General features: G+C 44.9%; 2 protein-coding genes and 1 long non-coding RNA gene across 3 annotated transcripts; 2 read left to right on the top strand and 1 right to left on the bottom strand.

The window, feature by feature from the left end:
• The first annotated feature begins 12,305 nt into the window (after positions 1–12,305).
• LOC135915369 (uncharacterized) lies at positions 12,306–21,214 on the top strand. Its single transcript, XM_065448404.2, has 5 exons — positions 12,306–12,424; positions 14,148–14,204; positions 17,199–17,338; positions 19,457–19,619; positions 20,829–21,214. The coding sequence occupies exons 2-5, from the start codon at positions 14,153–14,155 to the stop codon at positions 21,068–21,070; spliced, it is 597 nt and encodes a 198-aa protein (XP_065304476.1). The 5' UTR covers positions 12,306–12,424; positions 14,148–14,152; the 3' UTR covers positions 21,071–21,214.
• Positions 21,215–33,349: 12,135 nt separating this feature from the next.
• LOC135915331 (uncharacterized) lies at positions 33,350–41,080 on the top strand. Its single transcript, XM_065448367.2, has 6 exons — positions 33,350–33,368; positions 33,952–34,032; positions 35,801–35,813; positions 36,637–36,659; positions 38,445–38,683; positions 40,684–41,080. Exons 1-6 carry the CDS (start codon positions 33,365–33,367, stop codon positions 41,032–41,034), a joined length of 711 nt encoding a protein of 236 aa, XP_065304439.2. The 5' UTR covers positions 33,350–33,364; the 3' UTR covers positions 41,035–41,080.
• Positions 41,081–47,176: 6,096 nt separating this feature from the next.
• Positions 47,177–64,012, bottom strand: LOC139059197 (uncharacterized). The gene is made up of 3 exons (XR_011514005.1): positions 63,909–64,012; positions 54,946–55,008; positions 47,177–47,261 (listed from the first exon to the last, which is right to left on the bottom strand). It is a non-coding gene; the product is annotated as an uncharacterized lncRNA (long non-coding RNA).
• Positions 64,013–72,089: the final 8,077 nt, after the last annotated feature.

The following is a 72,089-nucleotide window of genomic DNA, read 5'->3' as shown; positions in this document are numbered from 1 at the left end:
ATAACACCGCATCAATAGTAGCACACTGAGCACCAAATTAGGCTACTGCGCACTGGCCCAGGTATGTTGTTGAAAATTCCAGCAGTGCCTTCGTCGCTTTCACCAGCGATGGATTATGAGAGGTCGTTGCTCTAATAATTGTTGCTCATCAAAGCGAGCAAGCCAAATTACATGCGATCGTCTCTGTTCACTGTAGCGAGGACGGTTACAGAGAACGTGTGGACACTTCTCGCATCCACTGTCATCACACGGGCCGTGGTCGGCAAGTGTAAAAGTAATGCGCCAGGGAAGGTAAGGGCATAATCTTTTCTGCGTACTTACTCTACGTCATGAACAACATAGGCTCGAGTTCAGTTTCAACGCTTTCGCTACGACGAATAAATCATTCTTAAATGCTGACGAAAGTACATTTGCGCACCACTGCAAGAATTAAGATGCAGCAATTGTTCTGCAAACAGACAACTCATTTCTGCTTCAATTTCACGCTTCTGGTGGCCCTTACATTGGTGCTACCGAGATCGCTTTTATTCAAAGGAACGTTTGCGATTCCCTCCGCAATTTTCTTTGCGGGTCAAAAAGAATTCAGTGCTTAAAAGTTCCTTTTTCTTTCTATTGTAATTCACAAATTTATACACTCTAATCTATATTTACGATAAACATGATATTTACGTTAAATGCTAATTTCACAATTTCTAAGAAGAATATTTGTCTCAATTTATTTTATTAAAAGGTATTGTCCCTATTTTGAATGCATGCGCCGCCAGATTCAGGGCCGATGTCCCATAGTGGGTTGCACGGCGTCAGTTAATAGCAACCAACACCTGGAGGTAAAGAAAACTGAGAAAGTGCTATCGTTCTTTTCTTTAAAATATTCGGTGCCTAAGACCCTTTATTCAGCGTCGCATGAGGGGAGTCGATTGTAGCGAAAAAGACATATATTTGGCACCGTTTTCGGCCACCACTCGTACGAATTAAAAGTTTAACATAAAAGATTCATTAAGGTACGCAGGCTATCCTACTTAATTTTAGCCAAACTTTAAAAATCTGCAAATGCCACGTAAGTGGACAGAAGCAAGGCAACGTTGTATGCCATCGCTTGGACATATATATTTTTTTTTTCATTCCGCCTAATGAGATTATTAATCTTACTTGATAAATCAACTTGTCCAAAATTACTCTTCGATGAAAAGCGTCAATGAGAAAATTGTAGAGCAACACGAAAAACTCCCGATACAGCCTTTTTTTCCTCAATACGTGCTACATAAAAGTATTTTTCCGAGCGTGAAAGAAGCTCCCGAATACAGGAAAATTTACGCGCGACATACCACTCGAGGCGCCTTGCGTCTATTTGCGAGCTTCTTTCACTCTCGCAAAAACACTTTTGTGTAGCACGTATTGAGTAGCAGACCGCTGCTCCGACAGTTTTTCTTGTTCCTCTACAATTTTCTGATTGACCATTTTCATCTAGTTGTAATATCTGAGAAGTTCATCAATCAATGAGGACTAATTATGTATTTTGACGGAATGAACAAAAATATTCTGAGTATCGCCAAGCATGTTGGCAAACAACATCAGCTTGCTACATGGCATCTAAATTTTTTTAAGGTTTGGCTAAATGTGCGTGGGACAGCCTAGGCCTGTATATCTACGTGGTATAGCTACAGGGCAAAGTCGCGAATTCGCGTATGGAGCGGTGTCTGTGTTGCTATCAAAATTAAAGGCGGTCCCTGTGGCGTGGTCTCCATTTATCTGGCGAGCCGTGTCGAGAGACGCTTCGAAAATTGACTGCAGCTCCGTGCAGAAGTTAATCAATGTAAGGTTTCTCTCCCCGTTAGGACTGTCTTCATGAGAGAGTGCGTTGAGCATGCGTAACCGATCGCCCGACCTTTAACACGTCTATCTCCAGGGGCGGAAATGCGCGATTTAGCATTTTTTAAGGTTATCAGATTTGAAGCAACAGCTCAATTTGGGAGAGTTGGTTCGTGCTGAATGACGTAGGTACAGCCCAACAATTTTTGGGAACGAAAAACAAGGAGACCGCAAAGAACGCTGTTCTGTCTTGTCTCTATGTTCTTGCTTCCGTGAAAGTCTTTACGCGGTACTTACGTTATTCCGTTATCAGATAAGCCTGCCGCTTCTTGTCGCGCCGGAAGGACCCCATGATCGACAGATGGTGAACGAGTATTTGTCAGGAGTGGCGGCGGCGGCTCTTATCGGCAGTTATCACCGCACCTGCGCGGGCACTTCAGCCGAGACCGCGTGGGGAAAAAAAACTTGGTAGATCAATCAAGAGATTGGTATAGGCGGATTACAGTTGCCTCAGCTGGTGAAACCCACACAATCTCAAGCGGCGTGCGCATTGCATCCTGCCTGGGAAACGCCATTCTAACTGCCCTCTGGATGCGCTGTGCGTGCTGTATAGGTATCGGCGCAATGTCTAAGCCAGCGGCGAATAGTGCGTCAGGCGCACATGTGTCGGTTTTCTCACCGCAAAGTTTCCTAAGACGTACGTAACATCCGATAGCGAGGCGTCGCGCAAATACAGACACTACGTGGCCTGAATGAAGGTCGTTGAGGTGACATTTTGCGCAGTGAGCAAGACGAAAAAGAGCGACGTTGCCGATGTTTCCCAACAATTGCTGTCGCGCGATTATTAGCCGTACCTTACGTATTTTCTCTAACGTTCCTAATACTTCTTTTCCCCTTTATTAGTTACTTTCCTCCACCTTGCGGATTTCCGCAGAACTATTACGTCAAATTCTTGCCTTCGCTTCTGTGTTGTTGATAACTTCGACTTCGCCTCTCTTCTGCTAGCCGCCTGGTTAACTCGGATGGTAGAGCGGCTGCCCCGTATAGGCGGCGGTCCCGGGTTCGAGTCCCGCACCAGGACGTGTTTTTCTTAAACTGCGAAGCTTTTCATTCGAGGAACCCGTACGGGTTTCCTTTGTAGCACTTAGCTACGTTCGAATGGATCTCATTTTCTCTTTATTAATTACTTTCCTCAGTCTTGCGGGTTTCCGCAGAACTATTACGTCAAATTCCTAATACTTGAAGAAAAATTTTGAAAAGCTATTGTACTAAATCATTTTGTTTAGATACGCCGGCTACCACGCGGCTATAGGATGCGCACCACGCTAATACGCACAGTCGGACATAATTACCGTGACCACCATGCCTGCAGTTTTCTCTTATTATTTCGAGGCGGGCTGCCTTAAAGCATCGAAAAAAAAACATTACAAATACGAATGCTGGATTGTATTCTGTCGTGATTACCTCCATGGCCAGACGGAGACCCTTCATAGTAATATTCAATTGCTCATACGTCTAGCGTGAGCGAACTCGTACCTACGTCTGTCTAAAAATACCTAAAGTCTCGCAATCGAAACTAATTTTCTACCATTCTGGTGGGCGTCTCCTTTGTTTTGTCGCTGAATTTGTTGCTCCAGTAAACTATTGGTAAGGTGTTCTTCACGATACGTCATCTCCGCACCTCTTAACTTGTACTGGAATGTCAGTTATGGCGAAGTGCAATACTCTGATGCGACGGTGACAGGAAGGAATTTACATAACATATTTTCCTGCAGTTCTGCAGTGAGAAATAACTGTTACCAATAAAACAGAAATTACTTTTAATAGAAATGAAGGCTTTTGAGAGCGCATAAATTTTATGCAACCAAACGTTGCAACCAACTACTTGCAAGAGTCTCCAATTTGCGGCCTTATCCTTCTGCGGTACATTACTATTTCCCCTGAAATTGTACAAAGCTGACAGGTTTAGAACAAAACTACTGTTTTTGATTTTAGCAGCAACAACCTAAATTAAACGTTTATACCGTTGCGTTGCCCTTTTGTTGAGTCATGAACTCAAGTTGTTGAGCGTTTATTTCTTTTTCCTGTATTCTCGCTTTCAACGTTTTTGGGTTATTGAAGTGCACGCTTGAAGTTTTTCGTAGCTAGCAATTTATTCGTAGCGGTACGTTGTGCTATGGTCATCTGTTTATTGTCATATTCATATGATTCTAGAACTACAAATTTCGCACGTTTCCATTGCTGTTTCACTTAAACTATTCTTGTAAAGATGCACAGAATGCTTCAATTCACTTGTCGAGTATGAGAACTTTTTCTCTGTTAACATTTATTACAATTCTTTCGTTTTTTTCTCTACTGACATAAATGAACTGATTCTGATTCTGTGAAGTCAGATTGGGAAGCGCTGTTTTAGTTTATTTCTATAAACGTTATTACTCAATAACTTCATTTGGCGGCCAAACAAAGCACGCGCCTTTGAGTACGATCTGCGCAGGGTGCGAAGAGTACCGTTTGCGACAATCGTTCTAAGCCGCTGCGTGCAATATGGAAACAATGGGAACATACAGCGGGAAATTTTGCGAAACTGATAGAAAGGCTTGACTGATAAGAACGACTCCTATACAAAAACAACATCACGCCACTTAATTTTGCACCCGAACAATTTGCTTTCCCCTTCAAAGCGACGATGACCGCTTGAGTGGCGCACAACTGATTGCGCGCCGCCTATTCTCTAAGCTTCAAAATTAGCTTTATTTTCAAGGTAAACGAAGTCCGACAATGTTGAAAAACGATAACAGTAACTTGTTCTCGCATTGAATGAAATGTTTGTCGTGCTGTGTTCGGAGGAACATTTGTTGCCAAGAGGTCCATTTTCAAAGTGCAGTATAAGGCTCTTTAGCCATGACAGCGACAAATACGTTGGCCACGTACATGCAGCAGTTTCTCTCGCAAGGTCAAGGTAATGTTTCCCTAATGGTAGATCTGCCGTGCTCACAGACGTTTTATAGTTTTGTCATCGTTACAGGCCTGCGACAGAAATAATTTGGAGTGAAGCAGGTGTTGCGACATCTCAATCAACTCGAGAATGTGAAATGATAGGTTTTTCGGTGCCTCGAAACAACTACAAATGCTCACAAAGTGTGTATGTTGATGAAATAGGCGTGATATTACGCATAATATGACGCCAAATTTTGATCCGTTAGGGCAATTAGGCTTATATTAAACATGGCCAACATTTCTACGTTATTCGGTGAAGCCAGATTTACAAAAAATTTCAAGGTTTTGCGGATGCCCTGGAAAAACCAAAGGCGGTAACAATTTTAGAAATGCATAGAGAGGGCGCCTTGTTATGGGTGATACGTAACAAAAGCGTATAATGTGTAGGCCAGCTACACGTTCTTATAGGAGATAACTTGTACAAGCTTCCGACAATATTGTAAGCGAATGTTACGAATCACGCAGGAAGTTTGCCAAATGTCCTGAAAAAACTGAGCGAACCACAATATTGAACATTTGATTAGGACGGTGTCCATCTTATCGATGATGCATGGCAAAAAATGCAAAGAACGTGTGTTAACCAGTTACAACCATTACAAAAACGCAATATATAGACAGTGTTTGAAAGAGCCCTACGGCTCTTATGAGCTATGTTTCCTAATGTCCTCAGAGAACTCTGCGTCACGTTGAGTTTTCATTCAGTGAAATTTGGGCACATGCTAAGTTTATTGTGTAGCGAATTCTTAAAGTCATGAGCAACGAACATTGAATGTTTTGGACCCGATAAAAATTTAGGAAAATAATAAGCCATCCTTTGTTTTCAGCATATATTCAAAGCTTATACGAGGTTCATAGTTGGTTGCAGGGGCTTACTCAGTGAACTAAATGAGGCCCCTTTTTGTATCTGCTGAAAATAAGGGATACGCGTTGGGCATTACGTGAGCGAAGTGAAAATTGCGTTGGTTATTCCTGGTCATTGCAATAAGTCGTGTACGAAAAAGGCCGCGGAGCCTTTTCAGTGTGTTTACGAGCGGCGCAAGGTTTCGCCCACTCCCTTCGCATTACTGCATTAGCCACCGACACCAAACTTAGCAAAAAGTCTGCAATCCGTCTGCAATCTTATATGCGTAGTCTACATGCGGCTGTTTAAAACATCTTTAGCAATTACTCAAAAACGTCTAGAGCCATCTTTTTTCACTCTGTTTTCTATTGTACTAGAAAAGTTCTACCTTACACCGAGGTTACCTTTAGTAGAAACGGAGAGTATCTAATGTGTAATGTAGGACAGAGCTCACGTTTCTAGCTTCAATTAGAAGCGTCGCAAATAATTACCGATCGCGTGTTCTTTTTTTTACTTATTTTCATGCGTTATACAAGGTTTGCAGTAGGTTTCTTCGGTTGCCTTGGTGAACTAGACAAGACACCTTGCTCAAATTTGGTTTAAATGGAGGGTAGGGTATGGGTAAAATGTAATGGAGCTTGCACCCAATGCGCCGTACTTGAGCGTCTTTGCATTTTGCTGCCACTGGAATGAGGCCGCTGGCGCTGGTGACTAGAACCCGCCACCTCGTGCTTAGAGTTCTATCTATGCCTTGGCCGCTAAGCCACCACAGCGGGTGCAAACCGTCATTCTTCTGTATAGTTTCCTTTATATTTAATAAAAATAATAATAATAATAATAATAATAATATTTTATGTCCACTGCAGGACGAAATCCATTCCCAGCGATCTCAAACTACACCTGTCTTGCGCTAGCTGACAGGTGCAGGTGCAGGTGCGCCTGAAAATTTCCTAATTTGACCCCACCAAATAATTTTCTGCCGTCCTAGACTATGCCTCTTTTCCCTTAGCACCCCTTCTAACTATCACGGCACGCCCGTTCTCGGCCCTAAACACTACATCGTCTATCAAGCTCCGTTTTCTTCTCTTGATATTACCTAGAATATAGCCTATCCCCGTTTGGCCTCTGATCCACCACCTCTCTCTTACTATCTCTTAACGTTACGCCTAACATTCTTCGTTCTAGCGCTCTTTAGGAGGTCCTTAACTTGTTCTCTACCGTCTTTATAACATCTGAATTGTTGCCCTGTATGTTATAGCTCCTATGGAATGCAGTGATTGTAGACTTTTTGTTTAACTAGAGTGATAGGCACCCAGTTAGGAATCGGCAATGTCAGCTACATGCACTTTAACTAATAGTTATCCTTTTGTGAATTCCCATCTCATCATCGAGCTACCTTGTGAGTAATTGACTTATATAAATCCTGCACAGATTCTAGAGGCTGACGACCGATCATGAGGTTTTGCTCGCTTGACTGGCAATTGTACATCATCTTTGTCAACTGCGTAATAATCTTCAACAATATTCTTACAGTTTCTCGGTTAAGGTCCTCAAAAATGTCCTGAAATGGGCACCCCACTTTGCAGAAGAGGACAATGTCATCTGCAAGTCGAGGGCCGTTGAGATATTAGCCGTTTATCCTCAAGCCTAGTGCTTTCCAGCCTAGTAGCTGGAATACTAAGCACGTAGGGAATATTATTGGCGAGATTATGTCTTCTGACCCCTTTATCAATAGGTTATTTTAGACTATCCTATTACTATTTGAACTCTGGCGTCATCGACGCCAAAACATCAGCGCTCTCTGGAGCGCACTAAGAAAGACAAACTCACAATAACTACGCGAACAAAGGGACCGGTAACCTGAACGGTTACCGTTCTTCTAATCGTACATTCCCACTAACAAATGTCACCTACAGTTACTTAGCACATATATGTAAATTACCATTCTCAATTCTGCCACTATGGCTTTAATCGTGCATTGGAATTGTAGAGGACTCATTCGCAATTTAGGTGGCATAAAAGACATAACAAATAACTTTTCGCCAGTCGCATTTTGCCTACAGGAAACAAACTTAGGCTCTAAACACACTCAATTCCTTAAAGGCTTCACCGTTGTCCGAAAGGACCGCGAATGTTCCCACCGGTTGTCAGGTGGAGTGGCTATAGTCGTGCAGGGCGGCACTCCTACCCGAAATGTCCCATTAAATACGTCTTTAGAGGCCGTAGCTGTCACCATTCTATCCTACAAAACAATCACCATTTGCTGACTATATATTCCACCCCACACACATTTTACTATCAAAGACTTAGAAAAAATTACCGACGATTACGTTACTTCCTAATGCGAAATTTGAGCGCAGCAAATAAGCTGTTTCACCTTTTCGATAGATTGAGGCAAAGAAATCGAGCAACACATGTATGCGCTATCACAGAATTTTTTTTTATTTTTCACACGTATTCCTTTAACAAAGACTCCACTAACAGTTCTTGACAGTCATGAAGGAAGCTTTGTGGTCGGAGAAATAGACTGATATATGTTCGACTTGGTACACCAATGCTTGATTCTCAAAGACGAGATCTATACAAGTGCCTCGCGAGGTTGTCACAGCCGTGGGACGCGTTACGAGCGAGAGGAACGGGATGTTCTCCCGCATAAGTGTTAGGAAATTGCTGTTTGTCTTTATGTCAACATTAAAGTCCCCCACTACTAACATCGGTGTGGATCGATGGACGGTTAATGCGAGTTGCAGGAAGTGCACGACGTCTTTCGTGAGTGCGGTAGCGGACTCACGAAAGCGGTATCAGTGGGTCGCTGCTAGCGCTGGGGGGATGAAAGGGGGGCGGAGCTGGTTACGAGGCCGACGACAACGCCGACGCGAAACCCAGGAACGGACGCCAAAGAGCCATTTGTGTAGCCAGCCCTCCTCCACAGTCTCTCCTCCTCCCTTCCATCATCCTCCCTCGCCCGGAGAGCCGACAGCGCGCATGCGCGGCGGCGGAGCAGATTCGTCGGCGAGCTGGTTACGAGGCCGACGACAACGCCGACGACAACGCCGACGACGACGCGAAACCCAGGAACGGACGCCAAAGAGCTGCGCTCTAAATGTAACGAAGTTTATTAAGCTGAAAGAGGGAAATTCAGCTCGTAATTACTGAAAGCCAAAAGATCATATATAGCGATCACGGAAACTATGTTGGCTGGAATATTTTGCAAGCTGGGCTAATAACCGGAATGTACTACCAGCAGAAATTGAAATTGAATGAACTTTAAGTTGCCTGTAAAGTGACCGTACGATTCCATGTTTTACAGCATTTGTAAAGGTTACATAATTCGAGCTGAAAACGCACAATCGGGCTGACATTGCGGTGAGATTTGGTGACAGAGGTCTTGCACATGGCACATTATCATATCTACGTATAACAGATGTCGTTATCACTTTTTTTCTTGTTTGCATTTGAGTTTATGTCGATGTATATTATTCTTGTTTGATTGGTAATTCAGCAGTACCGAAGGAAAGTACACCGGATGCTTCCTACAGCGAAGGCACCGGCTGCAGTAAGTACACTAGCTATAGTCAATAAACTGCGACGTGTTCAATACAGCCGCTAATATAAACTTTTTACTTATGCATATACCGAGCATGACTGACAAGTATTTGATCGCAAGCAAGCTGCATGAATTCGCACAGCTGCTTGCAGATGGGAAATATCAATCGCCTCTTGATATTTGCAACTATGTTGCAATGAAACAGCAGGCGTACCTCGCTATACTAATGTCTAGGCAGCCTTGCTACCAAAAAAAGGGCACGTTCGGTGCGCTGAAGTGAAATAATTACATGTCGCGCTATGCAACCTCTACTGCGTTCGTGTACGCAGTGACCAGAATAGCGTGCTTCCTTTGGTGAATCCTGTGGTACCTCCTGTAAGCCGTCGTAGACAAAAATTATTTTCCTTGTCAGAGGTAAATGTACGAAATATAGAAGGCAGGCAGGAGTGTTTAGAAGGAATAAAATATGCAGTCTACTTTCTTACGCGAGGGACGGCGAAGAGGGAAGTAGAAGTATAAGAAGAAAATAGACAGCGGAAACAGAGCATGCGCACAGGATCACAGCCGTTCACAGTATTTAGAAGGAAGAATTTAGCAGGAAGCTTTAGCTGGGACCGAGCTCCAATTTCCATGTTCTTATTGATGTAAAACGTAGAAATTAAAAGACAGCATAAAACGTAAAACAACGCAAGCATAACTGAAATGAAAGAACAATTTTTCCGTTCCTTCTTTGAACACTTTTCGTGATGTTGCACTTTTATCGCTGTTTCACAAGTACGTTCACGAACCAACGCCATCACCAAAAACCTTGCACGTCGCTCAATTCATGCCACAAAGATTACACAATCACCTTTATTTCAAGCGCATCTATTGTAAAACAGATGCTTTTAACTCGTCTGCTCTTCCACGTGTCACTCGCTTGTGGAACGGCTTTGCCGATATCCTCGTAACTAAAGATAACGAAGAAGAATTTCGTCACGACATAAACACGCAGTTCTTACTTTAATTCATTTCCTGTTTGCTTTCCTTCTTGATTGATTCTTGAAACTTGATTCTTCATTGTATCATATTTACTAAGTGTTCCCACGATTTGTATAATTGTATGCGCCTTATACAATGGAACATTTTGAAACTCCCCTTACGAAATACTCATTCTTCAGTACTGTAAGATATGTTGAATAACAAAAAAAACGAATCAATAAATAAACTGCAAAGACATTTTATGAACAAGCGTTTAGTAGATTTGATTAAAATTCGTCACGCTTCAGACAGAAATTTAACATATAGCAATTCCTAGAAACAGAATTTTGAATGAATTCATGGAAGCATTGATCAAAATTGTCATAACTTATTAGGCTGGAAAAAAATCTACGAGGACGCAGTTTGCAAATCAATAGCTCTGCACTAAAAGAAGATAGTGCAATTCTGTAAACTGCATTTGTTATAACATTTCAAGCAGACAAATGGGATATATTAATTTGCCATTAACGTAAAATAGCTGCAATGTTAACGAGGTATTTGATAAGTCCCTGCTCAGGTAAAATTCGTATACTTCTGGCTGATGCATAACATATCAATTTTTACCGCTTTATACGTACCATTGGGTGAAATTCACACAGTTGTGATATGAGTTACACTGTAGTAAACATGTGACACGAATTTTAAATTCTTTTTTAGAAATGTTTTCTATAAATACATTACAGAAACTGAAACTCCCCTTGTTCAGGTTACTAGATTTAAGCGTATCTTTTTAAATGCAGCAATCGTCGTCAAGATCGGTGCACTGTGGCTCCCAAGATAAACGATTCCCTCATTCCCGTGTAATTAACTGGAATCTCCTCAGGGTAAGCTTGACCTTAACACTAATAAATGCTAAAGTCAATCTTTCAGGTTTGTTGTCTTAATGAACTGTAAAAACGCATCCACAGCCACATGCTGCAATGGAGTATGAGGAAGGCATTCCTAGCGGTTTCCTTCGTATTTGGTCTGTCATCAGCACCAGCTAGCGCAGTAATGACCGGGATCGTACCCTCGACCTCGCACTCATTCGATAAACTCGAAACGTGACTAATGTGTGCAAGAAATATTCGTTTGTGCGATGACGAACCTTCCTGCTAACCCCTAATAAATACTGACATGTGTTCACCTATCTAAGTATACCTTGAGTATCGCTTTCGTATGATCTTAGCTATCGGTGACAACAGATTTATGAACGCCTTATTCTTGTGAGTAGGCAATAGTTCGAAGTATGTACCTTGAATATCTAGCTCGATTTACTTACACTGCGCCGAATTTGGAGTTATGCGACGTTTGCTTCGATCCAATCGTGAGCGGTGCGCGTGAAGTAGGTGAGGGAAGGCGTGAAAATGCAAAATTTAAAAAAAATAATTTTGTCCAGCCGATCACATCGCCCAGAGTCTATACAGATGCCATGGCTGTATAGAAACATGAATTCAGACGCCACGCCATGCTTCTTTTGCAAGGTTGTTTTCATAAAAAAAAAGCTTAGCTTGCACTTTGTGTTGCACTTATGCGCATAAGCTGCAAGGAAGCGTGGCAGCTAAATAATTTTCAGTATACATGATAGGAATAAATATAACACTTAAAAACTTTACATGACTGAAACTAGTGCCGTAAAAGTGAAAGTTAGAAAGCATGGTTTCCTAGATTTGGGTATCCGTTTACGTTCTTCGTAGTTCCCGCCAAGTATGATATCACAACCACAAAGGCTTGAAGGCGGGGAGATTCCCTGATGTCACTCTTTCAAGTAAAATTGCTTCATGGTAAATATGTGTGCTTGTTGGGCTGCGCAGGTTAGCACGTTATCTGGAAGTGATAGAGTGTGTGATAAGGCAAAAACAAAACAACGGACAATTACATCCTGCGATGGAAACAATGGAGCGAAGCAACAACAGATAAAGGAGCACGGGTCTACCACCAAGCTGGAATTGACTGGAACCCTTTGCAGCGTAAGAAAAACGAGCATCTGATAAAATGTGATAGCATTTTCATACATGCAGGCAACAGTCGGGTCCAACATTTGCCAAGAGAAAGTAAACAGACTGCGTCCTATATTTTCATTTCAAAGCCTATCTTCAACGGGAAGCGTAACGGAAAACAATGGAAACTATGAGGTGTGTTTAGCCTTATAAATAGTCCTGCCAATGGGACGGAGCGTCAGTCGTACTTCTTTTCCAGCAGTGGTGCTAAGCAGCCGCGTCTCTTTGTCGGTAAGTCCTCAAGACTGTATATTAATGAAGCCGTTATTGGTCTCTAGGTAATGTTTAGATGCGTACCGTTTAAACATTGGATTCTAGATTAAGTGTTCCTAATACGGTGTCTTAGGAATCTTTATATTATCAGGAGCTGAAAGTTCTTTTTAACGGTGTTGTCTTGTAGACAGAACAAGTTAGACTCATTAGTGTGGATACGTCAAGCGTCGGATTTTCTGCCAAGAGACGTCGCTATACCACTGCTCTTTGAGTGACTTTCCTTTCTAGCGTTGTCTAACTAACGTAGGAAATCGCTAGGCCCCTCAATATTTTACTGACTCCTGAAACCTCAGAGTTCATAGTGCATGTCTGATTACGCCTTAATATTTTTATTTCTCTCCTTCCCGTTGTGGGAGTGGTTTGCATTTTGAGATATAATTACTAGCGCACTTTTGTTTTTCTTTGCAGTGCTTGCATATGTTTAGATGAGTAGCACCAATGATAATATTAAAATTTGGCGAATACTATGGCAAGCAAGGTCTGAAGACGGCAAGCCTGTGTATGTTTTATAGTTACAGGGCGGTAAGCTTTAGGTATTAAGGAATACTTAAAAATCGCCTGTTGTCGATAACACAATTATGGTCCATGAGCTGTGCTATTCAGAGTAGCGGACATTACTTGCTCGAGAAATCGAGAGAAATGCTCAAGTAATTAACAAAGTTCAGTAGTTGTATTTTGAATTAGTTCACACCACATATTGCAATTTACGGATTCCAGCTGGTGAGCTTCCAAGACGTATCCACTTGGAATGAATTTCCAGAATGACGACACTTTGGTGATATGTGCCAGGAAACTTGCCGTAAAACTGCACTGTTGAACAACATACTTTTTCTGAGAAAACGCTCTTTTATGCATTGGAACACAGAAGTAACTGGAACACTCATGTATTTCGTCCTATAAATTTGCAAATAATGTTTAGAAACTGGCGTCATCCTGGGAATTCATTTCAACTAGATACACCTTGCCAGTTCTCCGGCTACAATTCATAATTCGCAATATGTGCCGTAAAGTGATTATTTAAGACGTTATTAGTTCGCCTGTGTTTATTAGTTGAAGATGTGTTTACATTTCTTGTGGTGGTAATGACCACCTATTCGAGTAATACAGGCTACCTTTAAAAATTCCCTAAAGCTTAAAAATGATCATCTTTGAAGTTATTGACGTGAAACTGTAGAAGAAAGAAAAAGAAAGAAACAAAAGTTGACGACTTAAGAAAGCACAGATCTACAAGGCCAACTTTAAACTTGTACGGGGGCGATGATGAACGCTGAAAAATTGAGCCGCGAAAAGAAAATTGGCGCACTGGCGCAAATTAAACTTGCGGTAGTGGTTTGCTGCGAGTTTACTGAGACATTGTATTAGCATGCATTGCGAATAGCATGCATTGCATAGCACGATACGCACAGGGTAACGACACCGTGATAGTGGCGAGGAAATATGCATGGTTGTCGAACCGTGGCAGTGGCCTCCAACTCTATTGGGTTGGCATTGCTGCAGAAGCTAACTTCGCTGCATTTTAGCACATAAAACGTTGTGAGGTGGTGATACACCATTTCTCAGTCTCTAACAGTGTTCACAAATGCGAAATTATTTGAGGCATGGTTGCCGCACTTCTTGGAACGTGTAACGCCAAAATATAGCTAACATTTCTAACTTTGACTTCTTTCTTATTATTTTGCAGACACCATGAGAAGAACTGCTATCCTATTATTTATCGCGGGCTTCGTTGCCTTGTCAGGTGAGTGAGGTGTGACATAAAAAATATCAGCAGCTCTACGCTACAGATAGTACGTGTTATTTGACTAACCGCTTTAGGCAAAATATGCAACAAAATGCTGCCGTGAGCTAAGTAATCCAAATAATAAATGCAGTCTGAAATAACCGATATGCCAAACTACACCGTGATGCACTTTCACAAGGCCAGCTCAATTTCTCATACATGAGTGCGAACTATAGTGTTGGGAAATCCAATGTCTCAATGGCAACATGGTTCACTCCATGTTGGTAGGCATGGCGCATTTGTGAAGTTGCTATGGCACATGGAGTTCACGCATCGCGCAGCCGCGAATCTTTCGGTTGCACATTCAGTTTATTTGGTGATATTGAACGAAGTTGACGTCACCCTAACCACAGTACATTCTATGACGAACCATGTGAGAGGTAGCCCCATTGTAATGCTCCCTAAGTTTTAAGGGCAGTGGAAAAAAATTGGTCAATATGTAAGATGTTGTAGCTCATAATTGGAACCCATATATTTCAGAAATAGTGCAAGCTTATAAAAGTTCAGGCATATGATAGTGTCGGTTGGCGCATAACAAGAAAGAAACTTTGGTGCACGCTTAGGCGTCGCCTTTAAGAGTGGAACGCGGTAACATTCAAAGATCTCAGACTGCTTCTCACGCTTTCCGCCAACTGCAGCTTATGTAGCCGTAATGTTATGGCAGCTTTTAGTCCAGGATAACGCTTCTAGCGCATACTCGAAGAATTAATATAGTTGAAGTTGAGTTGAAGTTTACCCGGAAACGCTGGCGGCGAATGCGGTGCACGAAGGTGGCCTTTCTGGTAGAAACGAGGCCCCCTTGCGTGCGTCGATCTCCTGTTATTGTTTCGCACTTTTACTATTTTAGTCTGATAAGATTCAACATAAAAGACATGCGCTGTCGGTGCTCTTTTTTTTTTTTAGTGATATTTGCTTGTGGGCAGCCACTCTCCGATTTCCGAGGAATAAACATGTAAAGAATGTACGACAAGGTATGAGCAACTTGAGAAACTTTAGTGCTGCATTAAAAAAATATGCGGCAATTTTCGCTCACGTGGCTCCCGGCACCAACGCCCCACGTCGACACCAGATTTTCTTAAACGCGTTACCCTTAACGCTATCACGCTTAAATTCGACATAACTGTGAGAAGTCTTCGCTCCTCCATTGACACAAAATATGCTGCGAATCAGGAAGAGGATTGGCTTGCGAAAGGTTATTCAGGACCATAGGCGATCGCACATGCAGGCTGCAGCTATGTTTTGAAGGTGCTCGAGAAAGTAGAAGTACCATGTTATTATATAGAGTAGCAGGTTTCCTTTTCCGGCATGGAACCACACCTCTTAAAAAACCAGGGGAATTTTTCAGGCAACAAATAAATTTAACATGTCGCACCGAGTAGAGAGTCGGTTATTTTTTACTATTTACACGCTTCAGGATATTTAGGAAATGAAATTTTGACAAATTGTAGGTTATGTATTCGATACATAATGATAATAATAATGATAATGCAAAAAATTCAACATTTTTCATTTACTCACCTTTCTCTAGATTTTCCTAAAGGAGTTTATTCCAGTATTCTTGTTGAACATGACTTTTGTTGTCGACATCCTGACATTGCAGACCAACGCTACCACTGAAACATTTTTGTTGATTTTATCAATAATATACCGTAAATAAAGTGAATAAATAGGTTGTGTCGACAGTGCAAACCAGTACCAGTTTAAAGGGATAGCTTCAGCATGACATTTTAAACTCAACACCATCATTAAACTTGTGCGGTAGCACTCTGTATTCTCTGTATACCGTTCTCGTCCTGAAAATGGTGTGTTTTTTATTGGCTGCAGGGTTGCACCTCAAAAATTCTTGTTCAAGGCTTGCGCAACAGAAAAAAGGCAGTATTATTCCAAGCAATGACTAAGACCTATCAAGCAAATTTGAGAACACATTATGCTACACTGTTTATATCTTCCTCGGATGTTACATCAACAACAACTCTGGAAAGAAAAAATCCCAGCTCTATTTGAGGTGCACCCCCGATTCGAAATCTCATATGCCTAATGCGGGAACGTTTATGCCTGAAGTACCCTTGTCGTAGATTCTCTAGGTTGCCTTGACGATCGAGGGTTAACGATTTAGTCACACAGAATCTATAGCGCAGTAAAGTTTCGACTGTCACTCTATCAATGCTAAAAAAACACATTAAAAAAGAAGTAAACCAAATGAAAGTGCTTGTTCCAACATTTTTCTATATTGTTGCCTCACCGTACAGCTGCAGTGCGGCTGCAAGTCCAGGAGGCAAACAGCGAGTGCGAAACCTTGTTCAATAACTCTCAATTGATGCGCACCCCCCAAAAAATGGAATTATTGAGTTTCACGGGCCAAAACTAAGATATGATTATGAGGCCCGCTGTAGTGGGGGACTCCGCGAATTTGGACCACCGGCGGTTCTTTAACGTGCACTTCAATCTAAGTACAAGGGTATTTTCGCATTTCGCCCCCATCGAAATGCGCCCGCAGTCGCCGGGATTCGATCCCTCGATCTCGTGCTCAGCAGCCCAACACCATAGACACTAAGCACCTCAAATAGAAGTATGCAAATGCAGTTGGAGCTGACATTTCAAAACTACGTAATATTGCTTTTCATATAGAAAAGAGACACTTATTATATACACGGGTGTCACAGGGGAAGAAATGGTCCCACGTAAATAAAAGCAACTTTTAGTAGTAAAGTAAAACAAGTAAAAGTACTAGGCAAATCAAGTACAAGTAGCTTTTCTTACGTGTGGAACACTTCTTCCCATATATATATATATATATATATATATAATGGATGAGATGGCCACCTTTACTGTAAAAGCAAGCAAAACAATAATTTATTTCTTAATCGCTCGTGCTAAGGTTTTGGGTCCAAAGTAACAACCTAAACACTCCTAGTTACTAAAACTCTGTCTGCCTTTTGATCTCATCTGCAGCAACAAGCGAGGTCCTCACTGAAGAAAATTCTTCTGAGGAAGGAGAAGGCAAGAGCGACGTTGATTTGCTTCGAGATGAACTTGAAGTCCTCCGCAAAGATTTTGAGTCCACAGGCACAGCTACTGAGGAAAAAGAAGAGGTTAGTAGATATGGCATTACTTTCGTACCTTAAGCTACTCTGCTACAGTCTTCATACTGCCCGTTTTTATGAAAGAGTCAGGTGCAGGCTAGCAAAACCCCCAGATCTGCGTGCAACACTTTGTTGACGTGTGCCGTTAGCATTCGCGTCTGCGTACCGTTCTAAAGACAGTTACGGTATGACCGGCAGATCGGAATTTCAATAAGTTATCCTGCTCCTTACCTAGGACACTGCTATCGTACACATTTCTATCGCCACCTCATGTTCCTGTGAAGAGACGGTGCCTACCACTGCTTGCATTTGAAGACATTCAACCATAAAAAAAATGTACCCGTCTTCCAACCAACATTTCGTCGTGTTACACGTGAGCGACGCAATGGCAATACGACACCTATAGAGAGTCCAAGTATTCTCTGGATTTCAATGGACACGGCTTTATCAAAAACATCTCCAATCTGTCGTGTGGCGGAGCACATTAGGCAATCCTGCACGCTTGCTACTTATCCGCTGAGCCACTGGCACTCCTATTACGCGTCTATATACCTGTATGTATGTATGTCGCACCCATGCTACTTCTTCGTCACTCTTCGCTCTCATCCCAGCAATTGCTCCACCGTGGGCATAACTACCGACATCGCCGAAAGGCGTTTCGACCTACGAAACTCTGTCTCATTAAACTTCTACCAAGGCACTTGTCGTACGCAGCTGTAAGGAAAACGTACACTCGTCAATGACGAAAAAAATTGTAGTGACATTCAGGCACCGGCAGGGGTGCCTTTATCACAAAAATGAAATGCACAGCAATGGCGAATATACGTAGATGGCCGGATTGACGCAACGCGGGTGAATTTTTTATAGGAAAAGGGCTCCTCGTCAAATCACTTGAGTGTGCACCAGAATATGTGTATGACAATGCTTAGTAAGCAGGGAAGGCAACTTCTTCTTTAACAATGACACAGGCTGAATTGCAGTAAATAGTATCACTGGTCTTTTCGCAATTGTCGGCCAGGGCGATTGATGAGCACTTTTTTTTTGCAGCATATGTGTCATGAACTCTTTATGTTCTCTTGAGGTTGCTGAATTTTCCAATGGAGTATGCCTTGCAATTTTTACCAAGAATTCCGTCGACAACGCCAGGGAACATTTCTTTTGCATTGTTGCTTTTAAAACTGACAAATGGGTCCTGGAGTTTGCTTGCTGGTACATGACAGAGGCTATGATTTTTGAAAATTCTATATAGTTATCAGCTCACTTAAGCAACTTCACGAATTGAAGCCTACGTTTTCTAGCCGGGGCTTGATGCATTAGGACTTCGCTTTTCTTGAGACATGGTAAATTGATCAGGTGTCGGTTATCGATGATGTCGTAGTTGATTTTTCGGAGTTCAAGACTGCGCGCTTCCGTAGTGGAGCAGAAGCGGAATGCACAGGAAACTATGGGCTGTCACTAAAAAGATCGTTTTTGCCCCAGAGGAGTCATACGATTCAAAGTTGAGGTAATTGCATGGGATTTTCGATTGATGCTTGTTGCCAAGCCACTTATGTTACGTTTGAGGTCGGTGTATAGAAAATGGAGACGGTCGCATAGCATTCCTAGACGCCGACATTAAACACACCGCGGATAGCTTGGCAAGAAACGTTGGTGGACTGAATGCGACGAGACTAGTACGGCTGATCGACGTTGAAGTAAGGCAGTGCACTTAATAATTGATGTCAGAAACAAAAACATCCCATTTCATCGAATAAAGTTTATTTCATTGCAGTTTAATTGGCGACAAGCATAGCAAGCTGGCTCTAGTCAAAGATTTCCCAGCTCCCTCCCCATAGTCAGCCCCCCCCCAAAAAACAAACAAACAAAGGAAACGAAAAAAAGAAGACAGGCCACTAACCTTTGCACATTGTTTGGGCACTTCTAATTAACTTCTAAGACATATCACAACGCTTAACTACGCCCATTTCTTGTTGTGCTACAGCAACACACTTAAATATACTCCTATGAGGATAATTATCGTAAATAGCGAGAATTACAAAAATCAATGAGCGGGTTTGTGGCCGCTGGCCTTGTATAAGCTGCATGCTGTAATAATTTTAATGGTTTCCTTCGGTTTTGCGGTTGCAGTCAGACGAGTACTTTTTTGGTAAGCTGTTCAAGCGTGTCAAAGGCGCTGCTGACGGAGATGGAAACCGTACGGGCCGTGGGCGAGGGAGAGGTCGAGGGCGAGGCCGCGGACGTGGCTCTCGGGGTTCTGACGGTGAAGGCGAAGGACGCAACTCCTCAAAAGGTACCTACCATGTTGTGCCTTATTTGCTGCAGTGTACTCATGGCTTACAAGAAGAAAAAAGGAAATAACCGAGACAATATAGACTGATATTCTTTAGCAATTCGTCCTCCATAAACCGTAAGAAAGAGACTAGACAACAGGTACTACGGAATGTAATCTATTTTTGTTGTATTTTTTTATGTTTCTAGCTTCGCTATGCCTGGGGCAGTGTTTACATATACTACATCGGAATTCATATAATTATCCTTTATATAGTAGCGTAAAAGTGCTTTCGCTTTCTCTACGTATTCATGAGCAGAGAAAAATTCATCACAAGCGAGCCACTTATAGCAGCCTTAGGTCACGCACATGCGCACTTTTACCTGGTCAACGTATCATGACGAGGTTACGGTTATAATTAGGAGGCTATCGATTACAAGATATCGACGAAATATGAAATAAAATACATGAAATCAGCAACTCAGTGTAATAAATAAAAAATTACAACCTCAAGGAAGGTCTTTGGATGGTTACCATTAGATTTGGTGCGTCAAAACCACTCGGTTCGTCCAGATGATGAAACGTTTTGCAATTTTTGGCAAAATTTAAATCTGGTAAAGCTCATTCGGCCCGAGATGCAAGGGCACTGAGGAAAGGGTGGGATTTTTGGATTTTCGAAGCAGTAATATTTTCCCGAAAAATGGCGCACCAAGTAAGAACAAATTTCAGTAAATGCGGAAGCGTGCTTTATGATAAGCAAGTGGTTGTTGAAACCAAAACATCATTGATGTTTGTGTGCCATGAAGTCTCGTGAGTACGGTTGGTGTCGTGCTGAAAGAAATGAGTTGATGTATAGAGAAAATTTGATAAGCAAATGCACAACTGCATTTATAGCAGAAGCTTAGTAACTACAGATGATTTGTGGTTTCCGCATTTTGTTTGGTTAAAGTTTTATTATCACCTATCACAGATGCTTTGTATTCAGGATATTCGGAGGGATACTTCTGTAGGCTTAACCTAATCAACTACTGGAAGCATGTTTCTTTCAGCCTTACAGTTTGCTTATAAATGAAAATTAGGTGTTGAACTGTGTTCACTGTATTCGATGAATGAAATTGAGAAGTGACACAAAGCCAGCGAAATGCGTTTTTCCTCAGGAGCGACTCGACGAACGTAGACCAGTCTCGGCGAAAGAAACACTGATGTTCTCGCTATCTTCTCGCACTACAGGTCTCGACTTCTTTAGGAAGTTCCTTGGGAAAAGGAAGGCAGGCGGCAATTCCACATCGGACGTCGACGGAGCCTCAAAGAAGAAAGAACTGCTGAGAGAGTTAGTGGGGAAAAAGATGGGCTCCGGAAGTGGTGACGCGTCCAACGGTGGCGACTTCCTGATGAAGTACCTCGAGGGCAAAGCCACCTCCTACGCTGCCCATGAGGAAGAAGTCGACGATGACAAAGTTTCTCACCCGTAGCCACCCTCAGTGGTGCCCTGGAATAGGGGCGTCGACCCTGCGCAGATGGGGAATAAGACCGTGAAGACGTCCGACCGGATCTGCCACGGCTAATTTCTAACCAATTAGAGCAAATAAAGTTTTCCTCCTCCTCCTCTGGAAAAATTCTGTGCCACAGTTTTTGCGAAGGATGAAGAATGAGCGACGGCTGCTGAGGTTCTTACTACACGACAAATAAAACATTCCTCGTCTAGGAGTGCCAAATTACGCCCTAAGAAAACTAAAATATCGCAAAACACAACCACTTTAAACGTGTAGGTGTCTGCGCTGTGTGCCGGCCGTAGGAGGTGCGCGGTTTCCATGATAACGTCATACGTAAGCGTGGAACATCTGGATTTGTGGTCGTCACTCAGCGTTGTTTTCATCATCATCATCATGATCATCAGCCTGATTACGCCCACTGCAGGGCAAAGGCCTCTCCAATATTTCTCCAACAACCCCGGTCATGTATTAATTGTGGCCATGCCGTCAATGCAAACTTCTTAATCTCATCCGCCCACCTAACTTTCTGCCGTCCCTTGCTACGCTTCCCTTCCCTTGGAATCCAGTCCGTAACCCTTAATGACCATCGGTTATCTTCCCTCCTCATTACATGTCCTGCCCATGCCCATTTCTTTTTCTTGATTTCACCTAAGATGTCATTAACTCGCGTTTGTTCCCTCACCCAATCTGCTCTTTTCTTATCCCTTAACGTCACACCTATCATTCTTCTTTCCATAGCTCGTTGCGTCGTCCTCAATTTGAGTAGAACCCTTTTCGTAAGCCTCCAGGTTTCTGCCCCGTAGGTGAGTACTGGTAAGACACAGCTATTATACACTTTTCTCTTGAGGGATAATGGCAACCTGCTGTTCATGATCTGAGAATGCCTGCCAAACGCACCCCAGCCCATTCTTATTCTTCTGATTATTTCTGTCTCATGATCCGGATCCGCAGTCACTACCTGCCCTAAGTAGATGTATTCCCTTACGACTTCCAGCGCCTCGCTGCCTATTGTAAACAGCTGTTCTCTTCCAAGACTGTTAAACATTACTTTAGTTTTCTGCAGACTAATTTTTAGACCCACTCTTCTGCTTTGCCTCTCCAGGTCAGTGAGCATGCATTGCAATTGGTCCCCTGAGTTACTAAGCAAGGCAATATTGTCACGTGGTAGTGACGGTGAAGAAAGAAGCAATAACACAGTAGCAATACTGTGAACGAGAAAACTAACTTTTATTGGGCGAACCTGTGCCCACAAATACAGGCTACACTTATAGCACAACGATAGCGGCGAACACGGTCGGCGATCGTCGGAAAAAAACTGATCAGTGGGTCAAGCGCGTCGGCTTTTATAGATCAGTCGTCGAATGTTCCAGATTACCTGATGGGACCCGCGTGTCTTCCACAAAGTTCTACACCATTCGTGTCACGCGATGAAATCTGATAACACAAGGTTCGGCGACAACAGACACGCGGATAGAAGCGTCGATAACTTTCCAGAAACGTCGGATACATGCAAGCGCGTCCCGCGCTGTGCGATAAGATTTGTTAGGCGGCGAAACCTGGTCGCCCTATAAATATAAGTACACGTGTCAATACCCCCCTCTTAAAAAGCATCGTCCCGATGCTACAAAGAGAGCGAAACACAAAAGGACACTTATTAAACTTAAGTAACAAAACAACGGAAAGAAACAAAGTCCAAAGGTCAGTTACGCGAAATCCCAAAGTTCGTCAACGCTGGTGGTACGGCTTGAGCCGCACAACGTGGACAATTTCAGGTCGTGAGCGGCGCCGCTGTGACAGCGAAATGCCGTCTGGCACGACCTCGTAGTCCAGTGCACCAATACGTCGGATGATCTTGTACGGTCCGAAATAGCGACGCAAAAGCTTCTCGCTCAGTCCTCGTCGGCGTATAGGGGTCCAAACCCAAACACGGTCATCGGGCTGGTACTCGACAAAGCGTCGTCGGAGGTTGTAGTGTCGGCTGTCGGTCCTCTGCTGGTTCTTGATCCGCAGGCGGGCGAGCTGTCGGGCTTCTTCGGCGCGCTGGAGATAGCTAGCGACGTCAACATTTTCCTCGTCAGTGACGTGCGGCAGCATGGCGTCGAGCGTCGTCGTCAGATTCCTGCCGTAAACCAGCTTAAACGGCGTGATCTGTGTTGTTTCTTGCACCGCCGTGTTGTAAGCGAATGTTACGTACGGCAGGACGGCATCCCAGGTCTTGTGTTCGACGTCGACGTACATTGCTAGCATGTCGGCGAGGGTCTTGTTCAGGCGCTCCGTGAGACCATTCGTCTGCGGATGGTAGGCAGTTGTCCTCCTGTGACTTGTCTGGCTGTACTGCAGAATGGCTTGGGTGAGCTCTGCTGTAAAAGCCGTTCCTCTGTCGGTGATGAGGACTTCGGGGGCACCATGTCGCAGCAGGATGTGCTCGACGAAAAATTTCGCCACTTCGGCTGCGCTGCCTTTTGGTAGAGCTTTAGTTTCAGCGAAGCGGGTGAGGTAGTCCGTCGCCACGACGATCCACTTATTCCCGGATGTTGACGTCGGAAACGGCCCCAACAAATCCATCCCAATCTGCTGGAATGGTCGACGAGGAGGTTCGATCGGCTGTAGTAATCCTGCTGGCCTTGTCGGTGGTGTCTTGCGCCGCTGACAGTCTCGGCATGTCTTGACGTAATGGGCGACGTCGGCGGTGAGACGCGGCCAGTAATACCTTTCCTGTATCCTCGACAGCGTCCGGGAGAATCCGAGGTGCCCAGCGGTGGGGTCGTCGTGTAGGGCGTGCAGTACTTCTGGGCGCAGCGCTCACGGTACAACAAGAAGGTAGCTGGCGCGGACTGGTGAGAAGTTCTTCTTCACGAGCAGGTTGTTTTGTAGCGTGAACGAAGACAACCCGCGCTTAAATGCCCTAGGGACAACGTCGGTGTTCCCTTCCAAGTACTCGACGAGGCCTTTTAACTCCGGGTTGGCTCGCTGCTGTTTAGTGAAGTCTTCCGCGCTTATTATTCCAAGGAAGGCGTCGTCGTCCTCGTCGTCTTGCGGCGGGGGATCGATGGGGGCGCGTGATAGGCAGTCGGCGTCTGAGTGTTTTCGTCCGGACTTGTAGATCACCGCGACGTCATATTCTTGCAGTCTGAGGCTCCACCTCGCCAGCCATCCTGAAGGGTCCTTCAAGTTAGCTAGCCAACACAACGCGTGATGGTCGCTGACGACTTTGAATGGCCTGCCATATAGGTAAGGGCGGAATTTTGCTGTAGCCGAAATGATGGCGAGGCATTCCTTTTCAGTCGTAGAATAATTGCCTTCCGCTTTTGACAGCGACCGGCTAGCATAGGATATCACCCGTTCATGCCCGTCTTTCTTCTGGACTAGGACGGCACCGAGGCCTAGGCTACTGGCGTCAGTGTGGATTTCGGTATCGGCGTCTTCGTCGAAATGTGCGAGTACAGGCGGTGACTGCATGCGTCGTTTTAGTTCTTCAAATGCGTCGGCCTGCGGCGTTTGCCATTTGAACTCGACATCAGATTTGGTTAGATGCGTTAGCGGCTCAGCGATGCGTGAAAAGTCCTTGACAAAGCGCCTGTAATAGGCACACATGCCAAGGAATCTACGCACTGCCTTCTTGTCGGTGGGCTGCGGGAACTTTGCGATGGCAGCTGTTTTCTGCGGGTCGGGGCGTACTCCGGTTTTGCTGATGACGTGGCCTAGGAACAGAAGCTCGTCGTAAGCGAAGCGGCACTTTTCTGGCTTCAGAGTGAGCCCTGATGATTTGATGGCCTCTAGTACTGTTGCAAGCCGCCTAAGGTGATCGTCGAAATTTCCGGCGAAGACTACGACGTCATCCAAATAAACAAGGCAGGTATGCACTTCAATCCTGCTAAAACCGTGTCCATCACGCGCTGATACGTTGCAGGTGCCGAGCACAGTCCAAATGGCATAACCTTGAATTCATAGAGCCCGTCTGGCGTGATGAAAGCGGTCTTTTCGCGATCCCTTTCGTCTACTTCTATTTGCCAGTAGCCAGACTTGAGGTCCATCGTTGAGAAGTATTTAGCATTGCAGAGCCGATCCAATGCGTCGTCTATCCGTGGGAGGGGGTATACGTCTTTCTTCGTGATTTTGTTCAGTCGACGATAATCGACGCAGAAACGTAGGGTTCCGTCCTTTTTCTTCACTAAAACAACTGGAGACGCCCACGGGCTTTTCGACGGCTGGATGATGTCGTCGCGCAGCATTTCGTCGACTTGTTGTCTTATAGCTTCGCGTTCCCGCGTCGAAACTCGGTAAGGGCTCTGGCGTAGTGGTCGAGCGCACTCTTCGGTTATTATGCGATGCTTTGCGACTGGTGTTTGTCGAATCCTTGATGACGTCGAAAAGCAGTCTTTGTATCGTCGAAGCAGACTTCTGAGCTGTTGCTGCTTAATCACGGGGAGACTTGGATTTATGTTGAAGTCTAGCTCGGGAACTACGGTCGTCGGGGTAGATGCAACGGAATCCGAGAGGGCCAAGGCATCGCTGGTTTCCTGAATTTCCTCGATGTAAGCGATCGTCGTTCCCTTGTTGATGTGCTTGAACTCCTGGCTGAAGTTTGTCAGCAACACTTTCGTGTTTCCTCCGTGCAGTCGAGCGATCCCTCTTGCGACGCAAATTTCACGGTCGAGCAGTAAACGTTGGTCGCCTTCGATGACGCCTTCTACGTCAGTGGGTGTTTCGGTGCCGACCGAAATAGCAATGCCGGAGCGAGGCGGGATGCTCACCTTATCTTCGAGCACACTCAAGGCGTGGTGACTACGAGGGCTCTCCGGCGGTATCGCTTTATCTTCCGACAGCGTTATTGACTTCGATTTCAGGTCGATGACTGCGCCGTGTTGGTTCAGGAAGTCCATACCGAGAATGACGTCTCGAGAACACTGTTGGAGGATAACGAAGGTGGCAGGGTAAGTCCGATCATGAATGGTTATCCTCGCAGTGCAGATTCCAGTCGGCGTAATCAGGTGTCCTCCAGCGGTCCGAATTTGGGGGCCCTCCCATGCAGTCTTAACCTTCTTCAACTGGGCGGCGATGTGTCCACTCATTACGGAGTAATCGGCCCCTGTGTCGACTAAGGCAGTGACTGCGTGGCCATCGAGAAGTACGTCGAGGTCGGTGGTTCTTTGTCTGGCGTTGCAGTTGGGTCTTGGCGTCGGATCACGGCTGCGTCGTGTTGAACTGAAGTTGGAACGTCGCGTCGTCAAGTCGTCGTTCGTCGGTGTAGTCTTGCCTTCCTGACTTCGTCGGGACGGCGGCGTGTCGTTGTTATGTCGTCGAGATCGTTTCGTCGTCGTCTTCGTCGGCGGCGGAGGATCTTCGTCAGTTCGACGAACAGCAACCGCACCTCCATCGGTTGCTGCTTTTAGTTTTCCGGATATGGGCTCGCTGACCGGCCCCGGGCTGGGCCAGTGTATGGTCGGCGCTGCGGCGACAGGTAGCGGCCTGGTGATGGCGAACGGGACGGCCGTCGAGGGCTCCACTGAGTAGCGGCGAGGTAATCGGCGATGTCACGTGGGCGCTCGCCAAGCTGTGGACGCGGCGCGTTGACGGCGAACCCTCTCAGTCCCAAGTCGCGGTATGGGCATCGGCGGTACACATGGCCGGCTTCTCCGCAGTGATAGCAGAGCGGGCGGTGGTCGGGGGCTCGCCAAATGTCCGTCTTCCTCGCGTAGGTGCGCTGGGCGACGGGTTGGCGTGCTGGCGGCGGCGGCGGCGGACGACGAAACGGCGGCGTCACAGGGCCCTGGCGCGGTCGCGGAGGGGGGCCTTGACGGCGGGCGACGGCGGCGTAGGTCATCGCTTCTGGCTGGATCTGCGATGGTTGTGATTGTACCTCGGGAACTCCGAGCGATCGCTGGACTTCTTCTTTTACAACTTCGGCGATTGAGGCCACTTGAGGTTGCGATGAGGGGAAGATCTTCTGAAGCTCCTCTCGTACGATTGCCCGGATGGTCTCGCGCAGGTTGTCGGTGGCCACTGATTGAATGCCGGCGTAGCTTGTTGGCTTGGTGCGTCGGTCGAATTGCCGGTTCCGCAATTCCAGTGTCTTCTCAATGTTCGTCGCCTCAAGGAGGAACTCGTCGACGGTCTTCGGTGGACTTCTTACCATACCGGCGAAAAGTTCCTCCTTTACGCCACGCATCAGTAGACGTACTTTCTTCTCCTCGGACATTTCTGGGTCGGCGTGGCGAAACAGACGGCTCATTTCCTCAGTGAAAATCGCGATCGTCTCATTCGGCAGCTGCGCTCTTGTCTCCAGTAGAGCTTGGGCTCGCTCTTTTCGCACGACGCTTTGAAATGTTTTCAGGAAGCCGCTTCGGAAGAGGTCCCACGTCGTCAAGGTGGCTTCTCGATTCTCGAACCAGGTCTTGGCGGCGTCCTCCAATGCGAAATAGACATGTCGTAGCTTGTCGTCGCTTGCCCAGTTGTTAAACGTAGCGACCCTCTAATACGTTTCCAGCCAGGTTTCCGGGTCCTCAAATGTGGAACCGCGGAACGTCGGTGGTTCCCTGGGCTGCTGCAGGACGATGGGGGACGCAGGGGCTGCCATTGCGGTTGCCTTGGGCACAATCTTCTTGGTCTTCTCAGGTAGAAGTCCGTGCTCCGGGGGCAGCTGTTGAAGACGGCGGCTTGCTCGGTGGTCCGGGACTACGTTGGTGTTCTGTTTGCGGTCTGGGCTGGGATCACGGCTTGTCGGGGGCGTCCTGTACATGGACGAAAAGCACCTCCACCAGATGTCACGTGGTAGTGACGGTTAAGAAAGAAGCAATAACACAGTAGCAATACTGTGAACGAGAAAACTAACTTTTATTGGGCGAACCTGTGCCCACAAAAACAGGCTACACTTATAGCACAACGATAGGGGCGAACACGGTCGGCGATCGTCGGAAAAAAAACTGATCAGCGGGTCAAGCGCGTCGGCTTTTATAGATCAGTCGTCGAATGTTCCAGATTACCTGATGGGACCCGCGTGTCTTCCACAAAGTTCTACACCATTCGTGTCACGCGATGAAATCTGATAACACAAGGTTCGGCGACAACAGACACGCGGATAGAAGCGTCGATAACTTTCCAGAAACGTCGGATACATGCAAGCGCGTCCCGCGCTGTGCGATAAGATTTGTTAGGCGGCGAAACCTGGTCGCGCTATAAATATAAGTACACGTGTCAATATCATCGGCGAATCGCAAGTTACTAAGGTATTCTCCATTAACTTTTATACCCATTTCTTCCCAATCCAGGTCTCTGAATACCTCCTGTAAACACGCTGTGAATAGCATTGGAGAGATCGTATCTCCCTGCCTGACGCCTTTCTTTATTGGGATTTTGTTGCTTTCTTTATGGAGGACTATGGTGGCTGTGGAGCCGCTATAGATATTTTTCCGTATTTTTACATATGGCTCGTCTACACCCTGATTCCGTAATGCCTCCATGACTGCTGAGGTTTCGACAGAATCAAATGCTTTCTCGTAATCAATGAAAGCTATATATAAGGGTTGGTTATATTCCGCACATTTCTCTATCACCTGATTGATAGTGTGAATATGATCTATTGTTGAGTAGCCTTTACGGAATCCTGCCTGGTCCTTTGCTTGACAGAAGTCTAAGGTGTTCCTGATTCTATTTGCGATTACCTTAGTAAATAGTTTGTAGGCAACGGACAGTAAGCTGATTGGTCTATAGCTTTTCAAGTCTTTGGCGTCCCCTTTCTTATGGATTAGGATTATGTTAGCATTTTTCCAAGATTCCGGTACGCTCGACGTTATGAGGCATTGCGTATACAGGCTGGCCAGTTTCTCTAGAACAATCTGCCCACCATCCTTCAACAAATCTGCTGTTACCTGATCCTCCCCAGCTGCCTTCCCCCTTTGCATATCTCCCAAGGCTTTCTTTACTTCTTCCGGCGTTACCTGTGGGATTTCGAATTCCTCTAGACTATTTTCTCTTCTATTATGGTCGTGGGTGGCACTGGTACTGTACAAATCTCTATAGAACTCCTCAGCCACTTGTACTATCTCATCCATATTAGTAATGATATTGCCGGCTTTGTCTCTTAACGCATACATCTGATTCTTGCCAATCCCTAGTTTCTTCTTCACTGTTTTTAGGCTTCCTCCGTTCCTGAGAGCATGTTCAATTCTATCCATATTATACTTCCTTATGTCAGCTGTCTTACGCTTGTTGATTAACTTCGAGAGTTCTGCCAGTTCTATTCTAGCTGTAGGGTTAGAGGCTTTCATACATTGGCGTTTCTTGATCAGATCTTTCGTCTCCTGCGATAGTTTACTGGTATCCTGCCTAACGGAGTTACCACCGACTTCCATTGCACATTCCTTAATGATGTCCACAAGATTGTCGTTCATTTGTGTCATTGGCGTTGTTTTCAATGATGACAAATTAACTGGGCGAAAGGCCATTCCAGCGAATAACTTTTCTCGGTAAGGAAAAAAAGTTGTTTGCTACTTTTTGTGTATTTTCCGCCGCATCATATCAAAGCACCAGAGAAAAAGCTCGATCCTGAATTTTCCCGGGGAATAATTACGGCTAAAGATTGATCATTGTGGACAGTGCAAGGAGTGTCAAGCAAACATAAAATTTTTTTGTTTCTGGAAAGAGACCCACTGGACAACAGGCCGTTGACAATGCAGGCACAACTCCAGCACAATTTATATACTCGTCGGCCCGCCAAGAATCGAGGGCATCTTTGTGGGAGGTGCTTAGGGGAGACTGGCCTGAGCGAGAGCCTTTCAATGGGGGCGTGGCACCCGTCTTGCACGTGCACGCTTTTATAACGATGCAACCAGTATGCGATCCCATGTCCTGCTGACTTTGGTAGAAAGGCGTTTTTCAGCATCATCGTGGAGCAAAAACAATGGTGCCTGCTTGATTTGGTGAGCGCCATGTGGAATAATCACACTTTCCTTCTTTACGTTAGAAGCCCAAATCCAATAGGGATTCCTTAAGGTAGTTCGAAATTCAATTCAACACAAATCACAGATATTCAAGTATTACACATGTCCCTAATGTAGATTCGTGCATATATTTTGTTTCGATATGTGCAGCAATGCATTCTTAGTTAATTACTCTGCAAGGATTTCTTAATTATAATTAGCATTTGTAGCCTACAAGGCTCGCCTGCTGTGCGAGCACATGCGTCGTTACCACCGTGCGAATGAACCACAGATAAAGACTACCCGTGCTTATCATGCAGGGTACTATATATACGCACCTCGTCTTGTTCATAAAGGCTCTTGGTTGCCGACTTCCCATTCTGTAGCATCTCATACATGGGGACAGAAGTGGTCGCGTCGCTTCACCACGCACACATATGATCGACCCCGGACAGCAAGCAGCAACTGCTGAATACGACGCAATGTTCGGACAGGACGGATCAATAGCTCGCCAAGGATGGGACTACTTAAGGCACCTGACCACCTACTGCTATCGGGAAACATCGCAATAAATTGGGAGCGATTCAAACAGAAGTTTGAGCTGTTCTTCGAGGTAACAGCAGCAGCGAAGGAACCGAGGACTGCAGTGGTAAAGACCGCGTTTCTTCTGAGTTTTGCGGGAGACGACGTGCTCGAGGTATTCAATAGTTTTGCTTTTTCCGGGGATGAAAGCAAGCAAGATTATGAGACCATAGCAAAAAAGCTTGCTGAATGCTGCCAAGAACAGCAGTATGAAGTTTTTGAGAGGTACTTCTTCCGCTCGAGAACACAAGCAGAAGGCGAAGATTTCGAGAATTTCCGGCGTAACCTCAAAGGCTGGCACGCAGCTATAACTTCGAGCCTTTGACTGAATGCTGAATCCGCGATCAGATTGTCTTCGGTACAAACAATGCCAAGGTGCGCGAAAAGATGCTCAAGGAAAAGGACCTCACCCTCCTCAAAGCTCTACAGACATGACGTGCAGCGGAACTATCTGCCCTACAGAATGAAGCGTGGTCGCATGCAGACAGCCAAGTTGCTGTGGTTAAAAATCGCAAAAGCACAGTTGGACCAAATGAAATCAGCCTCATGCGCAAGCAAGGTGCCCCGCCTTCGGAAAGACGTGCTTTGTGTGTTAACGAATGAATCATTTCGCTCTGTGCTGCCGTAAGCGACAAGATGAGGTACACGAAGATTGTGATGACTTCAGTGTTCTAGATGTAAAACTCAGAAACGTCAGCAGTAGAGCAGACTGGACGGTTAAGGCAGGCGTTGCGGGTGAAACGTCAGAGCGCAAAGTTGACAAATCTTCTCAAACCAATTTGTTGCCCTACTCTATATATAGAAAATGCAACGGAGACCTGAAGCTAAACCCATGTAGTGCAGTCCTTCGGTCATACAGTGGTGGTGTCATCAAGCACATCAGCGTAGCGACTCTGCAAGTTGAGGTGAATCATCGGTCGAACAGCATTTTCTTTTTCATTGTAAAGAAGAGTAACCCGACAATCCTCGGTTTAATCGCAAGCGAAACGGCACGATTGCTGTCACGCACAGTGGACACTGCCAGCAAGGATGCCACCGCTGACAACCTGAAGGAATTTTTAGATTTATTTCGGGGAACCGGCTGCTGGCAACGAGAGTACCACATGGTCTTACGCAAAAAAGTAACACCAGTACCACTGGCATGGGTACCGCTGGCACTGAGATAACCACTCCTGGATGAACTAGATCAGATGAAAAGCAGCGACATCATCGAAGAGGTCAACGGACCGACAGAGTGGATGAGTCATCTAGTCATTGTCAGAAAGAAAAAAAAACGGAAAGCTGCGCGTGTGTCTGAATCTCAGAAACATCAATGAATGTCTTAAGCGGGAACATTATCAAATGCCGAAACGAGAAGATATAGAGGCACACTTGGCAGGGGCCAAATACTTCTCGCGCCTTGACGCAAACTCCTGCTTCCACCAAATCCCTCAAGACAGTGCAACGTCAAATATCTGCACGTTCGGCACATGACTTGGGAGTTACCGCTTCCTAAGGCTCCCGTTCAGAATAGCTTCAGCGCCAGAAGTATTCGAGAAGGCAATGAGTGAAATCTTTGATAGAGCCTTGCACGAGACATCTCTGCTTTTACGTAAATAAATAAATAAATAAATAAATAAATAAATAAATAAATAAATATATAAATAAAACCCACATAATTATAATTACATGGTGGTGGTGCCTATTAGCAGTGATACAGAGGCCCACACATTTTTTATCGTAAAAAATGTACTGTGCTTGTTTGAGTGCGCAGAAACAGATAAATTCACATATTTATTCACTTGCGAAATACAGTCCACTAGCGTCTTTTTTTTTGCCAGGTGGTTGAATGGGGTAATCACAGCCTTAGGTGTGGTATTCTATGCGTTACTTACGATCTACTGAGACATGTTATTAATGACACCCCTCAGACCAGATTACTGAAATAATAGGTTCCGAATAAAGGAGGTCGTGGGTTACCAGCAGCACGTCATTGACATACAGATACCCGTGCATGAGATAAGGCGAAAATGTTGGGCAATGCATATGTGGCTTTATTCTAAACTCTCATTCGTTCAGTTAGGAGTCAATGCAAACGCTATACGAGTTCTCGTCGAATCGTGCCACCGTGAGATAGCGCAGGTGTTCGGGATGGGAAAGGACCTGGTGGCTACAAAAGCTGTCCGCGGCGCTGCCGGTGCGCGAGTGTCAAAGGTAAGCTATGAAGCCACACTTCGATTTCCTTGTTCCGTTATTTTGCACGGCATTTGGTGTTATGAGCATTTATGCAATGGTGTTGGGTGTGCCTGCTTTTTTTGTTGAATGGCGGTATTTAGCATTGGATGGGACTTCTTTAAGACCCCAACCATGCCATAATGAACGTACTATCACAACAGGTTCCTAAGTGAATTTCAAAAGAAGCTGCGTAATTCTATTTCATAATTGGACGAAGGAAACTGAGAAGCAGCGTTTACAGTTAATATTTTCAAAGTGACTCGTGGTAAAATAGTTGTACTGAGAGGAATGACTTGTATCATTTAGGTTGTGCCAGTGACAACAGTGGTACTGCGCTTTATACGAAAATCCTCAGAGACATCATCGGGAAATCGCTTTCTTTATTGGCTATCGTCGACAATAGACTGAACAGAAAAAACGAAGTGTCAATAACGCCCTTACAGGAAACTCAATAGGGCTTATGGCCCGCTGAATACAGGAGCATAATGTGCTGAATCATCACAAAATATTTCTTTATACATCTGCGGCTAAACCAGTCTGACGAAGTTCAAATCGAACCATGGGTAGGACTTGTTACTTCGAAGTATTATGATGTACTGAACTGTTTGTGAGGATAATACAAGTTCTAACATAGCTTTATATAAATTTCACTGGTCACCTGGACAAACACTATTTGAAATTCATGTGAACGGGTGGATACGTTCAGTTCATTATATCGCTAATAACTGTCTTTCGCAATAAAACGAGTCATTGGTAATAGCTAAGTAAGTAAACGTTATGAAGGTAACAAAGAATAAGGCAAAACGAGTATGGCCTCAGCACTAGAGGAATTAGAAGCACTCAGTTTCTTTTTTCGCAAATGAACCACTTGCCATTTGGTTAAGTCTGCGCTGTCTTGACATTCTACCTGGCAACTAGCATACGTGACGTTACGAAGCATTATCCCGTATATGTGGCTCTGTATGCCCCGAGCCTGGCCAGTAACTTGTCAGGATACTTGGACGCGTTACACGCACTGGGTCTGCAGAGTGAACGTGACCGAGGCATAAGCATTGGGTTGTACGCTCGAGGGATAGTGAAAACCTTGCCTAAAGTTTTATGTTGCCAGCTCATTCTTACGAAGTTCATTCTTACGGATGTTTCCAGAGCGCACATTCAACGCCGAACTAAGTATGAACGCCAAAGTGGCACTCGTCGTGCTCCTGGTTTCACTGGCACACTGCTCAAGTGAGTACTTTCGCACTTCGTTGCCCTGTAATGGAGTTTCTTTTCGGTAGCAGGTCTGCAAGTCACAGTGATGTAATGTAGCGTGCTGCTTCTCATGGCCTTGACGACAAAGTACATCTTTGAGCGCGATTCTGTTCAGCTCATTCAAAAAGAAAGAAAGCTTAATGAACCTGAGAATGCCGTCAACTGCTTATTTAGCCTTCTACATACGCTAATCGGAGAGTAAGCTTGGGTAACCTCGACTAGCTGAATGATAAGTAGCACGCATGAATTTCGGACTGAAGTGCTGTCGAATGTAATTTAATAACTAATTGCCTATTAGCAGTGATATAGAGGCCCACACATTTTTTATCGTAAAAAATATGTACGGTGCTTGTTTTAGTGCGCAGAAACGGATAAATTCACGTATTTATTCACTTGCGAAATGCAATCCACGAGCGTCTTTTTTTTTGCCAGGTGGTTGAATGATTGGGAAAGCCTAAGCAGAGCCGACGAATTACGTTGTTATAAAACTTAACTCCGGTTCAATGTGAGCGTGAACTCGTAATTTTACATCTCTATTTTCAACTTGCCGATGTCCTCTCCTCTCACTTTTCTTGCGAGGTCGTTTAGTGCTTGGCCAACCCAATGGCGTAGTACTCATGCTCATTGGACATCTATCTTCTCGGAGATAACAAAATTAATTGAGCAAAAGTGCAAAACGAGGCGTGTGTTCACGACAGCAACGGAATATATTCAAACGTCGCTCGAAGGTTTCCCTCTGTGGATCGTTTCCAGCCAAACGTTCATACAGGCAGAAATCGTGTTTGTTGATACAGGCAGAAACAAGGCACGAGTAACTATGTAACTGTCATCGGACGTTTGTGGTATTATGTTTCATTTATCCGGGACTCTAACTTGTTTGCAACGAGTCCATACGGATTTCTTCTGTAGCGCCGTGCCGACTTGGGCAGATTCTGACTTGATCTTTCATTTCTCACGTATGAACCGGAAGCAGATGGTATGGTGAACGAATGTGTTCAAGCGAAGCTTCCTTGGCAAACGATCCCGGGCTATGCTCGCCGTGGATACTGCTGCGGTCTTTGTATGTAGCTCAAACGTAGGAGAGAACTCGGTATGATGGATCAACTTATATGTAGCCTCGTCTCTCATATCCCTCCAGATGCGCTAGTGGCTGGCCTGCGTAGCGGAATCCTGAGCGGTTCTCCAGTGTCTTCACTGCCCCAAATATGCATATTCAAATGAACAACTAGCCCAATTAAAGCGAAGCTTTTGACGCTTTTTTCTTGTAGGGTGTCATGTGCCTTCAATTTTGGTTACTTTCTCGAAGCGGAAAGTCAGCCAATCCTGGAGATTGTGCAATAACGACGTGTGCTCATCCGGGAAGCATTGTGAAACGTGGTCGCGTGGAGGTTATCATTACGTCTTACCATGTTCCCGGCCACCACGTAATCGGTATTTAACTTATTTTTGTTTATTTTTACATACTACAGCCCTGTAGGGCTATAGCAGGAGAGTGAGCAAACGGGAAACACGTAACCACATTGAGTAATTAATTAAAACTGCACATTGCAAATAAATATTTTTTTAAAGTATGCTGCAACACGTTTTGCAGAAGATGAAGAGTCGCTTACAGCGTGAAATTAACAGCCTCATGCAAGCTTCGCTTCCCATAGATTCCAATTTGTGCGTTGGTTATGCGTATTAGTGTGCATAATAATGTTTTCTTCTCTTTCGTTTGCGCATGTCCAACGCCTAACCTATGAAGATGGGCAAGTGACGTAAGTATTTTTCGAGTGTCATATATACACATGCAATTAGGACATATCGCGCGTTCTGCCTATCCCAGTGGACAGGTTGTGAAGTCAAAGAAACCTTTTTTGTTCGCGTGGGAGAAGTGAAAATACGACGGCCTTATTTTGGGCCAATATACTAATGCAAGTAAGGCATGAAACAAAGAGAGTATGTGTCCATATACGTATTCGGCAAGGATGATGACACAATGAAATATCGAATGTTTCAATTTATTGTAAACACTTCGTTTGCTGAAACAATCATCAGGCAAATGCGAGCCTAAAAGCATTTCGAATAAAAGAGATTTTCAATGGGATGGTCGAGGTATCTTCAGTAAAGCATGGACACTGCATTTTACGTAACCGCGCCTTAAAACAGCGAAGCACTGATAACTTTCTTTTAGTACCCAATCTATAGCCTGTGGAAAAACGGTCGAAAAAATGACAGTAAATAATCCATGATGCCCAAGTGCATTGATTCACGAGGAGAGAGACAGGTTTCTTGTTATTTTACGAAACTTTTAAGGCAGGCATTTGTAGGCTTGATCCGAACACTTTCGATAACCGAAGTTTCTTTTTTGGGTGCGTTTAGCGCCAATTTTCTGTTGTCTGTTTATTCGAACTCTTAAAGCGCGCAAAGCACGTCGTCCTGTCCACACTCTTAGTTTCTCGTCTCTCCGCACTTTTACAGTTCCGAGATGCAAGTAAACCAACTAGCCTAGTTACCTATTCCGTTACTGTTTATTCGAGTCATTTATGCTTTCAAAAAATGACCTGTCGGTTGACTCACTATTTTTGGTTTTTTATGCAGCACCGATAGCACCCCTACGGAAGGTGAGTTTCTTGGGCCACGCCCACATTTTTAGCAATTATTGCAACGTAAGTTTCACTTAGATAATGCCACCTCGCAATGTATTACAAACCAGCTACCTAACAGGGCGAGGAAGCGGCCAGGACGAGATAGAGCAAAATTATGCATAGAAATGCGAGAGGGGTACGCAGGCCTATGGCGGTTGGCTACAATGTACGGGGGAAGGGAAGGGAGATGAAAAGAAAGAGAGAAATAGAGAGGAAGGGAAGCGCGAGAAAAAGAGACGAGCACAAACAAACCGTGTTCACTGTAGAGCAGTAGTTGATGGCATTCTTAATGTATACCTTCAAGGCACGTGGACTGCGAAGCTTACTAGCGCAAATAAAGCCTTCTGCGCTTAGATTTTTTGGGAGCACTGAACTAGAGCTTTTAGCTCTCATAGTGGACGATTGTCCAATTGGTACATCACTCCGCAAATCATTTGCCTCTTGCTAATATAGGGGGGAGGGGGGGGGGCAGACACAAATAATGTGTGGGAGCGTCTCCTCAGCGCTTCAAAGGACAACAATCACTGCCCAGCCGCAGCCTCTGTTTCCGAAAGCGCATTCAAAATGCAGTGTTCCCTTTCATGTGGAGATCGGGTGGTTGCATCGGCGTGGTCGGTCCCTCTGATGTTGCGGTGTCTTGGATGCCATTAAAAGATTATGTCATATCATGACTGCGATGACGTACCTGTCGCATTTCTTAGGCCAGATGTTCATTTGGTCGATGGTGCATTGGGTTGTTTATGCATAGTAGGGCTGCCTTGAATACATAGAAAGCTGCCCAGTGTTGCGGTGTTTCCTGATTATCCAAATCAAGTGCACTAAGGAATACAGCGAGTTCTGAACCAGTCGATGTGGTCAGAGATGTTTTCAACTCGATTTCTTAAGATTTTTCGGGGATGATAACTGCATTGCCAGAGCCTTTGAGTTTTACCGCGCCATCTGTGAAGACATGTTGCCGGATGGGATTCACAGGGATTTTCCTAAGCTGAAAATGTTAAAATGTATTTCATTTGTCGAAACAAAGGAGGAATAGAATTATTTCAGTTTGAACAGGCTCAAAATTGGAGCGATTTAAAATGCGGGTGGCCTCTCTACAGAAGAGTTCTGAAATATTTTGGCGCCTTCAGTTACCCTAAATTCGCACTAACCTATGAAGATCACTTGCAAAACCAGGCACAAAGGAGTCGTACGCCATCTTTGCCACCATCACATCCTTAGCAAGGTTCTAGGGGAGCTTCACTAACATGACCATAGGGCGTCACTCTTAAGTTACGCGAACTCTCTTACGCTTTACTCAATGATAAATCCTTTTGATCTTAGCTTAGTCCTTTCCACAAATTAATCGGCGAATTTCTTGAAACATTGCTCACCAGACAAAAAAGGCGCTTTGCGGTTGTTCACGCCAGTCGCATAAAGGCTATGCGAACGAATGCCAACATAGTCTATGACTACGCTGAGGAGAATAGAAACAATGGCAAGAAAACATGAAGTGGACTAAGAAAGGCAAGGCAATAGTTGTAGAATAATGAACCCACCGGTACAGCTTCAAGTTCTTCGCAGGCGCTACACTCCGTAGAACGCAGTTCTCGCGCAAAAGGCCCTCTTATACAGCAAAATACTTGCGAATAGCTTGCATACAAATATGCGCTCTATCCATTTCAGTGTACGATTTTGACGCAAATCTCCGTTTTGCTATAGTATAATTGTAAGCAGGTCGGTGCCAGTTCCTATAATGGCTATCTCTTTGCTTGTCTACTCAAGCTTCACTGGCAAAGAAGACCACCAGCGACGTAGCGTCCAGCCTGCTCACGCGTCTCGTGAGTGACGTAATGTTGAATGCAAGTGAAGCGTTGCGTGGCAGCGTCAGTGTTCACGACCAGATGGACGCTGTGGTCAAGGACGCGGCATTGAGGCTCAATGAAATGGGTTACCTGCTGGTCAAGATGGGAGCAGCTCTCAAAGTCGCAGGTCGACGCCTCAAGGACGACGATGACACACTGGTCAGTATAGGGTGCATCTGTGTAACAGTGTGCTGGATAAGAAGCTCAGCCGCATGAGATGGAGTTTCATTATCGAGTTGTCCTTATGGAGGCACACACTACCAAGCAGTCATTTATTCCAGTTGTCGTCTAGCCTTCCTAAACCCGGTCGTCATGAGAAAAAAAATCTATTTATCCCTATTGGATCTTTGAACTGCATTAGGTTACGGCGGAAGCTCCATTGGTTGAGGGTAATATAAAAATTCTCAAAGTGGTCACAAAATAAGTTTGCAGGTATCTGGCAATCAAATCTAAATTAACTATTCAAGAATAGTATACTTGGAAATCACGGACAAGTATGTAGGAAAAGTGAAAATAAAGGCGAATGTGTGCATTGTATTCAGTTGTTCATTAAGGAAGCTTGAAAGTAAAATTATTCACCATGGCGAAGAAACTATGTGTTAACCAGTGTGGAAATATTTGTGAAAGAAATTTGACGCGTCCAAGCGCTAATGCACTAGCAAGCGGAGCATATATGCTGTTGCATGCTGCCTGAAGCAGCGCAAATACAATTAAATGGCAAAACGTGTACATGAACATGTCACGTCCACCAACGTGCCCTTGACACGTTCGTGTGTTTCAAATAAAGAATAGGTAATAAATAATTATGCAACCTATATTTCAGGCGTCGTAAGCTTGAGGCTCCGCGAGCACAGGAGAGTCGGAAGAGTCAAAATATTTATACCTCTCGTGCGCTCATCTTTCAGCGTTTTACCATATTACTGAGGGGCGTACAACATGGGACTTGTGTCTTTATGTCACTGTTTGCTTCGTACCAATGCAATGCACTAAAATTAGCGCTATAACGCGCTTCTGTATTGATGTACGTCAATATATGTTTTGATTGCTTCAAGGGCGCGAGCCGCTGTGAAGACAGGGCGCAAAGGGACGCCATGACGCGCCAACATTGTCACAATGGCGAAACCCCTATTTGTTAGCACAGGCTAGCCCTTCTTTCCTGTACACTCTTAATCAAATGTGCACCCTTTGGGTCGTATCTTGCCACACAAAAATAATTGTTATCTGTCTTGCTTGTATTTTCTTTCTTGAAAACGCTGCGCGTGCTACTTTCCTGTCGAGAATATTATGTCATACTGATAACGTGCATGGCGTTCGTGACTGGTAATTACCGGGCTCGCAGCGCTAAAGAAACCTAATGCGGACAAGACAGATGATGATTATCGTTATGTGGCAAGATACGACAAAAAGGATGTAATTTTGTTTTAGAAGGTATATTGGCCACTAATCTCGTCAGGGAACTCGGTATAACGCCCGAACTTGGCTGTTGAAGTAACTAACACAAGGGTTAGCAAAAATCAACGCCCTTCACTTATCGTGAAGGGTAAAAACAGGTAGTAAAAAGCCACTTCTTCGCTCTCAAGGGAGCAGGTGCAATGCCGGCATGCCGGATGCTGATGTAGTTTTCGTGAAACGGAAGTCTGCGGGAGACATGTATAAAAAGAGCTTCTGTGGTAAACCAAAAGTTGTTTAAAAGTTCATTTGCTAACATTTATTACCCGAGTTATGTGCCTACGAAGAAGGCGCGAAACAAACATGTCATGAGTACGGATGGCAACAGAGGCAACAGACTCCACCTGCACTTCCTGTAAGTAGGCGTTGGCTCGTCGTAATAAATTATTCGACGTACAAATATATTTACAAGACTGAGTTGGCTTATGAAGCTAAATAGTAAGAGATGAATAACTGAACTGCATATTGAGTGCTCTGTTAGGGGGACCGGAGTGCGTTAGTTGTTTGAGATCAACCCCATCAGCCGGAATGGTAATAAAACAAATACGATAATCTCTATCGGTTATGGTGATCAGTTGCGCATCACAGGGCGACGCTGTATGTTAGAAATGAATATGACAGACAGACATGTCACTGGAAAGGAACAACCGAGCTAAACTATTTCGTGTGGTTCATTGGAGACAAACAATTAATTTGCCCCTTTTACACAGAGCATCGTTTTGGGACCGGCCAAGTTCCGCAAACAGAAAGCGTCTCTATGGGCTCTTGACATCGCGAAGCTTGGCAACAGCACCACCGGGGTACGGCTTGCCCAAATCACAGCGAAGATTATCAACGCGTACGCGACAAGAAGCAGACCGTCTTCCATATACAAAGGCGCCGACCAGATTGGGGATATCGTTGGCTCGGCTGGTGACTCCCTGGAAGACATCGCTCTCAGGCTCGCGGGCCGTAGAGAAAGCGGTACCGCTGCACTTCTGCCGAAACCGGACCTGACCGATTCGGGCGAGGCACTGCTACAGAATATCATCGACATCATCCTGAAACATGGTGCCCACTAGGAACACACTTTAGGTGAAAATAAACTTACTTCAGAGTCGTTCTGAAGCTGCCGTTATTTCGTTTTTCCCTGTTTAATTTTTTTGCTGATGTTGTGGAATCTTCATTGCTGGCCAATCACATAAATAGGGCAGACGCACTCGAAGGGAGTACATCGTTTGAAAAACTTGGCACACTCTGTGGGTTATATTGTCTTTAAACTATAATCGACATCTATCTGAAGTATTTTTCTCTTCTTTAACGTGGCGCTTCCGGTACTTCCAGATTACGAACGGTATGCGCGTAATTAGCGTGATATAGTAGCTTTGAGAGGAAAGCATCAAGCGAAAAGTTATGAAGATAGGAAGCGCAGGAAGGCAGAATAACATTAGCTTTTGTGCACAAAGTGCCACCCAGATGGTGTTAACATTTATTTAAAGTGTAAATGATAACATCGAAATTATCGCTGCACTCTGACTTCAATTTGCCACATGAATTTTTCTGAACTGCGCAAGTAAGCTTCGTTGTATAAACGTAATTTACATTACCCGGAGCTTCGCAATAATATTTATTATACTTTGTGCAAAATTACATTGTGTCTGATGTGGTTTGGTTCATGTAGACATAGGTGTGACGGCCGTCCATAACGTACTAAAATAAAGCGCCCACAAGATTGCGATATCACGCATTCGTTACTACAGAAGATGAAGCGCCTGTCTATATTGCTGAATGGGAACAGCACACAGCGCCTTGTAGTCATCACCAACAATGAAGCGAAGTTGAAGTTTATTTAGACAACATATGACATCAGCTTGTGAAGCGCTTCTCAATTCATAGTAATTCCTGTCAAAGTATCAACAATGCTGCTGAAGCCATTCCTAATATTAGAGTGAATGAGACCGACCATTGTAGTAAAATCGTATCGGTCACTGAACGAAAAGAAGCACCAAAGGAAATTTACTTGCTTTTACATTGCTACTACACGAACCTGTGAATGCAGGGTGCTGCCATGAGCCCTTATCTGTGCTCGTTATTCATTCTTTATAAGTGCAGTATACGTTTACATTTGATATAAGAGTACATAAGTGTAAGAATGCCGTTTACAGCAATCACTGGTATCATTCTTTGTCTGGCTAGCTGATATACACAACTTTACCAGTTGGGCAGTACTATACTGAACCACTTTATTCTACTATGGTCCCCTATGAACTTGCCCATGCATAAGGTATCGCCAGTAGGCGCTGCTCCAGCGTCTGGCCTCCACAATGAACCCCCATTCGACATCAGCACATGAATTCAAGAGAGCGAGTCCAGACGGCGGCAAGTAGTTGGCTTGCATCCATAAATTTCATTATTCCTTCTAATAATAATTAAAGAAACTTTCTTCGTATAAATAAAGGAACTCTCGGTATCATTAAAGCTAATTAACTCAAATTTACTAGGTCAAGTATGAGTCAAAAGTGCTCATGCTATTTCTGAAGGACATCAATAAACGACCCATTATAGAGTTTGAAACACTTCAGACCTCGCGCGAACCAGTTTGACAGAAAAAAGAACGTTACTTTCGTAAAAATTAAACATATACACGCGAGAGCGCGTCCTTAACGTGGTTAGTTTACAACCTATTGCAATGCTGCCATCGACGCCAGGCCCCAAGTGAAGGCGAAATATACGATATAAAATATTTAGGATTAGAAAATATTTCTTTCAAATGTCTATCTTCGTCAACTATTGGGCAATACGTTAATCATAGTAGAGAAACTTGCATTTATTGCATTTCGCGCAGGCACTCAAGTGCCTGTGCATCAGCATTATGTCGCTGATCTCAAAATGAAATTGTTTCGTAGTTGAACCGTTGTGAGACCCTAGAATAGCTTGAAGCGTCAAGGCCTCGCCACGCTGAGTCTCTTACCACTTTCAGCGCCAGAACCAATGCGCTCAAATTTCCTTCTTTTTTCCACGCACGGCAAATGACTGGGATGTTCTTCCTCGTCATGGTTGCACAGCACTGAGACAATCGAGCAAGTGGTTACATAGGACGTAGTGGTATCTTCTTTTCTGTTTTGTTGGTACCTTATGTTGGTACCCTTCTGTGTTGTTAGTACCTTGTAACCTTATGCATATGCGGCTCCAATCGCTTAATTGTAATTGGTGTGTTGTTGCTTTGCTTTTGCGGCAGTATTTCGTGCATTTTTTTACTAGCCTGATTGTATAGCCTAACCTTACTTTTGGGTCTTTGAAGAGTTGGGCTGGTATTCAGCGTTAGCACTTACTATAGAGCTTATAGGTGTGGAAGAGCACCCTCTTATAGTTTCTGTTTTTTTTATCACTCTCTACCTTATTTGTTGTTGCTGTTACAATACTTAGTGTTTTTGTAATGATCCACCTGGATTGCATGCATCTTTATATTAGTTGAATGTATTAATATGCACTTTTGTTAAGGCGTCCTGATGGCCTGCAGTATTCTCTAAATAAATAAAAATAAAAATAAATATGAGCGCAGGTAATGAGACATCTCTAACTCCGCTACAAAACGCCCCGAGCTGGGCCCCGAGCTGCATTGACAGACGGACATACGTTTTTCGAAAAAAATAATTTCAAGTACTTAACGCGCAAAAACTTCCACAAAGAAACAGGACATGATGCTTAGTTGATAGAGTACCTCGCGCGTCAGGCCGAGGCTATTGTTTCCGGTCACGCGAGTCCCCTTAAGTGAATCCTTACTACACAGAAAATGCAGACTGGCTATCTTGAAACTCTAAGTTAGCTGATTACTTCACACTCCTGAAGAAACAAAGAGAGTGAGGTTTATATTAAATATGAGAATGAACTACTGCATATATCAACATGCTCTAGTGGTCTAAACATTATGATGTCTAGTTTAAATGAACTGACAACTAAATTTTAAGGGTAGAGTTTTTTATGGCGCAACGAAAAGCTTGCCCTCCGTAGTGTTTAGAGGGGCCGCGGTGACTTCCAAAAGTGCGTGTATATTTTGTAAACAGAATTTTTAATCTGAGCAGCCAACAAAAACTGAGAAGTGAGAGTGATGCCGATAGCCCACGTCACAAATTGGGAAAGCCGCCCATCGTTCTGCTTGCAGAGGAGTGAGTTCAGCTGTAGTTGACCACCTATACTTGGACCTTTTCAACCATTAAAAAAATAAAACTGGTACAATAAGTTCCCGTTTTTGTAGAGACTGGTCTTATATTTGTACTACGTTTTTCACCAAAGTACACGCCCACGCCATCGCTTGTTGGCTGGTCCCCGGTGTCGTTTACCTTTTCTACACACTACAAACGAAGGCTTATCTGCTCATTGTAAGTTAGAAAAATGTTATAATAAAATAAGTGTACTGCATTAAAAAAAGAACAGTAACCACGTGTAGAAGCTCGCGTGATAGATCCTTTGAGCACCTTCATGTTGTTGCCGCGCCGGGTGCCAAAGGTAATTTTTTGTGACATATATCAAAGAATTAAAATTTAAATTCATATTCAATAAGAAAAGCAGCGATCGTTTTTGCCAACGCGATAGACAATCTTCTGGTTAGTCTAGTTGTCTCGATTCTTGTTATGAGCAGTGGCTTTCTGCTTGAAGGCAGCAGTGTTATTTCTACGGAATCGTAAGTTTCAATTTTTAAGGTGGACCGCACAATTGAAAACGTCCTTGCGAGACTTTTTCGGGAGTCTTCTGAATGTATAACAAAAAATTAGACGTCCGATGGCCATGACATGGCACAGAGAATGCTTATGGAGCTAGCCCGCGGCATTTATTTCATTTTCGCTATTGACATTGTACTCATTGTACTCAATTAGTACTTGTGCAAACACTTGAAGTTACGAAGCTAAAGCTCGCTAATAGTAGACCTGGTTGGCTCGCTTATGCTTTTATGTAGTACACGTGACTGAAACATCATGTTTGAGCTCGTATTCTCACTTCCTAGCAATTTCTCTACTTGTAAGACTTGCGGCCTGCGAGCTAAATCTGGGGTAACGTTTTGCTGCGACAACCACATGTCATCTTTTATACCTCGTGTGTTCTGGCAGAACATGGCTGTGTTATAACTGCCACTTTATTGTGAAGCCAGAGTTTTCAGTTTGACCTGGACTCTGTCCGTCTCACGTGGCTGGCTTGAGCGCTGTGGCGCACGTCTATCCGGGGCTTCCTTCATAACTCATAGGCCGGTCCGACTGTCACCTGGCGAATGTAGAAAGGTGTTCCTGTAGTTTCACGGCGCAAAAACTCCGCAAAGTTGATAACCAAATATATAAATCTGTCGGGTTAGGCATGTGGAGCAGATTCATTTACTAGGCAAGCTCTTACAAAGCCTTCGATAGACGTATTTATTTACGTGTCATAATGACTATCCATTATACTAATGAGCACTGAAATACAAATGAATAGGAAATTGCCATGAACCTTGTGTGCCAGGGGGTCTGTGAAAGACCGAGCGTTTACGTTTCCCGAGGAAAGAACATTTGATAATCCACGGTGCAAGTTAGCATGTACAACCCATGTTTCTTGGGAAGAAGCAGATGTTGCAGATCGCCCGGTAGGCGAATAGTATGGGTTTGGCTGGCACGGGAAAGAAACCATATTTTCTTGTGGGTGCCAATTCCTCACACTGAACATATGCAAATAATCTGTTTATTGGTGTGCACCAACAAAAACAGGTATACTGCGCGAACTGTCGATACTATGGGTTTGGTCGGCACGAGAAAGAGAGTATATCATTTTCTTTTTAGAGCCAAGGTGTGGGACTGAACATCTACAATTTATCTGTTTGTCGATGTGCAAAAAAAAAAATAGAGGTATAGTTCGCGGAAGGTGCATAGCATGGGTTTGGCAGGTAAAGAAAAGAGATCATAGTGAGCATATGAAAATTATCTGTTTATTGGTGTTCAAAAAAAGAGGTATATCTAACGGAACGCGAATAGCATTGGTTTCGCCAGCAAGGGCTTGAGACTGAACATATGCAAATTACTCATTTATTGCTGCGCAACAAAAATAAGAAGGTATATAGCGCGGAAGGTGAATAGTATGAATTAGGCCTGCACGGTAAACGCATCATGTGCTCTTAGGGGCCAAGCCCTTAGGCTGAACAGATGCAAATTATCTGTTTATCGGTGTGAAAAGAATGCGGCATATCTTGCAAAAGGTGAATAGTATGTGTTCGGCAGGTACGGGAAAGAGATCATTGTGAACATATGCAAACTATCTCTTTATTGGAGCGCAACAAAAAAAGAGGCATATCTCACAGAAGGTGAATAGCATGGGTTTGGCCGGCACGGGAAATAGAACATATGATTTTCTTTTTGCCGCCAAGGCTTAAGACAACATATGCAAATGAGTTGTTTATCCATGGGATAAAAAAACATTCGGTATATCTTCTGCAAGGTGAATAGTTTGGGTTTGGCAGGCACGGGAAAGAGATTATAGTGAACATATGCAAATTATCTCTTGATCGATGTGACGCCAAAAAAGAGAGATATCTCACAGAAAGTGAATAGCATGGCTTTGGCAGGCACGGGAAAGAGATCATAGTGAACATATGCATATTATCTGTTTATCGATGTGCAACCAAAGAAAGAGGTATATCTCGTGCAAGGTGAATAGCATTGGTTTCACCAGCATTGAAAAGGTAGCATATCATATTAGTTTTGGAGCGAGGGCTTGAGACTGAACATATGCACACTACCTATTTATCGGTGTGAAACAAAAAATAAACATGGTATATAGCACGGAAAGTGAGTATTATGAATTAGGGTGGCACGGGAAATACATGATTTCATATTCTATTAGGAACCAATTCCTGAGACTAATATATGCAGATGATCTGTCTATTGGTGCGAAAAAAATTCGATATATCTTGCGAAAGGTGAATAGTGTGGGTTTGAAAAGCACGGGAAGGAGATCATAGTCAACATATGCAAATTATCTGTTTAATTGTGTGCAACAAAAAAAGAGGTGTATCTCACAGAAGGTGAATAACATGGGCTTCGCTGGCACGGGAAATAGAGCATGTGATGTTCTTTTTGGAGCCAAGGCTTAAGACAACGTGTTCTAATGATCTGTTTATCGGTGAAAACAAAACATTCGGTATATCTTGTGGAAGGTGAATAGTTTGGGTTTGGCAGGCACGGGAAAGAGATTATAGTTGACATATGCAAGTTATCTGTTTATTGGTGTGCAACAAAAAGAAAAACCAGGTATATCGCATGGAAGGTGAATAGTTCGGGTGTGGCCCAGCCTGTAAAAGAAAGAATACCATTTCCTTTTAGGAGCCACGCCCTGAGACCGAACATATGTAAATTATCCCTTTGGCGGTGCGCAACTAAAAAAAATTCCTAGCCCTCCTCAGATGCCTCCGAGCTTAGCGTGGCTTCTAAAAAGAATGCGAAAAAAGAACAAAAAAAGCCATGACATTCTAGGACAAGACGCAAATGACTGTACATGTGTCCTTGTAACATTTTGACTTATCCGAAGCAGTTTGTGGCTTGTATGGGGCGCAGGGCTGCCAAAGATAGAGTTACGCAATAAAGACGGCGAAAGAATAAGGCACTGTATTTTTGCGCTTGGAATTAATGAACTCTCGGATCGCCATTACAAGATGCACAAATAAGGGTTGGAAAGGAACCACTGTGCTGCTTCGAACAGCTATAAAATCAGCGTGTTGCACTTTACATTAAACGGCGTCGTTACATACGTTTGTGCAATACGACTTGTTTCTTCTATGGTATTGCCGAGGAATGTACTCTTTTGAGGCTTTTATAATTTATGTTCAGGAAAACAATATGACGAGGTCATACTCTAGGCAACGCATAAGTGACATTCATAGAGAGGGACTTAATTAGATGCGTCAGAATAAAGAAGAAACGAAAGTACTGAAGGCTCACCGGATCCATTAAGCGAATATGTACCCTTTAATATTTAGGAATACCTAAAGTATATAGGGCCCATGTACGATGACTGATCATTTGAAGCAATTCTTTGACAAGATATGGGGCCCCTGCAAGCAGAATCATCAGCATGCAGAGCGTGAAGTCAAATAAGCCATTTACGCAGCTTTTCAGCGTTGTTCTGTACAGAGGCCATGGAAGGGTCTGCAACATGTCATTTCGTGCTTCGGCGTTCTCAAAGCGTAACTTCTAAAGGGCAATGCATCGTTGCGGTTCTTATTATTAGATGACACACCTCTGATGTCGGGAGCAGCAGTATATAGAGACGATGCAATCAAAAAGAAGCTAAACTTTCTTCTCTTGCAGATGTTTAATGTGGAACTGCCTGAATATGTTACTTTGATTGAAAAGGTAGATGCATTTTGTGCAACTAAATCTGACACTATTTGCATGGCTAGGCCGTGAATCAGTGTATCCTGGCAGATGCAGTCGAAGTTAAACAGATCAGTAGTGAAGCAATGTAGCCACCTGCTATATGATAGTGCAGACACATCTTGGCGACGACGCTATGGCGACTTCATTGACTAGTACATTCCGGCTCCATGGCTTCGATACTGTCCTCTATTTTGTATAGCAAGCGATGGTATGTCGATGGCGGAAGAAGAAGAAGACAGCGTGTGAAGGACGAACTCCGAATGAGCTCCGGCTCTTGGAACACCTCACAGCTGATCTTTTGTTTCTACAACGTGCTTACCACCACCAGTCGACGGCCCTTAACGGGTGAAATCTTTTGAGACCAAGATCTGCCAGATCCGGTGAGACCTCGGCCCTTGGACATTTCGAGGCGAGCAGGCCGCAGCGCTAGGCCTAACGTAGGCGCCGCGATTACGGCGCGACAGCATCGCGTGCCGCACATGCCCACTGCACTGCTACCGTGACGATGGCTGCCCGAGACCCCCTGCCTGCTGCAGCATTGGATGAAACCACACCAGCCGCCGCTATGGATCAAGAACCGACTCAAGACAACGAAGACGGGACTTGGTTTCTCGTGGCCGGCAAGCGCAAGAAACAGGTCCAAGCTACGTCGAGCTTACCACCCAACACCGAACCCGCACAGCAGGACCACCTACATCTGACATTGCGCAATAAGAGCTCGCAGCTGCCCCCGCTACCGATCGACGACTTGAAAGTGGTCTTCCGACCGAGAGATGGACTGAATCTCGGTGAGTGGCCGCAGCACTCTATAGCCAGAGCTATAGGCACAGCGGCTCAATTAAACGAGATCACTCTCCACCAGCTAACCATCCGCATACGCCGAGAGCAGAACGTCGCAGTGGTCAGCACACCGGACGAAGAACTAGCGGCAAGACTGCAGCTGATCAAGTCTATATGCCTGGAAAATAAGCAGTACGAGGTTCAGGCCTATGTGGCTGCTCCGGATGCTTCCTGCAAAGGAGTCATCTCCGGCATCGAAAAGAACACAACCCCGACAACGCTGATGACAAATATCCGATCACCGATGGCTCAGGTCCTGCATGCAAGAATTATGGGAAATTCAGCCACGGCCATCATCACGTTCTCTGGCATTCGGGTTCCCCGGTACATCTACTATTACGGAGCAGAATACCGGTGCTACATTCATAAACCCCGACAGCAGCTGTGCACCGTGTGCCTCTCTACGGGTCATCGAGCAGATGTTTGCCCAACCCCGGATAAACCCCGGTGTGCTGCGTGCGGAACTTCCAACCCTTCCGAAGGACATGATTGCACGCTGAAATGTTTTCATTGTGGTGGTGAACACCCCGCCACTGACTCTCGATGTCCTGTAAGGCAACGCAAACCCTTTAACAAAAGCCACGTGTTCCGAGAGCAGTAGAAAATGGCGGAGCAACAACTCCAGCAAGACAAGAAGTCTAGCAAGGTAACGACATTCAACGGTGCGGCACCTGCGACTACTGATGCAACACGTGGTCGTCCTCGCTACCGATCCCGGGGACACAGCCAGTCCCAAAGTCGCAGTAGGTCCACGGTCCGCATGCCGTCCAAGGACCAGAAACAACCACGTGGTCGAAGCCGATCTGGGAGCCGCAGCCTGACGCAGCAGAAACAGCCACCGAAGGAACCTCAGGCCGCGTGGGCGAAAACGCCCGACCATCTCCCCAGGAAGGCGACAGCGGTGAGTTGGTCAGCGCAGTTTCCCCCTCTTTCCTCCTCCCTTCCTTCACCTCCGTCCGCACAGCAAACAAACAAACAAAACAAACTGTCTCCCACAGCGACGCTTTCACTCACCCAGACACACACACTCGCACCTGAGAAACTTCCTCACAATTCCTGCACCAAACAAGAAGTGTGCGAAATGATAGAGGAAATGGCAACTGTTTTAAGAGCGGAGATGCAAAAAATGAAGGAAGAGATCATGGCTGATGTCAAGCACATGCTACAGCAGGTCATACAAGCCATGACTGACATGAAACAATTCATCAGTGCAACTTTTAGCTCAACTTTCAACCAGCAAAACGACTCACTTCCACATGACACTAACGCCACTAGAGAACCAAGAAGGTCGCACCCTTATACCCGTCCGGCTCGTACAACAACACCTGCCCTCACCAGCGAGGCGGTATCAACGAATCATGGCCAGCAAGCGTAAGAGGCGCACTACCACCACCTTCCGGGTGTGGCAATGGAATTGCAGAGGGTACCGAAGGAAGAAGGGTTCCCTCACACAGTTCCTAGCCACACGTCCTCACCCACCAGACGTTATAGCACTTCAAGAAGTACATTGCACTCCCACACTCACTGGATACAATACATACACCGACAAGCATGACACCACCAAACAACCACTAGCTGCCACCCTTGTGTCCAAACAAATCACAGTGATCGAGCACACGCTCGACAGCTCCCACATCCCGCATGTGCTCTTAGAAGTTGTACCTAGGAATCGATATGAAACCAGCTTGTTTTTGCTTAATATCTACAGTGCACCCAAATGGCGACGAGACGACTTCGGACAGCTTTTTTCGGCCGCCAGTAAACAAGCGAAAAAATTGATTATTTTGGGAGATTTCAATGCGTCCCACCCAGCCTGGGGGTACCAAACAGAAACTCCAAAAGGCCGCCGTCTAGCACACGCCATGAACCTTCATCAATTCACTCTGCTGACAGAACCTGACAAACCAACCAGAATGGGTAACAGTGTAAGCAGGGATACCTGCCCTGACCTAACTATGGTCAAGGGGTTGACTAAATGCTCCTGGAACAACCTAATGGAGAATCTGGGCAGTGACCACAGCATTCTAGCCACAGACGTCCAACTGGCGGCCACACGCACCCCAGAACGTTCAATTAAAATAACGAACTGGGACACTCTCCGGCGCAACAGAACCAAATCTGAACAACACGACCCGCCATCTCTACGCGAGTGGACACAACAGGTACAAGCAGATTTTAAAGCCGCCACTAAGCAAATTACTGCAACAACGGAGACACCCGATGTGGACAGACATCTGCTCCATCTCTGGGATGCTCGAAGAGGCCTGACGAAACGATGGAAGAGGCAGAGGCACAACCGTAGGCTGAAACAAAGAATCGCCCGGATCACAGCAGAAGCTGAAGAATACGCCACCAGCCTCACTAATACCAATTGGCACAACCTCTGCGACCGCCTTAATGGCACACTAAGTAGTTCAAAAACGTGGTATCTCCTCAGAGCACTACTCGACCCAACGCACACAAAAACGCACACAACGAACACAGTCCGCACTATCATCCACAAAGAACAAATGAATGATGACGCGCTCCTCCAAACACTGCAACAAAGATACATCGCTACAGGCCACCGACCGGAGTACAAAGAGTATCCACACGAGGAAGAAACACAATTGGACGGCAACATTACAGAGACAGAAGTGAGGGCAGCCCTACACGGCATAAGACGAAACACGGCGCCCGGAGCAGACGGCATTCACTATGCACTGCTACGCAACCTAGACGACCAGTCCATACGGCAACTCACTGCATACTACAACGACAATTGGCAAAACGGAACGCTTCCACAGGAATGGCGACACGCCGATATCACCTTAATTCCGAAACCCGGGAAACCACTGTCCCTCCAAAATCTCAGACCCATTTCCTTGACTTCGTGTATTGGCAAACTCTTCGAGCACGTAGTGCTAAATCGCCTCCAGCCTCACCTCGAAGCGAACCAATTCTTTCCCAATACCTTATTCGGCTATCGACCAGGTCTGTCTGCGCAGGACATACTCCTACAACTTAAGGAGGATGTTGTGGATGGTCCAAGTAAAGCTCAAACAAGAGCCATTCTGGCGTTGGACCTCAAAGGAGCCTTCGATAACGTCTCACATGACCTCATTCTAAACAACCTTGCATCCTCCCGATGCGGAAAGCGCATCTATGATTATGTCCGAGCGTTTTTATCTGACCGAACAGCCACCATCGGCCTAGGTGATATTCGGTCGGATATCATAAAACTTTCCGGCAGAGGGACTCCCCAGGGTTCGGTTCTCTCACCCACCCTGTTCAACGTGGCTATGGCAAAGCTACCACCGCTCCTCAACAAACTTCCGAACGTGCAGCACGCCCTGTACGCCGATGATGTTACAATCTGGGTGACCACAGGGTCAGACGGCGCCATTCAAGATGCACTACAGGAAGCCGTAAATATAGTGCAGGATTATGCAACAGCCGGAGGACTCACATGCGCAGCTGAGAAGTCGGAGCTCCTGCTTGTACTAAAAAAACGGAACAAGGCCGATATTCCACCAGCCATCACATTGCATCTCAATGGCAACGTTATTCCAAGGGTAGACAGGCTACGTGTGCTAGGACTTCACATACAACAGAACGGGAAGGCCACACATACCCTACACGTGCTCCGCCAACAAGTTACCCAAATAACGCACATGATAAAACGCATTACAAACCGCCGACAAGGACTGAAAGAAAAAGACGTACTCCGAATCATGCAAGCCCTCATAATTAGCCGATTAACCTACCACCTCCCCTATCATAATCTGACTCAGACTGAGATGCACCAGATGGACACCCTCCTCCGTACGGCACTAAAGGCAGCGCTGGGACTACCCCAACATGCGTCTACGCAGCTCCTACTACGGCTGGGGGTGCACAACACCATCCGCGAACTAGTTGAAGGTCATCTTAACAGCCAATTGCAACGTCTGCAACGAACAATGCAAGGTTGCCACATTCTATCCCGGCTAGGATACCAAATACCAAGAAGACCACAACAGGAAAACCGCACAATTCTTCCGCTTAGCATTCGCAACAAAATTCACGTGGCCCCAATTCCCCGGAATATGCACCCTGACCGTCATAAAGGTCGACGAAAGGCAAGAGCACAAGCCCTGGCTCGCCTATTTGGCGATGACAAATCAAACACTCCAGTCCTATACACCGACGTTGCCCGCTACCCACAGAAACGCGCCCTATGTCTGGTCGTACTAGATAGTGCAGACATTCTGAGAGCTTCGGCCACGCTCAACACTGTGGACAGTGGCACGGCGGAAGAGGCTGCTATTGCCCTAGCCATCGTACACGCTTCAACCATGCCGGCGCCGGATGGACCTATCACAGTGGTCACAGATTCTCAGACCGCCTGCAGGACTTTGGCACAAGGGAAGGTGACACCCTACACACACCGCATCCTTACATCATTACACCCCACAGCGTTACACAGGGTGCGTATCGTCTGGACACCTGGACACGCCTCTCTCCATGGTAATGAACGCGCTAATGCGGTAGCCCGAGAGCTCGCTAACCGGGCGCCATTGGAAGAGCTGTCCAACCCAGACGACGCACCGACAGAACCAATGACCTACACTGAAACTCTATAATATTACAGAGACACCAGGAGACACTTCCCTCCACCACATAATTCCCTTAATCGAGAAGATGCCGTCGCGTGGCGACAACTTCAAACTAATTCATTTCCCTGCCTCTTTTATATTCACCTCTTCCACCCCACACACTATCCCTCATACTGTCCCTATTGTGGAGCAAAACCCACAGTGTATCATTGCACCTGGGAATGCCCACACCCTCCGGGCTACTCCCCTATTCCTTCACCTTCCCCTTCCTCCTGGGAGACTGCGCTGACCAGCTCAGACCCGCAAGAGCAGCGACGGCTGATCCGGCGGGCACGCGGAGGGCTCCACCCTGCGAGGAAGTCGCCCAAACTGATGATAAATAAATGTTTTCTCTCTCTCTCTCTCTCGATAAGCAGGACACGTATTTGCGAGCTCTGAATTTGCGGCACCCCCTTATGAAGACGTGGTGCGCACATAGTCGAAGAAGGCTTATTCCACGCCAAACGCCTCATTTATGAAGACTGTGAACATGGCATTTTAAGGAAGTCGTAAGTCAACGTGGAAGACTCCCACTATATTCTTAGGCATGATATTATATTTCGCATTATCGTAGTAGGGCAAGTCTACAGCTAGCTTGTTTTCAAGAAAATTTATAGAGATGAACACTGCCATCTTACGCTCGGCCCTTGAGCTGATGCAGACTGCTGCGAGTAATGTACCTTCATCGCTATGCTTCATTTGGGCTAGGGGGGTGTCGGCACTGCTTTCTGAGGAGTGGCTGAAACTTTTGCACATTCGTATTTATTTTGAGCTCAGGGGCTCAACGACGAAATGGTCCATCTTGGGAATGATATAGAGTGCTACACATGCACGTAGCAATTGGTCGTTTGCTCTGCGGGATGAAATCGAAGACTTCAGTTCAGTTGGGGTAGTCCATCCTGATTTCGAAGAGAGCAAGTACTCCGATTTCAGCCCTAACAGAACACACAAAAAAGAAACAGGCCAGGATAACGCAACAGATAACTGTGCTGTTGCCCGTCCTTTTCTATTTGTTTTTCCTCTGTTTCCGCTCAGGTCACGAATTAACAAGCCGAAATTCGTGCACTTCTGGGACGGAATTCACTAAGCGAACTTCCGAACAAATTTGGGCTTAAGAAATATCTTGCGAAAAATGGATACTTACAAGTCTGAAACTGTTCGTAAGGTCTGCTAGCGTTTGACGCCCGCCGCTGCAAATATGAGTGCCCTATTAGAAAAAAAAAACAGGCGTGCATGCAATGGTAGTACAGGTGCGGACGTGAGTATTTGCAACAATAGTAAGCGTAAGTCGATTCACAAAACCTCAGCAAGTGGCGCAGCTGCCGGCGTAAGAAGGAACTCATGCGATAGCACAGTAGCAGTCTGACGAGCATATATATATATATATATATATATATATATATATATATATATATATATATATATATATATATATATATATGTATGTATGTATATATCTACATGTATCAGTCCGCGAAATCACGAAACTGGTAGCCAAGAATTCCACGCGCTTCTATATTTGTGGCGCGCTCTGCTTTGTCATCTCAAAGTGCATTGTTCAGTTTTAGTGCATACTGGTATTGAGCTTGTGCTGCTATGAAATGCAGTAACCTTCATGATCTGCTGCGAATTTCTCCTTGATGACTGATACGCTATGTTGCCTTATGCGTGCACTTGCCTCACTTTTCATACTCGTCATGACACTCTATTCGGTAGCAGCACGTAGAAGTGCTGTGTCCTTCACTGCCAACCATTAAGTTTGTCGCTGATGTGTTTCGATAGCTCGTATAGCCTTTATTTCTAGTTCTATGAGCTTTCTCTGCTTATAGGGCTGCTGATTATTAGTTTGCCGGCGCTTGAGGCTACATTTCTCCATGAAAGATGAAACGAAAAAAAATTACCTATACGTTTCAAATTATCAAAAGTTATTGCTGTTGTACAATTTAATGTCGTCTTCCGTGCTTTTAGACTCAGCCTTCCATTATTTTGCTGTTAGTTTCAATTCAGCACTAAGGAGAAGTGACGAAGATTCTATATCCGTGGTTTTGCTGATCCCGTGGCGTACGGAGTGCGCGAAAGTATGCTATGACGGACGGAAAGTGTGTCTATGACATGAAGCGGGACGTCAGCATGATGACGTAAAAAAATGACTGATAAAATCAAGTACCATTGTTGATACGAAAATCACTTGAACTGCTCAAACAAGCTTGATTCTGTGATGCTATTCGGTACGCTTGCAAACAGACCGAATCATATTCGCATGAGTACACGCACACACACATACACACCTTTTTAAATCTTACCACAGAGACGCGTGCAACTGGAGACACTTCGTCTTTAGTAAAAAAAAAAAAAAACGCGCCTCACAACTTTCATAAAGACGCTACTACGTTCTTGTTTTGCGTGTGCGCATCCAGTAACTGGACCACAGGCCATGGGAAGATCAGACGACAAAGTGACGGCCGACGCCAGCCATCATCAGCCATCATCCACCATCATCCTTGAACACAAGGTACCCCATCTCTTTTCATCAATTGAATCGTTTGCAAAGGCCGTAGCGTCCTCAGAGGAAATGAAACACACTCAAACGCAGAAGAAGAAATTCTCTTCCCTAATCAACGAAAACGAGAAAACAGGAGTGTTAAACAAGCACACAGTAACCAATTTATCATCGAGAAAGCTCACAAGCGAAGAAACTTCAATCCTGGCAAAAGGTCAAAAATTCAATGTTACGACAGATAACCCACCCCTCCCCAAGATGATCGCCGCCCTTGAGAGCGGCATCCAGCAACTAGACCCCAAAGTGCGGGAACAGGTCAGACTGAAAGCAATCGGCATAATAAGGTCCAATAACAACCGCAGAAGAGAACGCAACTTAACTTCCGACGAAATAAAAGCAGTGAGAACGCTGATAGAAGATACCAACATTGTGATCCTACCGGCGGACAAGGGGAACTCAACCGTTGTTTTGAACATAAAGGACTACGAGAATAAGGCGTCCGCCCTACTTGACAGCCAAGATTACGAGAGACTAAAGAAGGACCCCACTACGAGAACTCAGTCGTTGCTGAACAAGACGCTGATTGAAATATTCCGCAGCCACCCAAATTCTCGAAATCTCTACCTAAAATTAATCTGTAGGAACGGATCCGCTCCAGCTTTCTACGGCTTGCCAAAACTCCATAAACCCGGAACCCCCTTACGACCAATCGTAGACTTTTCGTGTTCCCCACTACGATCACTATCCACTTACTTGCATCAGATCATATCACCACTCACCGGAAGGACAGCATCGCACGTGCGCGACTCCGAGAATTTCATCAAACTCACATCAAAAATCCGTATCGAAGATGATGAATGTCTGGTCTCTTTTGATGTAATCTCTCTGTTCACAAGAGTACCCATTAAGTTGGCTGTTTCCGCAACTAGAGATGCACTGGAACGTGACGATATGCTCAGTGAGAGAACCCCTTTGAGTGTAGACGAGATCTGCCGCCTTCTCGAACTGTGCCTGTCCAATACCTATTTCACCTTCCGAGGCAGCTACTACAAACAGGTTAAAGGAACTCCTATGGGGGCCTCAATTTCCGTTGCCATGGCTAACTTGACTATGGAGAGCATCGAGGAGAGAGCTTTAAATACTTTTTTCCCGAAACCAAAAGTCTTCCTCAGGTACGTGGATGATTGTTTTTGCATCGTGAAGACGAGCCAAGTCGAAAACTTGCGGAAACACTTAAACTCCATAGACCCGGATATACAGTTCACATATGAGCGCGAACAGAACGGATCACTCCCATTCTTAGATGTACAAGTTACACGAAAAGACGGCATTCTAAAATTTTCAGTCTACCGAAAACCAACCCACACAGGCCGCTATCTTCATTTCCAATCCGACCATCCGGCAAACCACAAGGCGTCTGTTGTAAATTCTTTATTCAAACGAGCCGAAACTCATTCCTCATCGGAATCGGATCTAAAGAAAGAAAAGAGAACGGTTCTCAACGAACTTAAGAGGAATGGCTACACAGATGACTTCATTCGAAAGACAACCAGACAACAAAAAAGAAGAAGCAAAATGCGGGACCTTCAGCCGTTTACTTCTCCCCAACCCCAGAAGCGAGTGTCCATCCCGTACATCAGAGGTACCAGCGAAGCGCTCAGCCGAATATTAAAAAAAGAAGGCCTCAAAGTGGCGCACAAACCAATAAACACTTTCAATATCCTCCTCCCTAAACCAAAAGATCGTCCACCAAAAGAAAAAGCTCAAGGCGTCGTCTACAAAATCAGTTGTGCTGACTGTCCGGCGTCGTACATCGGGGAAACCAAAAATCTAAAAGAAAGGATCAGACAACACGAGAACGACGTCAGGACATTCAACCGTATTCGCAGCGCCGTCGCTGAACACTCTGAAGGCGCCGACCACAAAATTGCTTTCAAGGAAACTGAAATCCTTCAAACAGAAACGAACTGGCGAAAGAGACTACTACTGGAGTCATGGCACATTCAGAATACGGAGAATAACATAAACCGTGTGAAGGGCAACCTACCCTCGGTCTATGTCCATGGCCTTGGCGACATGACGAAAAGAAGAAAAGGACGCACAGCCAGATAGACTCCCGCTCGTTTCACCAACACAGAACGTCGGCGCGACCCTGTAACCTCCCCCCCCCCCCCCCCGCGGCCCATCAAGGGCACCCTCGTGAGCACTCCACCCAGCACCGGTCATCGCAGCACCTTGGAAGCGGTCAACAACACAACCCCCCTTTCCTTTTGTTCCCCCCCACCTTTCCGTCTGTGGAGTGTCTACCCACCTCCCGTGTTCCCCCCCCTCCTTTCTTCAAAAAAGACGCTTTAAAAGCGGCACACCGCCACCCCCCGAAGAACAACCCCCTGAAGAAGGAGCCGAATGGGCTCCGAAACGTCGGGCTAATAAAATTCAGTTACTTGGTTGGAGTCAGTCTCAAGTTCTAATCATCCTCTTATGATTGGCTGAAAATGCTTATTCTACACTCCATACTAACATCACTTCTGGGCGAAGTGACGTCAGTCACGTCTTTCAGTAGCTTCGTGCGATATTCCATCTATATTTTCCTACTCTTACTTAAGAAACCCTTCATATGTGTTTGCAAATTAAGCACACACATATTATTCCAGCCGGTGGCCGTCTTATGGTGCTTCGCGCCTGCTGCGCAGTAGGGAACATGACGATGTAAAAAAGTCATAAACAGTGACCTGATATCGCGAAGTGAACAATGTGAAGCGTGCAGGACGCCAGGAGTGACCGCTAACTCCCATCGTATCAGCAAGACATGAATCTGCGTCGCTTGAATTATGCTGTCTTTCGCGGTTTGCTGGCGGCGCACAGTTCGATCACTTATTTGAGTGCTTTCTGATGAAGCTACGACATTTTCCGTAATTAGCAGTCTAAGTGCATATCATATGGATAGTACTGAGTGACTGAATTAGCTTCACATAAAGGGTGTGGGGCTTACAGCATTCGGCTGATAAATAAATTATTATTTAATTTGTGCCTAACGTCCATATTTTCGTTTAGACACAGTGCACGTATCCCAAGCTCCTCAAACTGGCCTCGACTCTGCCTCAGTGATTGGTCCGGCCTAACATGTTTTAATTATGCGCAAGAAAATTGGAAACATACTTATCAAGACAGCGGTCAGCAAGGAGACAGAATCTTTCCAATGATTTTCACTGCGTGCTTAGAAGAAATATTCAGCTGCTAGATAGGGAGCGACGAGTGTTAGGAACGGCGATCAATGGCGAATACTCAACAACCTTCAGCTTGCCGACGGCGTTATTTTGTTCAGAAACGCTAGCTATACCATGCAACTATTGATTGAGGACCTTAACCGAGAAAATGTTACAGTAGGTTGAAGATTATTATGCAGAAGGAAAAGGTAATGTTGAATAGCCTGTCAATCGAACAAGAATGCATGATCGCAGCCACCCTCTATTGTTGATGCAGGAGTAAGCTTATCTAGGTTAATTACCCATAGGGAACTCTGATCATGAGAATGAAATTTACAGAAGAATGGAGATGGGTGGGTGCCCATAAGGCCGCATTACCAAATCGTGAGTGAGGTTGAAACACTGCCGTTGAAAAGAAAAGGGTACAACCATTGCGTTCTACCCATACGAACATATGAGGCAGAAACTTAGAGGTTAACAAAGAAGCTGGATAACAACTTAAGGACCACTTAAACTAGTGATGGAACGAAAAACATTAATGTTAAGCATAATGTTAAGAGACAGGAAAAGAGTGGTGTGCATCAGAAAGAAAACAGGAGCAGTGGTGGTCATGATCATCATCAGCAGAAGCCTCTTTTAGGTCCATTGCAGGAGGAAGGCCTTTGGGTAGTGGAAGTTGACATTAAAGGGAAACATTCGAGCTGAGGAGGCCAAATAATTCGTGAGGTAGATAATCGGGGGTCCATGAGAAATACAGACTGGATGCTAAGGAAAAGGAAGTGCTATTGAGGACGGCTGAAAATTAGGTGGGGAAATGAAATAAGGAAATTTGCAGGCACAACACGGAATCAGCTAGCACAGGTCACGGATAAATAGAGATCACTGGGAGAGGCTTCGGTCTTGCAGTGAACATAAATATACGTAGATGACTTTTTACAATATCAAAAATTCGTCCGGGATTTACACGCACTGTTGCTTTTGAGCCACGGTTTTCTTTGTCTATCTAAATACATGCAAAATCAGAATTCCTTTTCTCGCCAACCACTATACCAAACTTGAAGAAATTTGTTGCATTGAAAAGAAAAAGATAAAATATGCTGACTGTTGGTTTTGACATTTTTATTTATGTTGTCATTTTTTTATTTAAAAATGGCAAATATCGCAAATTTTCGGAAAACGCTAGTACTCAGCTTACAACTCTGTAACTCAGCAATGAAGAATGATATCGGAATCCTGTGAACTGCATATAATAGTACATATAAAGCGGATAAAATTGATATGTTACACGTGAATCCCAAAGAAATTTAGTCATACGGAAATACAGCTTTTGCAGAACCCTTGTACACAACGTAATGAATTCACCTAGGATATGAATTGACATTGACAAATTTGTCCGCTTTGTATGAGCTAACGGATGCCGTGTACAGAACCGCGACATCCGCTCTTGATGCAGAGCTATTAATTTGTACACTTTGTGCTTCTACTCCTTTATACTACCGAATTTTAAACATTTTTAAAACAACATTCAGGCCGTAAATCGAAATACCGTTGCCAACAGTCACTAGAATTTAACGTTCTCTTTCAAATACAACAACTTTCATTAAGGTTGGTCCAGCGGTTATCTGAGAAATGCTTTTCCGCGTTTTAGGTGCATTTGAATAGGCCGCGTCGGAACTGGGTCCGAGGTAATGCTTCCTCTTAATAGGGGTCACAACACTGATTCGAATTTTGCGACCGGCATACACGCGGAAAAATCGCTATCATCCTGCCTTCTTTTGGAATCATTATTAAACCAGTCGATGCCTCTTACGGTTTATCGGCCCCTTGAAATCTACGAGAAGTATACTCCAGATCGTTGCGCCATCTACTACGTATATAAGACGCGGCCCAACTTGTCTCGCTTTTATGTGAAGAGACCCGTAGGGGACTCAAGCCGTCATAAACTCTGTTTTTGTTCATACGTTGACGACTGTTTCCTTCTTGCAAAAAAAAAGAAGCGATAAAGACATATACTAGCACTGTTATATGGCGGTGGTGGAGGTGGTGATGCTGCCGCACATGGGATTAGCCTGGCAGGCCTAGCCCGCAATTGCTCCGCCTGAGGGCCTTTTTCTACCCCAAATAATAATAATAATAATAATAATAATAATAATATAACTTTTATTGCCAATAATCAAATCAGTACATTCATACAGGCCTGCCAAAGCCTTTGAAGCCTTGAGCGGCAGTGCCTGGCAGGCAGCAAAGCCATACACGGTACATTGATATACCAGTTATAAGCAGCGAACTCAAGTATACAACACCAAAAAAGGTTATTAGAATTTATACAGTGTCTATGAAAAGAAATTTCATTGAGCATAATGAAACACAGAAGTACAGCAATGCGTGTGAACAAAAATTACCGTGACAGGATGCATAACCAAATACCAGACTGACCGTCATGGTGCAAAGGAATGGCACAACCACATGCACAAAACACAAACAGTAAAGGTAAATAAATGGAACAAGTACGCCTTTACGAACAGACAGGCCTTAGTAGTCTCTTTAACTTATATTTCGTTTTTGCACAAAATGTGCTGTGCGGTAATTTATTGAAGTGGGTGGGCACATAATGGGCCCGAGCTCTAGTGCCGTACCTTGTGGAACAACGTGGCCTCCAAAAGGGGTCCCTGGGCCTTAAGCATCGGGAAGCTGTGTATGGAACTAGGAATTGACTGCACCAGATGTGTTTCAAAACAACCGTTTGCATTAAAAGATCATTGAAATTCGGCATCGAAAGTACTTTGAAACGGTCTGTGTCAGCATTCAGATTCAGATCATAAGATATGTTTTTTAAGATGGAGTGCAGTATCGCATTTATTCTGTTGTGCCAGCGGACAGCACAGTGCCCGTAAATTGTTATTCCAAACCGGAGTGGACTGTAGCCTAAAGCATGTGTTATAGTTTTCCTTACTGATAAGGGCATGTAGTATCTTATATTGTAGAGTAGACAGGATACGGCGCGAAGCTTTTTACAAACGTAAGCAAGGTGAATGTTCCAAGAAAGGTCGCTATCAAGATATAAACCAAGATATTTTACGACAGGTGAGTACTTTAAAGGTCTACAAGAACAAGCTGAACAATCTGAAGAATGCAAAACAAGAGGATACGCCATAATGTGTTCTTTAGTCCTGCGTCTCTCAGAAAGGTGCGAAGAATACGTTACAAGTCTAATGGCCTTCTTTTTACCGCGGCCACGTGACGGACGAGCGAGGTTGCACTTGTCGAAGCTGTCGCAGACGCCCAGAAAAGGAAACTGTCGAGTGGGGGTGTGTAGCGATTTGCCACCATAATATAGCCTCAACCGCCGAATGCATGATGTGCGATCATCCTACTATGACTTCAGCGCGCTTGTTTCATTTATCATCGTTTATTCTGTGCTTTACTTCCTCCTCACTCTCGTACGACGCCGTAAGTTAACACTTCGGTAGCACCCTTAACCTAATCTAAAAAGCTTCTGGCTAATAAATTGTGCATGAACAGCGCAGTCTAAAGAATTCCGTCCTTGAAGTAACCTAATGCTTTGGAAGACACTGTCCGCCTCAATATCTGTGACGCACGCCTCCAGCAGTTGGACTTCCAATGTAGCACTTCAGACGTATTTGTTGCTTGGCGATATTATTTAAAATCTTGTGTTAGGTCATTTAAACGGGAACGCGCTGCTCTGTGATTTGGTCGTTGCACACGTACACGTGTAGTGGTGTTAAGCATGTCTGAGACGGAATGAACAGCGCTGCTAGAAGAAGCCACAAATGTATTCTTTTTCCGGCGCAAACTTGAATTATAATTGTTAGCTGGTGAAAGTGCTATGTAGGGTTCTAACCATCCATCTAAGTTCTAGTACTTAGGCCACAATGACGCTGTGTTGGGGGAATGCGGTTCTGAATCGAGGCATCGGGCGCGTCTATTTTTAGAGAGTCATGTTAGCAGCACACCAATGCATGGTTAGTATGCTAAGCATTCTAGGCGCACGAAAAATATTTTGGACATCTTTGGTCACGACCTGGTCATGACTTCGCGTACATAGCAAGCATCTTGGGGAGTGTGCCGTTGGTTGGTTGAGTAAGGCCACCTGTCTGTGGGTGATACGGCTTTGTAATACAGAACTGTAAATTGCGCATGCAATGCATAGCTCTTAAACGCTGTCAACAGTGAAGTGACGACAGTGGTCGCTGCTGATCGCGCATGACCTGCTATTTCGATGGATAACATAGTACAGCCCCACCGATACGTCAGCGGATTGGTAGAAGGAGTGGCTGTCGTTTCTGGGTATCGTGCCCAGGATGGTGAATACAGATGGTGACCCTTCACTTGTAGTAGCTGGCTGGTAGAAATCGCCGAAAAAAGGTCAATGCCTCCTACCTGAAGAGGCGTACGTGGTGTATGCGATCACAGCGGTCCTAGTGAAGCTTGTCGCGTCGCTTGTGATGGTTCCTTTCGCAACAAGCCATGCTCTGGGGTGTTGCTTGGCGCACATTTGGCAAATGAAGTGCTCCTGCATGAAATATGAAGTTCTTACGAAACCGAAGTAACCGGTCATAGCAAAGTCAGGCATGACTCGTAGGACGCCAGATCAGAGGCACTTGGTGATAACGTGTAGGAAATGCTCACCAGTTCCTGAATAATTCGTCTTGCATCACAACGAATCACAAGTTGAAAAGTAACTACTGGCTTTAGGCCAGCGGGCAGTCGGCAGAAGTGGCTACAAATTCAGCTAGTTGTGTTCCTTTTCATAAGTATCTGCAGCGTCATTAAAAAAATACACTGGTGGTGGAAGAGTCAGTGAAAATTTCCCAGTTCTCAACATCACAGGGCGCAATCGCTAAAAAAATGCCAAAAAGATGGTCCAAGATCACATGTCTCTAAGGCAAAGCGCACTGCGTGCCAGATGACGACGCAGTCTAATGGCCAGCATGAAGAATGATGGTCACTGACTACAGTAAATTGTCGTCTGTAATGGTTAAATATAAATTTCTGGCCAGCCCCTGCTGACCACTAAACCAAGAGTGGGTGGAAAGGGGTTCCTCAGGACCCAATAAAGTTGTTTCCTCCTCCTCCTCCTCTGGCCAGTGCAAACAGATACTCGGCGTTGGGTTCGTTAAGGAATGATTAACGAAAAAAACTTATTGTTTGAATAATTCATTGCTGCTGTACGACAGTATGAGTGCGGTCAGACTTTCACACAGACAACAACTACCGTATGCGAGTACAAGTTGAGCATTAATTTGATGTTGGGTAAGCACCCTGTCTTTTGCAACTCCACTTACATAATGTGCCCTTCCGCTAATGTAAAGTGCAACTTCCGACGAGAATAGAATGTGTCGCAGTCAATTGCCCATTTTGAGGCCGCTTTTTTTACAGCAGCTTTGTTAACGCGACTTCCCGATATGCGCTATTTGAAGGAGACTCTTGCGGCAGTCTTTCTTTTTCCTGGAAGGTTCATCAACTTGGGCGCGACCGTGCAGCAGTATGAGAAATGAACGCACTTGGTGCTTGTTTCGGACGACAAAGGTCCCTTTATTCCTCTGCTGGCTTATGTTATGCTAGCTGCTTTTGATAGATTAGGTGCTGTGACTTTCGAAGTATTTGCGTGGCGACCGGACGCGGTACCAGCTCCACTCTGTAGCGTAGACTCCACAAGCTAAATTACGTTCTCTTCGATGGCCTGTGGGCTTCTGCTGTTGCAAAGATAGACGCAATCACGTCGTTCTTGGGTCGTCACGTAGGTGCCGTTGTCTTTTAGAGCGCAGCTCTTTGGCGTCCGTTCCTGGGTTTCGCGTCGTCGTCGGCGTCGTCGTCGGCGTTGTCGTCGGCCTCGTAACCAGCTCGCCGACGAATCTGCTCCGCCGCCGCGCATGCGCGCTGTCGGCTCTCCGGGCGAGGGAGGATGATGGAAGGGAGGAGGAGAGACTGTGGAGGAGGGCTGGCTACACAAATGGCTCTTTGGCGTCCGTTCCTGGGTTTCGCGTCGTCGTCGGCGTTGTCGTCGGCCTCGTAACCAGCTCTGCCCCCCTTTCATCCCCCCAGCGCTAGCAGCGACCGACTGATACCGCTTTCGTGAGTCCGCTACCGCACTCACGAAAGACGTCGTGCACTTCCTGCAACTCGCATTAACCGTCCATCGATCCACACCGATGTTAGTAGTGGGGGACTTTAATGTTGACATAAAGACAAACAGCAATTTCCTAACACTTATGCGGGAGAACATCCCGTTCCTCTCGCTCGTAACGCGTCCCACGGCTGTGACAACCTCGCGAGGCACTTGTATAGATCTCGTCTTTGAGAATCAAGCATTGGTGTACCAAGTCGAACATACATCAGTCTATTTCTCCGACCACAAAGCTTCCTTCATGACTGTCAAGAACTGTTAGTGGAGTCTTTGTTAAAGGAATACGTGTGAAAAATAAAAAAAAATTCTGTGATAGCGCTTACATGTGTTGCTCGATTTGTTTGCCTCAATCTATCGAAAAGGTGAAACAGCTTATTTGCTGCGCTCAAATTTCGCATTAGGAAGTAACGTAATCGTCGGTAATTTTTTTTTCAGTATTCCGCGTTGTCAGCTGCAATTATCGTCATCATTCGGCATTTCTTTACTACTGTATCTGTGTTAGAACTACAAAAAGCAAGCGTTGGTTTACAAGTAAACTTAGCAAGAACCATTCCTAGGACAAGCAGCGTAAATGTGGACAGAATTCATTCATATCATACCGAGGATGTGTCATGAACAAAGCGAGATAATTGAACTTCAACTCAATTTATCCGGTTTTAAAGCGTGAAAGAAATTACAGCAGCACCCATCTCACGATGAATGTGAACGTTAATGCGATTGTCATTGTATAAACGTATCGATCTAAGATATTGGCCTGGCAGACGCGTGTCACGCATAAGGGGTGTATGCAGACGCGGGCTGCTCTCACACATTTCACTGTGCACACTCTACACCACTCAGCCGCGTAACCGAAAAGCCTGTACGTGGCGCGTGCGTGAATATACATTCAGACAATACTATCTGCATATATATATATATATATATATATATATATATATATATATATATATATATATAATACGGGTTTGATGCCGCCAAGCACTGGTGAATATCTGAACGTTACTTTTTGTCAGTGAAGACCGGCACATACCCTGTGAGCCAGGTTGGTGTCAAAGAGGTTCACTGAAGAGCGACACACATCCCTTGGTGCTTTCCGAGTCGCCCACGTTGGCGTCAAGAATGTTCTTTGAAAAGCGACACATATAAAATCGCACGTATCCTGGGACCCGAGTTGACGTCGAAGACGTACCTACCAAGCTTCACATGCTCGGGGGCCAAAGTTAGTCAGATGGTGGGTTTGGAACAAGGTTTCCTATGCAAAGCAACCCAATGTTTTGCCCATTAGACCATGGACTATCCAGCCACCCAAGTTTGCAGCAGACAGACAGACAGACAGACAGACAGACAGACAGACAGACAGACAGACAGACAGACAGACAGACAGACAGACAGACAGACAGACAGACACCAAAAAGTACATTGAATATCTCAAGTATGGTAAAGGGTTTTCGGCAATCAGTTGCAAGCGAGCTCGGCCCCTTACGGTTCACTACCGTCTTTCCAGGTTGCAAATTGTTTGCAGTATTTTTTGTTATTGTTTTGCTATAGCACTGATGTGACCATTTCGCAAATAGTTGCACAAATACGTGCAGTAACCAACCGTCCCTTAGGCGAAAGCACCATTTTTGGACGTGAGAACCTTTCACAGATTGGGCGCGGTCGATAAACGATTGTGCAGCTGTTATCTAGGTCATGTGGTCCTACTTCGAGAAATTATTGGCTACCAGCAGTTGGAAAAAACGTCATGACACCGTGATCTTCGTTTTACTCGGAACGACACCTCGATACGCTCCCACGGCTTCCGTGCTTTCAAGAGTGACTTATCTGCATATATATAAGTACTCCTCTGTTTGAAGAATAAGCATTCAAATGTAGTGAGAGTGATAGCAGGAAAGTGATCTTCACCTGGCAGAATACAGGTTAGTGTCCTTTCCTGTGCCTCCTCAATTATTGAGTTTTAGTTAGAAATGATTGCATCATCCGACTCTTTGTGTCTGTGTTCTTGAGTCAACAATTATTTGATGACGTCGCACTCTTTCGTGAGGCCCGACTCATTTTACAGCGAATCACTGTGTGCGACTAGAAACACTCTTAAACATTATATGCTTGTTTTCATGATATCCTTAATGAAGTAGGTCATTCGCCATGTTACTAATTTCATAGAATCAAGGATGATAGGAGTGATGTCCTAAGTAATTTATAATTATGTGTGTGAATTTGGGGCTCAAAGCAAACTGTTAAATTTAAGTTTTTTGAATGGTTAAATGCGTTAGATGGAACGCTTACAAAGTTTCTCCACTGCACTGAGAGAAGTAAAAACGGTCGCAATTTCTGTATTGGAAGAGAATACGAGTCATTAACTCAACAACGGGCGTCATAAGATTGAAGTGTGTACGGTGAAATATTCGTTTAAAAAATCCTTTGCAAGCCTTCTACAACTCCACAAGGGTATATTACAAACTGCGCAAGAAGTTTGCCCAACGCCCTCGAAAAAAATGAAAAGCTCATCCAGTGAAAGAGATAAAATTATACAGAACGGAGAGCATTTTTATGCGTGATGCGTGGGCAAAGTGCCCAAAGTGTGAACTGCATCTCTTGCAATACATTTCAAAAAACATGTGTGCATTTCCGCCATACAGCTGGCAAGCTGTATTTCCCAAAGCGGCAACATAATTAACCGTATGCCACACCAAACTTACATTTGTGAAGAAACGGCGGGTATTTTAGGTGTGATGTGCAGAAAAACAGAAACGTTCCTCGAAGAATTGAAAGATCGCAAATAATTTCTGAAATTTCATTTTTTTTTGTATTTCACTGCATTTCGCGAGGTTCCTAGTACGGTTCTGCGGGGTCGTCGGTGAAGTCAACGGCGTATTTTCTATATATTAGGTTAACATTAGGAGCATAGTGATGGGTAACGTGTATATAGGGAAAGTTCAAAGTGCGTGGGCTTATAACATCGTTCAGCGCATCACATACGCAAGTGATCCAAAAGTTCAGAGCGTGTTTTACTGACGATGTATAATTTCGCTGCGTTCCTTGAGAGCACTGTAAATGCCAGCAAGATAAAGTTAAGCCAGAATGGAAGGCACACTATGGCGAGTATGCATGCCATGTTGAATGCACGTGCATAAAATACAGGGGGCGGAATTCAAGTGAACTTACGAAGAAGTTTCGGTGTTAGAAAAAAAATGTTATGAAAAAAAGATTATTCACAACACTACGGTAAATACGGTACGATATTTACCGCATCGTAATTTACCGTACCGTACCGTATAATTTACCGTAGACATACGGTAAATCGGTACAGGGAGCATAGTGTCAATTAGGTCCTTATGCAGTTTTTTCCTAGTAATATTGATGAGATACTGCATTGAAAACCGACATATAACATTCCGTACGCAAGCACGACTTGTCGCAGATAACCTTTAACGGCCCCGTGCATTGATTCACACGAGCATACAGCAAATCCTAGAAGGTGGCGACATAAAAGCACTTGTATTACTGTGCAAAGGAGCACATCATTCTGATGTCGAAGGTACATAAAGCGCGACACAGCTTGTTGCACAAATTAATGTGCCAACCCAAGGCCCCCTTTTCTCACGGGCAAAAGCAAGTTTGTGCGGCTGGTTCTTTCCCAAGTCGATGCCCATTTGAAAATGGCGAAGACACGGGGGATCTTCCGGATGCTGATCCGCGAAGCACACAGCACATTCATGACATACCATATCTTGGAGGAATAGGCTACAGACTGTGGCCCGCGAGAACATTGACAGCTGTCGCCCTTGCCACGACTTAGCCTTTGCCTTTGCTCCCGCCACTTGTTCATTGCAGTACGGCTCAGGGTCGCGATAAGAGTGGAGAGGCACGCCTAGATACGTTGTTGCAGTGGTTGACCACCGAAGTGGAGCGAAATAGTCTGGCGTTTCTTCTCATTCACCATTCCAAAATCAATAACGCGTTTAGACACTTAGCCAACGCCTCTGATTTAGCGCAGTTGGCCCGCTGCAAATGCACCGGGGCCCACTACGCTAAATCAGAGGCGTTGGGCAAGTGTCTCAACGCACTCACTTTACCTCGAGGAGTTGAAAGGATGGAGGACCGCTCAGCGACGTTCAATTGGACATCATTGCTTTCGCATCTAGAACTCATAAGAAGTGCTAAGGTGTGCAAGAATGTAATCTCGATGACGTCGCAGGATCGCATCAAACATGCGGCATTAAAGGAAGGTCTATCTGCACAAATATTCACATTGCCAGCAGCATTTTAGAACACTGTAACGACATAGGTCTACACTGTGCCATGTTACAGTTAGATATGCAGAAATGTTTCTACCATGTGGCCCATAAAATTATTTCCAGTATTCTAGAACATATAAATGTAGGGTATCTTAGATGGGGTAAAGATGTGCTAATAAGACTGTACCGCCAGCCTCATTATATAGAAGGAGGTTACGACAAGCTTCAGCGTCCGGTCATCTGTGCGCCAGGGGTGTGGTTTTTGCCCTCTTTTATTCGGAATATACCTAGAGCCGCTTTGTCGAAAAATCAAGAATGACAGTAGAATATCAGGTTTTAGAGTGCAGTCGGTGACGCGGTTGGTTACTGGAATGCCGAAACTGAAAGGGTTCGTGAGTGTACACCTAAATGGCAGGCCGCAATTTCTCAATGTTTGCTCGCGCGACAGTGTGCAACCTGTTTGCCATTACCAAAATTTCTGACGTGTTTCAAGCATTGTGCATGTCAAGGGCTAATATACAACATTTACACAGAGTACTCGCAGTGTTTGTATGGGGTTCATGCTGGGTGCGCACCAGTCGCACTAATCTCTTTCGTTCCGTTAAAAGTGGAGGATTAGGTCTGGCACATTTGTTCATTAGGCAGATTGTGTCGAGGTTTATTTAGTTACGGGACCAAAATGACCCATTTTTGTTAACTATGTTTCAAACAAGGCTGAATTCATTGTATCGTTACGTCGGCGCAGCCAAGGCAGAGTGCTTGGTTTTCTAAAAGAAGTGGTCTGGGCTTTTCAGCTGTTAAAGGTTCGGCTTTCCATGGAATGCTTAAGTAGGGGACCACAAAAGCACTTATATAAGGAGCTGATAGACACAATGTTGCCGGTGCTATTGTATCGCTCGATATTCTGCATTGGACCTGAAAAAGACGCTCTAAATAGAGTAAAACGAATGCCAGTACGCCAATCGGTGAAATCCTTCTTTTCCAGCTCCACACCAATACATTAGCTGTGAAACCATGGCTAGAGGAAAAATGACTTTCTGTGCCTTAAAGCCTCAAATGTTTACTATGCCGGAAACCAGGAACAGTTGAACACATATTTCTTGACTGCTGGGATGGTCTGTTTCATTGGGGACATTTTACAGAGTACGCTAAAGAAGGACTTGCCGATAACACCTTATAGGATTCGTTTCTAGCCTAATGTAAATGAAGACAAAGTACCGTATGACATGTTGATGCTGGTGTCCTTACATAGTTTATGGAAAACTAGAATGGCCGTGAGACATGCCGAAATAAACGCCCGCCATGTTAGTGAATACTACATTGAAAGTATTTGTTATATTAAGGAAATGTACAATTTGGAAAAAGAAAAACCAACGTGGCTCAGTGTGATGACTGAGCTTGCGAATTTCAGGCGTTTTTAGCCCCGTGACCGCCAACCAATGCCAGATTTTTCTCGTGACGGTTGTGTTATGTTAAAATGTCTTGTTTTCTATGTTGCCATTTCGGTAATAAAGAAAACAAAGGCCTCGGATTTTCATATGGCTCATAGTTTCCCTTTAGAACTTAGCCGAAGCGATGAGTGTCGGGGCAGACCGCTTAGCTCATCTTGCGGCCTACGTAGTGAGCGAACGCATATGTGTACGACAGACGGAAATCTCGTCTGTGATGCAAAGCGGTACGCCACTACGACGACATACGAAAAATAAGTAATGGCGAATAAAATAACGTGCCCCCATTCAAAAGAAAACCACGCGCACTTCTCGAACAAGAGCGATGCTATTGAAAAGAAAATACACCGCATGAACAGAGAGAATATTCGTCGCCTTAGTCCTCTTGTAGCCAACCGTGCTAAACGAGTTTTTCTTGATCTTTTTTTCACACATACGCCTACGGGCGTCGTTGCGCACAATGCGAGGCGCAACAAAAGAGCGCCTAAGCGACACAGCGCGTGTGCATATGTTGTAGAAGGGCGGTGGGGGGCGGTGGGGGGCGGTTGAATTTCATGACGTCACGCGCGATCTGTCACAATGAAGAGGAAGTAGCATTTTGAAAAGCTGGCCGGCTTTGGAATGAAAGCAGTATACATGGAATCGTGGCCTAATGGTTAGAGCACTCGACCGCTGTGCTCGACGGCCGAGGCTCGATTCCATCGTCGGTCACATATTGTTTTGCGCGGGGCTGTATAAAGAAAGGCTT

This window comes from Dermacentor albipictus, chromosome 1 (genome assembly GCF_038994185.2).
Source record: "Dermacentor albipictus isolate Rhodes 1998 colony chromosome 1, USDA_Dalb.pri_finalv2, whole genome shotgun sequence".
Classification (NCBI taxonomy): Eukaryota; Metazoa; Arthropoda; class Arachnida; order Ixodida; family Ixodidae; genus Dermacentor; species Dermacentor albipictus.
Note: the sequence above shows the minus strand (reverse complement) of the source record. Positions and strands in the feature narration are given on the sequence as shown.

Bases quoted from the DNA above. Each gene is read 5' to 3' on its own strand.
- LOC135915369 (XM_065448404.2), top strand. From the start codon at position 14,153: ATGAGAAGAACTGCTATCCTATTATTTATCGCGGGCTTCGTTGCCTTG. The intron at 17,339-19,456 runs GTTAGTAGATAT...TTGCGGTTGCAG, and splicing joins CTACTGAGGAAAAAGAAGAG to TCAGACGAGTACTTTTTTGG. The intron at 19,620-20,828 runs GTACCTACCATG...CTCGCACTACAG, and splicing joins AGGACGCAACTCCTCAAAAG to GTCTCGACTTCTTTAGGAAG.
- LOC135915331 (XM_065448367.2), top strand. The intron at 36,660-38,444 runs GTGAGTTTCTTG...TGTCTACTCAAG, and splicing joins CGATAGCACCCCTACGGAAG to CTTCACTGGCAAAGAAGACC. The intron at 38,684-40,683 runs GTCAGTATAGGG...CCTTTTACACAG, and splicing joins AGGACGACGATGACACACTG to AGCATCGTTTTGGGACCGGC.